The sequence below is a fragment of the Phyllobates terribilis genome, unplaced genomic scaffold (genome assembly GCF_046119375.1).
Source record: "Phyllobates terribilis strain yellow unplaced genomic scaffold, ASM4611937v1 Scaffold_199__1_contigs__length_3552030, whole genome shotgun sequence".
Classification (NCBI taxonomy): domain Eukaryota; kingdom Metazoa; phylum Chordata; class Amphibia; order Anura; family Dendrobatidae; genus Phyllobates; species Phyllobates terribilis.
The window spans coordinates 2,967,413-3,039,501 of NW_027362959.1; positions in this window are offsets into that span (position 1 = coordinate 2,967,413).

A 72,089-nucleotide genomic window follows, 5' to 3' on the forward strand; every position below is an offset into this window, starting at 1 on the left:
TACAAGCTGGTGCCTGAGCAATGCATTCCGTCAGATGGCTTTTCGCTGCTGATGTGCCAGGTCCTGTCTGAACTATATTCTAGCCTGTTGTCTGTCTGCCTATCCTGGAGGCTGTATTTCCAGGCCAGTGTGAACACGCTGCTAGCCTGTTCTTTCCGCCTTCTAGGGGCCGCATACCTAGACCCGCTCCTGTATCTAGCCTGTTCCTGTCTGAACACGCTCCTAGCCTGTTCTTTCCGCCTTCTAGGGGCTGCATACCTAGACCCGCTCCTGTATCTTGCCTGTTCCTGTCTGAACACGCTCCTAGCCTGTTCGTTCCGCCTTTTAGGGGCCGCATACCTAGACCCGCTCCTGTATCTTGCTGCTGTGTCTGTTCTTGTCTGAATACTCTCCTAGCCTGTTACCTGTTTTTCTCTATGTCCGTACCTTCCCTTTTCCTGCAGAGTCTGAACCCGTACCTAACTCCTACTCGTTGTCCCTGTACTCCCGTTTGTGAGTTTAGAGTCCACTCGCTATTTCATTGCAAGTATCTTGTGTGTATCTGGTTCTGCCTTTCCCTTCCAGTCTGTTCCGTGTGAACAGAGCCCTGTCCCCTCTGCTCTGCCTTTGCTCACCGCTCCGGCGGTTCTTGCCTGCTCTGCCTTGCTCACCGCTCCGGCGGTTCTTGCCTGCTCTGCCTTGCTCACCGCTCCAGGCCGTCTCGCTCTGCTCTGCCTTTGCTTGCCGCTCCAGGCCGTCTCGCTCTGCTCTGCCTTTGCTCACCGCTCCAGGCAGTCTCGCTCTGCTCTGCCTTTGCTCGCCGCTCCAGGCGGTCTCGCTCTGCTCTGCCTTTGCTCGCCGCTCCAGGCGGTCTCGCTCTGCTCTGCTTGTCTACCGCATCTGCGGTTCTGTTCCTGAGTCCCAGTCTGTACTGGAACTTATCCAGTCTGTGCTCCAACCTGCTAGTGCCTCCCTGTCGGCACTCCAGCCGTGCTTGCCAGTACCCCCTGCCTGCATACCAGTCGTGCTTACCAGTGCCCGCCTGTCTGCATACCAGCCGTGCCTGCCTATACCCACCAGTCAGTGTGCCAGCCTAACCTGCCTGTTCCTGTATTCTCCGGTGTGGGTCAACAGCCGTGTCCGGGGTCTGACCTGGAGTAGCACCTGGTCCCTCTGCTCAGTTCCTCCCTGGTGCACTGGCGTCGTTAGCCGTCGTGCGACCTTGGTCGGATCGGGTAGATACTTAGTTACGCCCCTCCAGGCACTCTCCGGTTCTTGGTCCAGTGGGATCACTAAACACGCACACGCCAGTCAGTCCGGGCATGTGCATAACACTGACCATGGTGGATCACTACTCCCGGTTCCTGGTGGTCGCCCCCGCAAGGATCTGACGGCAGAAACCGTGGCAAAGACGTTTCAGGCGTACTTCAACAGGCCACATGGATACCCGGAGCAGGTGCTGACAGATCAAGGCTCAGCCTTTGAGGCCGAATTGTTCAAGGAGTTCTGCCATCTGTACGGGTGTAAAAAGATCCGGACTACACAGTACCACCCCCAAACCAACGGTCTCTGTGAAAAGATGAACAACATCATCATCGACCTGCTGAAGACCCTACCACTAGAGGAGAGAAATTAGTGGCCAGACCTACTACCTGACCTGGTAGATCTGTACAACCACATACCTGTGAGTTCCACCAATTGTACTCCAGCATATCTCATGCGAGCAAGACCCGGGAAGTTGCCCATGGACCTGGAGCTTGGTGTAGTAGAACCCGAAGCAGATATGTCCACTGAGGACTGGGACACGACCAGACAAGAGCAGTACAGAAGAGTACAGGCCTGTGTCGAAGACAGTCTCACTCGGGTGAGGGACAAACAGGAAGCCCACTACAATAGAAGTGCGCCCGCAGAACCCGTCACACCAGGAGAAGTGGTGTTAAAAAGAAAAAGGAGAAACCACAAACTTGATGACCAGTGGGAGAGAGAACCCTACACTGTGTTAAACTCAAGGTTTGATAACCGGAAGACCTGTTTAATAACTAAGGACGGAGGAAGAACGACTGCAACAGTATCCAGAGACCATCTGAAGTTGTGTCCAGGTCTGCTAAAGCCCCAGGAGGAAGTGCCTCTCACCGTACCAGAGGAGCCTAAAGAAGCAGTAATACATACTGAATTAGGAGATTTCCCGGCAGATTAGCCCCAACTAGGAGGAGCAGTAATCATACCTGTAATCACCTTCTACCCACAGCAAGAAGAACCTGTAGGTGCCCCAGAAGAGCCTGCTCAAGAAGAATCCCCGGAAGAAGGATCCCAGGTTGGAGCAGAGCAAGAAGGCCAACTAATGGTACACTTGCCAGTCCCGCAGAGAGGTCAAGGCAGTCTTGTAGCCCCTCCACACCTAGTGCTGACAGAATGGAAAGTAGTGCAACTACCAGTACCACAAGCATCCCAGTACCACGTAGGTCGACACGTAGCACCAAAGGTCAGACCCCTGTCAGATAGAGAGAATAGAAAGGAAACTCTGACAGTGTAGATAGTTGTCCCTGGGGTATGTTATTTGTATGTAATTTTCGTGTATTTCATTATTCATATGTGTTTTTGCCTTGCTAATGAACAATTCAAGTGATATGGACACTTAACTTGCATCTAGTTACCAGTAAGGGTATATACATAAAGAAGTTTGTGGAAGAGGACTGTGTGCAGCCCAAAAACTGTTTCCTGTAAATAATTGCGCTCCCTGGAGTGCCCCCTTTAGGTGACCTCAGAATAAAAACCTGTCTGGGTGGCAGAAGTGGAGGTCCAACTCAGAATCGCCATGCCTTGCAGCCACCCAAGGGCCTACGTGGAGGGTTTGCTTTGGACAGGTCCCTCAAGCTACCTTGTACTTTACCTGTGAGATGGACACCCTGTCAGGGGACCTCACCGGAACAGACTTAAATTCTGAGGACGCTCTATATTTGTATATATTTATTATGTTTTTACACCTGTAATGTTCAAGAGATGTGCCTCCCAAAAAGGGAAGAAATGTTATTATTGTTTAACCTGTTTTGCAAAATTGCTTCAGTCCGGGAGTACTGAGTTTTACTAGGGGGGAATGTGGTGCCCTGCTGCGCATGGTGCCACAGAACCCAGAAGGGGGCATGGCTGGATTTCTTCACAAGAGGCCCTCACTACTTTCATACACCTCCACTTTCCACCTCATACCACCAGAGGGAGCCCGGATAGGGATATATAAAGGGAAGGTGGAGCCAGGCAGCTCAGTCTTCAGAACAGATTAGTCTTCAGTCTGCAGTGAGTGAGTGTGCAGAGCAGTCAGACAGAAGGTGTCTGAGAGCGTGCCGACGCTCAGAGAGCGGTGAAGACGCAATACACCAGCTGCCTTGTAGTGAAGGCCCCGAGCGTGGCCGACGGCGAGGAGATAAAGAGAGAGAAACCAAGTGGGCAGAGGAGCTCAGTAAGCTCACCCCGCTATATTTACCGGACACCGGGTCCGTGCCTACAGGGATCCATTACACCCAGTAGGAACAACCGGAATCCCAGGAGGACTACAAGTCCCTGGCAAACCTGAAGATAGACACGTACAGGACCAGGAACCCCGACGTCCAGGGAAAGTGGTTACCAACCGCAGGTCCTACCTCAGAGCAACAGGTTAAGAAAAAGCAGGACACATAAGCTAGGCCCAGTTGCAGGCTGGCCAGGAGCATACATAGAGACAGGAGGCCTTATACCCGCTCACTGGGGAGAAGTCCAAAAGTGTGCCCTTCACCTGGAGTACCCCGGACCGTACTTAACAGCTGTACCAGTAAAAGGTAACAAAGCAAACCCCCTGTCTCTGTCCGTTACTTCTGCTGCGCTATCGTCCTCTCCCTGCACCACAACGCCCAGCGCAAACTGCATCGTTCTATACTGCCCTGAGGCCCGCTCCATCTTAGCTGCCCTGACACCGGCCTCGGAGTACTGTTGCGGCGCTGGTGACCTTCACCAGACACCACAGGTGGCGTTACGAATTCCCCGAACTTTTATTAGAATTTTATACCCCCTTTTTGTGTACTGACCGCCCTGGGCCAGCCAACGTGATATAACCCCGGCGATCAGCCACCGGCCCCCTGGGGGCGAGTCACCAGCGTGCCTATCCATGCAATAAGACCCCGATGCCAGCGCGGGTATCCCGACTGGCCATTACAGGTTGCAGATGGAAGTGCCATTGGGGGGGGATATGCCAACCAAAGACAGCGGAAATCATGCAAAACGTCAAAAAATAACTTATCAGCATGCTGCCTACTGGAACAGTCCACCTAAAGTGGCCGACCGCTGTATTCCCTTTGTTACTAAAAATCTGGCACAAAATCCTTATCTACTTGCCAGTCTAATCACTAGCCAGTCTAATCACTGGCCAGTCTAATCACTAGCCAGTCTAATCACTAGCCAGTCTAATCAATAGCCAGTCTAATCACTAGCCAGTCTAATCACTGGCCAGTCTAATCACTGGCCAGTCTAATCACTAGCCAGTCTAATCAATAGCCAGTCTAATCACTAGCCAGTCTAATCACTAGCCAGTCTAATCACTAGCCAGTCTAATCACTGGCCAGTCTATAATCACTAGCCAGTCTAATCACTAGCCAGTCTAATCACTAGCCAGTCTAATCACTAGCCAGACTAATCACTAGCCAGTCTAATCACTAGCCAGTCTAATCACTAGCCAGACTAATCACCAGCCAGTCTAATCACTGGCCAGTCTAATCACTGGCCAGTCTAATCACTGGCCAGTCTAATCACTAGCCAGTCTAATCACTAGCCTTGCGCCAAACTACTAACAGAAATCTCCTATCAGAATCGCAAGAAAGGAATCAGCAGGCGATCTCTTAGACCAGTCTGAACTAGGACTAAGTAAAGGAGCTAATACAATATAAAGAGGTGAAACTGTTACCAAAGCCTTGTTATTCCGCTCACAGTAACGTCTGAGCCAGCGTCGCTGACACCTCTGCGGGCCGATTTATGCTTTTAGAAAAGTCACATGAGTATCACTACACATGAGACTTCTGCAGCCGGACAGGAGTCCTGCCCCGGCTTCTGCCCTCCGCCACGCGTCATCTACAAATATGACAGGCGGGTGGGAGACGCCACATCTCTACTTAGATAAATGTCCTGCTTTATCTCCTGTGCATTGGCACAAGGACGGGTATGTGCCTGCGGGCCGTCAGCATCTTCCCTGAGGAGAGCGGGCACCTTCCCGGCCGCCGCACACCGGAGATGCAGGTCCGGTGCAGGAATAACTGTGTTCCTTTGGCAGGATTGCCAGAACTTGTTCCCTCTACTTGTCGGCACCACCTGGACTAACTACACAGCAATAAATCTCCCCTCCTGGCAGTGATGTGGAGCAGGTTGCTCTGTAGCTGCACGCTCCGGCCCCCAGAGCCTGAGTAGTACAGACATACACTACATGGCTGCACTGACCACCAGAGGGAATAACGGACATAATAAAGGTGGACAGGATAGGGGGAAAATAACCACATGGATGCAATTAAAGGGTTATTGCCAAAATAGAAAATCATCTCTTATCCAAAGGTTAGGGGATAACTTACTGATCACTGAGGGTCTGACTGCTGGAACCCCTAGCAAAGCCAAGAACAGGCAGCATGCTCAGCCTCCCCTCCATTCACTGTCTATAGGACTGCCCAAAAATAGCCAAGAGCAGCGCTCCACTAGTTCTGGCAGTCCCACAGACGATGAATGGAGTGGTGGTTGAGTATACGCACTGCCGCTCCGTTCATTCTTAATGGGAGTGCTGAAGACCAGCCGAGCACAGAGCTACAGTCGTCCCATAGAGAATGTATGGTGCAGCAATGATCGACCATCACATCAGTCACTAAGGACTCTTCAAATCCCCAGTTTTCAGGATTGGTGAGGCTCCCAGCAGTCAGACCCCATCCATCGGGAAGTTATCCTATGGATAGGAGATATCTTTTAAACTTTGTACACCCCCTTTGAAGGATTATTCAGTCTAATTCTAAAGTCGGGGGATAGTGACAGCCGCCCTCCACTAATCACACCATGTTGGCATATTGTAGTGATATCCCACCGCATTGTGATGGAAAGAAGAATATAACTGTATACAGAATAACATGGAGATGTTTGATAGAATCCAGCAGCCCGGAGGTTATGGGAGCGCCGCCAGCTTCTGTACCTCTGTACTAGATGGTATACAGCAGTGACCGTCCCTACACGGGACCCTGATCATCAGGAATATTGCCTCTTACACCCGAGCCCAGGGAATTCTAATTACTAGTGTACACTGTTATATCAGTTTATTATCACCTCCGGCCATGAAAGAATTGTCACATTATTTATTTTATAGAATTTTGTCTAGCATGGAAGTTATGAAACCTTACAAATCCATGCTCAGTACTCTCTATATACATGTATAAATTAGATACATTGTAAATGAAAACATCATATATTTAGGAGTTTGTGAGCTACATATCCTTATATACTCCCTGCAACCACTTTGATGTTGCACTTTACTGCAATGCTGTGGCAGCCAAAAAAACGTCATTCTGGCATTTTGATTTTTTCCCCATTACAATGTTTACTGATCAGATTAATTAGGAGACTTGGAGCGGCGATCGTCTGATCGCTTGTGCTGTACATACACTGCAATCTATAGCAGAAATCACCATCTTCTATGAACGCCGGCCCATAGGAGGGTCATAATGACATGTATGGGAGGTCATCAGCAGACCCCCAGCTGTCATGACAACCCATCGGCGCCCCACAATCACGTGGCAGGATGTATGACGCGCTTCCAGCCAACGTGCGTTATATCCCGCTGTCAGCGATTGACAGCTGGATTTAACGGGTTAATAGCAGCAGGCGGAGCAACAGTACATCAGCAGCTATTAAAGGCAGATGATGGTTGATTAAATCAGTCATCATGTGCAGGGAAATATGTGGACTCGGTGTGCGAGATCACATCAAAGGCAGAGACACGACCTTTGATGTAAATATACGTCAAAGATGGTGAAGCGGTAGAGCAAAGCACAGGTTGCAGCCTCTTCTCTAATATTCAAAGACTGGCTAAAAATACTCCTGAAAAATACTATGAGGAGGATTTTTACTCTTCTGTAAAAAATGTAGAGCGACCTCTGCAATGCGGTATACATTTCTTTACAATGGGTCCCAATAGTGGACGGATGCCTCATCATCCATCCTGACAGTGGCCACTAGGGGGCACGCACCTTCTATGTGTATGCGCCCAACAATGGCCACAAACGTAATGTGCACCTAGCCCAACAGAGTCATCAGAGAATCCAAGAGTCCCACCCTCAGCCGGCATGCCCCATCGTCACTTCAGCAGAAATACTGCAGCAAGAAATATCTGTATTAGTAAAATGAACAGTTGCTCCATGATTCCTCAATGTTTTTGCGTATCTCATCATGTCGGAAGTGTGAGACATAATTCCCAGGTAAGTGTGCACTGTACGGATATAGGATGTAGGATGTGTGCAGCAAGCCATACCTGCAGAGCTTGTAGGAAGCCCAGCTCTTCATCCCTTATGCATCCCATAAACAGGACGGTGAATGTTTCAGGGCCAACGACACGGAATTTTTGTGCAATTTCCTATAAACCCAAGAAGACCATATTAGCTTGTTATTATCCAGCTCGCGACATCACTGCTTGAGTATTGCAAGAGAAATCTAACCAAAATCAAAATCTCAGGGAAAGCGTCACTTTGCCGTTCCCAGAACAGCCGGGTGGCCAGTGAAAAACACAGTGAAGGGGGCGCAGTGCTGCACCAGTGCCCAGGATCAGTGGGGTCACTGTGCCCCCCTAACAGGTCACATACTAACTAGCTGAAAATTTACACCCCAGCACCATCTTCCTATCTCTTAAGCTGACAGTGAATGTGCTGGTAGTAGATAGTACAAAGCTGTCCACCTTTCTCAGATTTAGTAAGTGACCCCCTGGTCCCCACAGAAGAACTGAACTCTGGTGGTGTCTTCTGATGGCTGCTAAGTCCCCGGCCAGACATGGTGCACTGGTGATTCCCCGTGGAATGATTACAATGATGCTGTTCCCTCCCGGTTAATCTATGATAGGGGCATCTTATAAGGACTCCATTGTGGGTGACCAGGACTGTGACCTTGACTTACCTTAAATAGCTCACAGCTCCCCTGCAGTCCTGAGCTCAGCGTGCAGACCTTCAGCGAGCTCCGGTAAGTGATGGGATTAAGCGCAATGTTCTTGTCCATCAATTCTTTCCGCAGCTTCAGTGCGTGCTGCAGACCCGAGTCTTTCCATGGTGACTCCGCGCAGGCGTTGAACAGGGCAGTATATGTGGCATCTGTGGGAACCAGACCTCGCTTTTTCATCTAAATGATGTAACAAGAAATGAGTCTGTACTGTAAAAACTGTATGTAATAATAGCAATAATAATGTAAGTACATAATATACAGGGCATTATCAGATAATGTAAAGGTACTTTACTGCATTACGTTATTGGTCCTCCCAATTAACAGAACAAATGGTCAATGGTGCTCACTGGGGCACTGACGCCCCTTCACAGCAAGATCCATATAAGTGTGTGCGCCTGGTACTGCCGGCCTCGGCCAGATCCCCACAGCTTGTACACTGATGGACAGCGTACACAATGAATGTTATATTGAGGGCATAACAGTCATGTCAGGTGGCTACTGCTATGTGTATATTCTATTCTGGCCCCTGTGTGTCCTGCAATTGTCACCAGTTCTCCCCTCTGCAGGCTCTAGCGCTAAGCTTCAGTTATCTCTCAGCTAGTGGGTAGAGAATGCTGCACTGTCTGCTCACGTACACATCGCACACAGGCGGGAGGGATTCCCGCTTTCCATTCAGCACATGTTCAGAAGCAGTGGCAGTGATATGGTTGTGTAGAAGTGCTCAGCACTGAAGTGAGATAAACTCCTTACTAGAATAAGCTGCAGCACGATCTGCCCGTGTCTCCCTCTGATTGTCCTATCACTGTGCTCCTGCTCCAGCCTAACCTGATTTCATTAATCAATAGTGCAAGTAAAGATAAGACACTTTGTAATATACATTATCAGATAAACCTTCTTCTTTTGTCACTTAAAAGACATTTTTTGGTCTCCTGCACTAATCATTCACTCTCAATATCTGCTAAATCTGTGGGAGAAGGGAAGGGAACCTGTCACGTGAACAAACGCTATCAACCTGTAGATATGGGGTTACTCTGCAGGTTAATAGCATTCTGAAACTGCCCGGTGCCGGCATTTAGACTCCCTCTGCCAGGAGGAAATGAACTTTATTGTACCTGGTAGTGACTCGCCCAGGGGGATATGGGGGAAACTCGGTACCCAGGCCTTGACCTTCTGTGGGCTGTCACGGCAGTCGGCTCCGGGGCCCATACCCTGAGGTCACTCTTTAAAAGGGGTTTGTTACATGAAGGGATGAATAACAGTTTTGTCTCGTGACGCCACCTGTGGTTCCTCGTAATGGGTACCAGCGCGCTGCAGACCTCCAGGGGTGATGGGATGGCAGCTGAGATGTTTCTGCTCCCCGCAGGCGGAGTGGGCCCCAGGGCAGGCTTGATGGAAGGGACGCAGGTGAGAGGTGGCCCAGCTGGGTCAGGGGAGAATAACAGGCACGCACACAGGGGATTCGCTTCAGTACCTTTACTGCTGTAAACGGCAGGTATGGTCCAGGGTACTTGATAGGAAGGGTGCACTTCTGAAATCTCCCCAGTGAGCAGGTAGTAGGACTCCTGATCGGTTTCTTCCTCTCTCTCTCTCTGAAGCTCCTGACCAGCCTGGAACTAGACCTAGCATCTGTACTGTTTCACTCTCTCACCTGTCTGCTTGGTAGTAAGAACTTTTCTCTGGCTACCACTATCCCTGGACGCTGGGGCCTTCGTGGTTCCTATTTCTGTAGATGATTGTAGCTTCAGGTTGAAGAGGGGTCTGGAATCCTCCTGATATACAAGTTATTCCTACTGGGCATAGAGGACCCTATAGGCACGGACCCGGCGTCCGGCTTGTGTTCTGGGGTGAGCTTATGATGCTCCTCTGCCCCCTTAACTCCTCTCTTCTCTCCTTGCCTCCGGCCACGCTCTAGGCCCTCAGGCTTCAGCACGTGCTTAGGCCTTAGCTTACCCTCAGCACAGCAGCTCAACAGGTGCTGCCTCTTCACTGATCTCAAGTGCGAGCACACTCTCCCTACCTAACTCCACCCTCCAGTATATATATATCCCTAACAGGGCTCCTTCTGGTGGTATGAGGTGGAAGGGTGGAGGTGTCTGTGTGTAGTAAGGGCCTCTTGTGGAGAAGTCCGTCCATGCACCCTTTTGGGTCCTGTGGTACCTGTGGGTAGCAGGGTGCCACAGTAGTGTTTGGGTATCAGTCATGGGGGCGGCACTGGTTCAGTCACCGCTCTGTGTATAGAGAGTGACGGCTGTAACCGTGCCCCCAGCCCTGATTGACAGCCGGCCCTAATGCTGAGCTGCCATCAGTCACTACAGGGGTCGCAGTTACAGGCGCCACTTTCTATACACAGAGCAGTGCCACCCCGGTGACTGGAAGTCGAACGCTACCGGGAGGAACGCGACAGGTTCATTTCAACAAAAATGTCTGCGATGCCCCTATAAACCTATGGAAGGAGGAGCCGGAGGGATAAAAAGCAAAGCACAGAAAAGGTAAATGCTGAGGCTTATAATGTAGAGAAAAAATGCAGGATACCCATCATATAATGTACACTCCCCATACATTCATGTACACTCAGGAGTGTATAATGAGTGGCAATTATTCCTTAGATAGTTCTCCTTATTCTAAAAAGTCATCTGAAAGTGCTGTTAAATCATAAGGGAATCTGCCACCCGGTTTTAGATGCCCCATCTGAGAGCAGCATGATATAAGGGGTGAGACCCTGATTACAGTGATATCTCACGCTTTTTGTTGCTTACTGCTATTTTGATAAAATCAGTGTTTTATCTGCTGCAGCTCTAGTAGTTCTCTGAATGCTGAGCTTTGTATAACCCCACCCACACCACTGATCGGCAGCTTTCCTCCAGTCAGTGGTGGGGATGGGGTTATACAGAGCACATGAATGCCCCGGACTACCTAGCAGAAGGCTTACTAGTCCTCTAGTGATAATCTCCTGCTGATAAAACTGTGATTTTATAAAAACTACAGCAAGCAGCCCAGTAAATGACACATCGCTGGAATCAGGGTCTCTGCCCATACATTATGCTACTGTCAGATTAGATAGCAAAAACCTGGTGACAGATTCACTTTAAGGGGGTTATCCTATTTCAGACAACCCCTATTCCAACACAGCATTTCTTTTTTTTAAGAAACAAACCGTGCTTCAAGCCACATATCCAAGCCCTTTCCACTTCCTGCCAACGTCAACTCAAAAACATCTCCCGGATCCGCACATTCCTCAACCACGAATCTGCAAAAACACTAGTGCACGCCCTCATCATCTCCCGCCTCGACTACTGCAATCTCCTGCTCTGTGGCCTCCCTTCCAACACTCTTGCACCCCTCCAATCTATCCTAAACTCGGCTACCTGACTAATCCACCTGCCCCCCCGCTGTTCCCCGGCCTCTCCTCTCTGTCAATCCCTGCACTGGCTCCCATGTACCCAGAGACTCCAGTTCAAAACCCTAACCATGGCATACAAAGCCATTCACAACCTGTCTCCCCCATATATCTGTGTTTCAATGTTTTTTATTGAAATTTTTTATAAACCTTCATACATCTCTGACCTAGTCTCCCAGTACTTACCTGCACGCAGCCTCCGATCCTCACAAGATCTCCTTCTCTACTCCCCTCTTATCTCCTCTGCCCACAATTGCATACAAGATTTCTCCTGTGCTTCCCCCCTACTCTGGAACTCTCTACCCCAACATGTCAGACTCTCGCCTACCGTGGAAACCATCAAAAGGAACCTGAAGACCCACATCTTCCGACAAGCCTACAACCTGCAGTAACCACCGCTCCACCACACCGCTGCATGACTAGCTCTACCCTCACCTGCTGTACCCTCACCTATCCCTGGTAGACTGTGAGCCCTCGCGGGGAGGCCCTCTCTCCTTCTGTAACAGTTTGCCGTTGCATTTTTGTTCAAGATTATTGTACTTGTTGTTTGTTATGTATATCCCCTTTTTCACATGTTAAGCTCCATGGAATAAATGGCGCTATAATAATAAATAGTAATAATAATAATGCTTTGGTGTAAGTCATTGTCTGCAGCGCTGACGTGACGGTGAAAGCACTGCAGTCAGTCAGTGAGCTCTGAAGGTCGGCCCGAGTTAACGGCACGAGCCGCTGAGCGTAGCTACAGGCTGCAGAGCTGTAGATGTGTTGTCAGCGCTGCAGACAATAACAAACAGCGGGAGCAGCAGGAGAAACTTTGCGCTGGACCTGGGGAGGATGAATAGAGAACAGACGGTTTTTGTAATTTCTTTAAACAAACTGCAGCCAGGAACAGCGGTTTTGTGAAACAAGAAAGTCCCTTTAAAGGTTGTTTCACAGAGTAAATAAGATCATTTTGGTATTAAATCATTAAAAAGCTACAAACATGCCACAGTTAATGTGACCATTATCTGGGCTTTGTTATAAATATTTCAGAATAAGCTGCAACATGCTGTACAGATCTGACTAATGTGTCCAGGGCCTGATGAGCACAGCCACCACGGCATGGACCCCGGCTAATCCCATCCATGTGAACACAGGCAGAAGGACTTTACTGGCCACTCCTTGGAGCTTACCCAATGCTGCTTTATCATGGCTCATTATCAAGGGGTCACAGATCAACCTTATAAAGCCCGCCACACACATTAGATGGCTCTTGGATGAAAGACGGCCCGCGCTTAACAGTTGTCTGGCAGCCATCTCTCCCATACACACCTGTGTTCTCTATGAGAGTCACCACCAGACATGTCTACTGGCACCTTATCTCCAGAACATAATGATCAGCCAAATTAAATGATCAGTTATGCTGGATCATTAACTCCCCCAAAAAATTGTCCGGGACCCCATACATATTAGACTGTCAGACAGAGCCGTCAATACGTTATATATAGGATATATCCAACTCTTCCGCAGCCTCCGATGAGAACAGTGTAGTTACTTTCCTCCGGCTGCAGCCGCTCCTCTTTCAGCATCTGTTCCTGGAAGAGGTCCAGGGCTTCGGCCAGCTGCACACAAGAGGGACATGTCTTCAGAGGAGAGCAATAGAAGTGCTAGAAGCAGAGCAGGATATACAGTTAGGTCCATATATATTTGGACAGAGACAACATTTTTCTAATTTTGGTTCTAGACATTACCACAATGAATTTTAAACAAAACAATTCAGATGCAGTTGAAGTTCAGACTTTCAGCTTTCATTTGAGGGTATCCACCTTAAAATTGGATGAAGGGTTTAGGAGTTTCAGCTCCTTAACATGTGACACCCTGCTTTTAAAGGGACCAAAAGTTATTGGACAATTGACTCCAAGGCTATTTCATGGACCGGTGTGGACAATCCCTTCGTTATGTCATTCTCAATTAAGCAGATAAAAGGCCTGGAGTTGATTTGAGGTGTGGTGCTTGCATTTGGAAGCTTTTGCTGTGAAGTAAACATGCGGTCAAAGGAGCTCTCCATGCAGGTGAAACAAGCCATCCTTAACCTGCAAAAACAGAAAAAACCCATCCGAGAAATTGCTACAATATTATGAGTGGCAAAATCTTGAGTTTGGTACATCCTGAGAAAGAAAGAAAGCACTGGTGAACTCATCAATGCAAAAAGACCTGGGCGCCCACGGAAGACAACAGTGGTGGATGATAGCAGAATAATCTCCATGGTGAAGAGAAACCCCTTCACAACAGCCAACCAAGTGAACACCACTCTCCAGGAGGTAGGTGTATCAATATCCAAATCTACCATAAAGAGAAGACTGCATGAAAGTAAATACAGTGGGTTCACTGCACAGTGCAAGCCACTCATAAGCATCAGGAATAAAAAGGCTAGACTGGACTTTGCTAAAAAACATCTAAAAAAGCCAGCACAGTTCTGGAAGAACATTCTTTGGACAGATGAAACCAAGATCAACCTCTACCAGAATGATGGAAAGAGAAAAGTATGGCGAAGGCGTGGTACAGCTCATGATCCAAAGCATACCACATCATCTGTAAAACACGGCGGAGGCAGTGTGATGGCTTGGGCATGCATGGCTGCCAGTGGCACTGGCTCACTAGTGTTTATTGATGATGTGACACAGGACAGAAGCAGCCGAATGAATTCTGATGTATTCAGAGCCATACTGTGTGCTCAGATCCAGCCAAATGCAGCCAAACTGATTGGTCGTCATTTCATACTACAGATGGACAATGACCCAAAACATAAAGCCAAAGCAACCCAGGAGTTTATTAAAGCAAAGAAGTGGAATATTCTTGAATGGCCAAGTCAGTCACCTGATCTCAACCCAATTGAGCATGCATTTCACTTGTTAAAGACTAAACTTCAGACAGAAAGGCCCACAAACAAACAGCAACTGAAAACCCCCGCAGTGAAGGCCTGGCAGAGCATCAAAAAGGAGGAAACTCAGAGTCTGGTGATGTCCATGAGTTCAAGACTTCAGGCAGTCATTGCCAACAAAGGGTTTTCAACCAAGTACTAGAAATGAACATTTTATTTTCAATTATTTAATCTGTCCAATTACTTTTGGTCCCTTTAAAAACAGGGTGTCACATGTTAAGGAGCTGAAACTCCTAAACCCTTCATCCAATTTTAATGTGGATACCCTCAAATGAAAGCTGAAAGTCTGAACTTCAACTGCATCTGAATTGTTTTGTTTAAAATTCATTGTGGTAATGTCTAGAACCAAAATTAGAAAAATGTTGTCTCTCTCCAAATATATATGGACCTAACTGTACAAGCAATCAGGACCCAGCACTTCACACTTATGTCCTTACTCACCTCCTCCCTCTTTACTCTACTAAATAAACAGATGAGACCCCAAGACAACTCTGACACATACAGACAGGTGTATGATTTTTTAGGTGCATTTTCTAATGGTAAAATTTATAGAAAAAGCAAAGAAAGAAAAAAAATAAGTAAATCACGAAACTTAGAACATGCTGTGATTAGCAACAAAAGAAAAAACGTAAAAATGCACAGATGCAACAAAAGTAGCAAAAAGACAAAATAATGCAAAATAATGCAAACATAAAAAAAGAAATAAATAATCCAAACAAAAAAAAACAGTAGCAATTTCTTAAAAACACATGTGAATATTTTTCTTTATTGCTCTTGGACATGATTTCCATAATCGTAGCAGAGCCGGGCTGTGTTGTGAAGACTGCAATAGTTTTACTGTGATTACAGACATTGCTTGAAAAAAGGAGAACAACATGGCACAAGGGCGACTTATGCAAATGCTATAACAGTCATGGCTATGATCCTAAAAAATAATGCTTCTCATCAATGGCTATCTCCTCCGTCCGGACACTTACCAGGCTTCACTGTGTTTCTTAGGTGCTAGTGGTGACTCTACCATCGTACCGTTAAGGTTACGATCAGCAAATACAATCATTTAGGACAATGTAATTGCATAATATTTGACACAATAGGAAATTATATGAGGATATATTATAGAAGGACATATATTGTCTGGTATGTGTAACGGGTCTGGGAGGCGGAACCTCTGAGCTACTATACAAGGGGGCGGTCCTTGTAAGGGAGCGGGTGGCGACCAGGGAAGACGGGCAGGAAGTCTCAGCAGGTGACCGGGACAGTCTCTGAGTGAACGGGCTGGAGGTCACGGCAAGTGACCGAGGCAGTCTCTGGATGAACGGGCTGGTGGTCACGGCAAGTGACCGGGGCAGTCTCTGAATGAACGGGCAGATGGTCACGGCAAGTGACCGGGGCAGTCTCTAGGTAAAGGGTTGGTACGACCTGTGGCGGCTGATGATAGACGTGAGCTCCCAGGTGAGCAGGCGAGAGTCTCTGGATGAACGGGTGGTCACAGCATGTGACGGCGGAGCCTCCGGGAAGACCAACAGACAGGCGGCAGATGAGCGCTCCCAGGTGAGCGGGCAGAAGTCTCTGGACAGGCGGGTGGTCACAGCACAAGACGGCAGAGCCTCCGGGTAGGCTAGCAGACAGGTAGCAGATGAGCGCTCCCAGGTGAGCGGGCCAGCTGGTCCATAGACAGACTGACAGGAGTTGGAAGGCAGACCGTCGGACCTCAGGCAAGCAGGCAGGTGGCTGATGTGCGCTCCCAGGTGAGCGGGCAGGCTGGTCCTTAGACAGACTGACAGGAGTAGTAAGGCAGACCGTCGGACCTCAGACTAGCAGGCAGGTAGCAGATAATCAGGCAGGAATAAGTCAGCAGGCTGGCAGGAATCAGGCAGGTATCTGGCAGGTAACTGACAACGGGACCTGAGGGCTGAAGCAGAGTAGTGAACAGTGCAACAACATTGCTCGGGCACCTCCATTTTGGAGGAGGTGCCTTATATATGGTAAAGTCCTCCGGCCATTGGCGGGGACTCCTTAGGACGGCGCGCGCGGCCCCTTTAAGAGGGAGGGAGAGCGCGCGCGCCCTAAGCACAGTGGCCGGGAAGGAGCGCGCGCTGCCAGCAGAGCGGGAGGAGGACGCCGGGCACGGAGCAGAGAGGTGAGGGGAACAGCGTCCCTGCCTAGCAGAGGGCAGGGACGCCGGCGCTACAGTACCCCCCCCTTTAGGCCCCCCCTTCTTTAGGCCAGACAGAAATTTAGCAAGGATAAGAGGGGCATGGATGTTCTCCCGGGGCTCCCACGTTCTCTCCTCAGGACCAAACCCCTTCCAATCTACTAGAAAAAAGGTCTTTCCTCTTACCCTTTTGGTGGCAAGAATGTTCTCTACCTCAAACTCGTCCTCAGCAGAAACCGGAGCAGGAGGCGTACCTGTAGACTTGGAAAAAGAGTTAAGAACCACAGGTTTGAGGAGAGATACATGGAAGGAGTTAGGGATCCGTAAGTTGGCCGGGAGTTTCAATTTATAGGCCACCGGGTTGATCTGACTGATGACCTCCAGAGGGCCGATGAACCGAGGCCCTAACTTGTAAGAAGGTATCTTGAGTCGGACATATTTAGATGAGAGCCAGACTTTATCTCCAGGACGAAATTGTGGAGGATCCAGGCGTTTTTGGTCAGCGTGTCTTTTCATCCGTTCGGACGACTGAAGGAGTGCGGATCGGGTACTCTCCCAAATGGAGGAAAATTTGCTAACGAGAGATTCCGCAGCCGGGTTGTCCACAGAGGTGGAGACAGGAAAAGGAATCCGAGGATGCTGACCGAAGACTACAAAAAACGGGGATTTGGAGGAGGATTCGCTCTGGTGATTATTATAAGAGAACTCGGCCCATGGTAGGAGATCCACCCAGTCTGAATGATGGGCATTAACGAAGTGCCGGAGGTAACTGGTCAGGTTCTGATTGATCCGCTCCACTTGACCATTGGACTGTGGGTGGTAAGCGGAAGAGAAGTCCAGGGTGACGTCTAGCAGTTTACAAGTGGCTCTCCAGAAACGTGAGGTGAACTGTACCCCACGATCCGACACGATGTGGAGGGGCAGGCCATGAAGACGGAAGATGTGGCGGATAAAGTCTTTAGCCAGCTCGGGTGCAGACGGGAGGCCTGGCAGGGGAATAAAGTGAGCCATCTTGGAAAAGCGGTCAGCGACCACCCAAATGACCGTACAACCGGCAGAGACGGGGAGATCAGTTATGAAGTCCATAGCAATATGCTGCCAGGGGGCAGCAGGCACAGGAAGCGGAAGGAGGCGACCGGCTGGCAGGTGTCTCGGGACTTTGTTGCGGGCGCAGGACACACAGGTAGAAACAAAGTCTATTACGTCCTTGTGCAGGGTAGGCCACCAGTAGTGCCGGGCAATAAGCTGGAGGGTCTTTTTCTGACCGGCGTGGCCAGCTAGTTTAGACGAATGGCCCCAGTGTAGGATCTTCTCCCGATCAGGTACTGAAACAAACGTCTTACCGGGAGGGAGACGATTTAGACTCACGGGAGCCACCTGCATTACTCTGGCGGGATCGATGATATGTTTAGGTTCTTCCTCGAGATCGGACACCAGAAAGGATCGGGACAAGGCGTCTGCTTTGACGTTTTTGTCAGCCGGGCGAAAATGAAGAACAAAATCAAAGCGAGCAAAAAACAAGGACCACCGGGCTTGGCGCGGGTTAAGTCTCTGGGCATGCTGGAGGTAAGCCAAGTTCTTGTGGTCGGTGTAAATTATTACCGGGTGAAGAGCCCCCTCGAGCAGGTAACGCCACTCCTCCAATGCCAGTTTGATGGCCAATAACTCTCGGTCTCCTATGGAATAATTGCGCTCTGAGGAGTAGAAGAGTTTAGAGAAGAAGCCACAAGTTACCATTCTCCCGGAAGATGATTTTTGAGTAAGTACCGCTCCGGCTCCAGAGGAGGAGGCGTCAACTTCCAGGAAGAACTGCTTGTTGCCATCTGGGCGATGCAGCACCGGGGCGGAAGAGAAGGCCTGTTTTAGGGAAAGAAAGGCCTCCTCAGCTTCGGGTGGCCACTCTTTGGGATTAGTACCTTTACGGGTGAGCGCGGAAATTGGGGCAGTCCGGGAAGAGAAGTGTGGTATGAAGAGGCGGTAGTAGTTGGCGAAGCCCAGGAATCGCTGAATGGCCTTCAACCCCTCCGGTCGAGGCCATTTCTCGATGGCAGACAGTTTCTCTGGATCCATTTGTAGGCCGGTCTGAGAAATAATGTAGCCTAAAAATGGAAGCGAGGTCTGCTCAAAGAGGCACTTCTCGTATTTAGCGAAGAGGTGATTCTGCCTGAGCCTGAGCAGGACCTGACGAACGTCCCTCCGGTGAGTCTGGAGATCCGGAGAGAAGACCAAGATGTCGTCCAGGTACACCACTACGCAGGAGTAGAGAAGGTCCCGGAAGATGTCATTGACCAACTCTTGAAAGACGGCAGGAGCGTTACAGAGGCCAAAGGGCATTACCAGATATTCATAGTGGCCGTCCCGGGTGTTGAATGCCGTCTTCCATTCATCCCCCTGACGGATACGAACCAGGTTGTACGCCCCACGGAGGTCCAGTTTGGTGAAGATTCTAGCCCCCCTCAGACGATCAAATAACTCCGGAATGAGCGGAAGGGGGTACTTATTCTTCACCGTGATCTGGTTAAGACCTCTATAGTCTATACAGGGACGGAGAGAGCCGTCCTTCTTTTTGACGAAAAAGAAGCCTGCTCCCGCCGGGGAGGTAGATTTCCGGATGAATCCTCTGGCCAGATTCTCCTCAATATATTCGGACATCGACCGGGTCTCAGCAGCGGATAAAGGATAAATACGCCCACGGGGAGGAGTAGTACCAGGTAACAGGTCGATAGGGCAGTCGTATGGTCTATGAGGGGGTAGTGTCTCTGCCTCCTTTTTATTAAAGACATCAGCATAAGACCAATAAGGAATCGGAAGTCCAGGTAGATTAGCTGGGGTAGGAGAAGGACGGACGGGATGGACGGGAACCAGACAGGTCTTATGGCAGTCCTGTCCCCAGCGAAGGACTTCTCCGGTCTGCCAGTCAAGCACGGGTGCATGTCTCTGGAGCCAAGGTAGGCCTAGCAAGAGGGCGTGAGAGAGTCCAGGCAGAACATGAAAGGAGATACTCTCAGAATGCAGCATTCCCACCTGCAGAGTAATGGATTCGGTGATGAGTTGGATGGGGCGTGGTAAGAGACCCCCATCCACGGCAGCAACAGACAAGGGTACAGCCAGAGGTTTGGTGGGGATGCGGTATTTCTCTACCAGGGACTGTGAAATAAGATTCCCGGCTGCTCCAGAGTCAAGTTGGGCTAGTTCGAAATAACGGTTCTCCCCGCAGACGATTGAGACTCACAACAGCAGAGATGGAGAGGATTTATTCTTGTCTAGGTCGACCTCTCTGAGCGAACCTAGACACAGGCGTTTCCCGACCTCTCCGGGCAGGCACGGATCCGGTGCTCCTTACTGCCACAGTAGAAGCAGCTCCCCTCGGCACGGCGTAAGTCCTGACGGGTTTTGAGCATCTTGGTCTGGTCGACCTGCATAGGCTCAGGAGAGTGTACCTGGGTAGAGACGGAGGGAGTGACGGGTTTCTGAAAAGTAGGAGCTAGACGTGGTAACCTCCTCACGGGTGACCTCTTTGGCACGCTCCTGGAACCGTAGGTCAATCCGGGTGGCAAGAGTTATTAGGTCATCGAGAGTGGTAGGAATGTCCCGACCGGCAAGTTCATCTTTAATACGGCCGGACAGACCCTCCCAGAAGACGGATACCAGAGCGTCGTTATCCCAGGCCAGCTCCGAGGCAAGGGTACGGAACCGTATGGCATATTGGCCCACGGTGAGACCTCCCTGACGGAGGCGTAGCAGTGATGATGCGGATGAGGTCCTCCGTCCGGGTTCGTCGAAGACTTTCCGGAAAGCCGTGAGAAAAGCAGGCAAGTTGGACACCAGGGGGTCTCCTCTCTCCCATAGAGGATTTAGCCAGGCCAGGGCCTCCCCGGTGAGATGGGACATGATGAATGCAATTTTGGCCTGGTCGGAGTTAAACTGGTGAGACAATAGTTCAAAGTGCAGGGTGCACTGATTTATGAAGCCCCGAGCCTGGGCGGAGTCGCCTCCGAAGCGAGGAGGTGCAGAAAGCCGGGGTCCGGGGTAAGATACCATGGTATTAGTGGGCAGCGGAGCTGCCGGATTGCGAGACATGGCACAGGCGGAGGTTGCTGGTGGAGCAGTCAGAGTGTCCAGGCGAGTATTGACATTCCGCAGGTGACCCAGGATGGACTCCTGTTGGGACCTTTGACGGGACAGTTCATGACACAGGTCCGAGAGCGAGGGAGCTTGGGTGCCACCGGGTTCCATGGCCCGAGCAAACTGTAACGGGTCTGGGAGGCGGAACCTCTGAGCTACTATACAAGGGGGCGGTCCTTGTAAGGGAGCGGGTGGCGACCAGGGAAGACGGGCAGGAAGTCTCAGCAGGTGACCGGGACAGTCTCTGAGTGAACGGGCTGGAGGTCACGGCAAGTGACCGAGGCAGTCTCTGGATGAACGGGCTGGTGGTCACGGCAAGTGACCGGGGCAGTCTCTGAATGAACGGGCAGATGGTCACAGCAAGTGACCGGGGCAGTCTCTAGGTAAAGGGTTGGTACGACCTGTGGCGGCTGATGATAGACGTGAGCTCCCAGGTGAGCAGGCGAAAGTCTCTGGATGAACGAGTGGTCACAGCATGTGACGGCGGAGCCTCCGGGAAGACCAACAGACAGGCGGCAGATGAGCGCTCCCAGGTGAGCGGGCAGAAGTCTCTGGACAGGCGGGTGGTCACAGCACGTGACGGAAGAGCCTCCGGGTAGGCTAGCAGACAGGTAGCAGATGAGCGCTCCCAGGTGAGCGGGCAGGAGTCACTGGACAGGCAGGTGGTCACAGCACGTGACGGCGGAGCCTCCAGGTAGGCTAGCAGGCAGGTAGCAGATGTGTGCTCCCAGGTGAGCGGGCAAGCTGGTCCATAGACAGACTGACAGGAGTTGGAAGGCAGACCGTCGGACCTCAGGCAAGCAGGCAGGTGGCTGATGTGCGCTCCCAGGTGAGCGGGCAGGCTGGTCCTTAGACAGACTGACAGGAGTAGTAAGGCAGACCGTCGGACCTCAGACTAGCAGGCAGGTAGCAGATAATCAGGCAGGAATAAGTCAGCAGGCTGGCAGGAATCAGGCAGGTAACTGACAACGGGACCTGAGGGCTGAAGCAGAGTAGTGAACAGTGCAACAACATTGCTCGGGCACCTCCATTTTGGAGGAGGTGCCTTATATATGGTGAAGTCCTCCGGCCATTGGCCGGGGACTCCTTAGGACGGCGCGCGCGGCCCCTTTAAGAGGGAGGGAGAGCGCGCGCGCGCGCCCTAAGCACAGTGGCCGGGAAGGAGCGCGCGCTGCCAGCAGAGCGGGAGGAGGACGCCGGGCACGGAGCAGAGAGGTGAGGGGAACAGCGTCCCTGCCTAGCAGAGGGCAGGGACGCCGGCGCTACAGTATGCCTCATTGTAAACTAGCATTGTGATGTACGATCCCTCCCCTGCGGATCCCCAGTAGAATAACAATATAGACATTCTTACCTTGCCCTCCTTTATATTGGCCTTACACTGGAGGAAGTACCAGTACGGAGTGTTTCTTCTTCCCCTGTACCTATTATGAGTGGGTTGTGTGCCCCCAGTAATGTCCTCACCCTCTTCATATCTCAAGTCCTGGACCTCTGGAGACGATTTCTTAAACACAGTTCTTGAGGAGTATGTCTTGGACAATGTCCCAAAGTTGTCCTCCTCTGATACCGGTGAATTATGACCACGACCGGCATGGTGGGAGATAGTCCTGAATCGCAGTACTCTCTGCTGGGATCACAGCCGATGCGTTGCTGGAGTCCGGTAAGGAGTCAGACAAATCTGTCTGCACATGGGTTGTACTGTTGTTAACCATCCTGATGCCAGGGAGTAAGATGGCAACTTAGCGAGGATCTGCAGCATGCCCATGGTAGATGGCGAGCAATGGTCTTCAGGCAGCTGAAACAATTCACAAAAATAAAAATACATCAGCTCTAAAGAGCACGGCTGCTCCGTGGTCAGTAATGTCGCCTTACTGCACTGAAGTGGTGCAGACATACACAGTATATAGTGGGTGTACATATCCAGGCACAACCTAGAAGGAGGTAGATACATACAATCTACATACTGTATATATATAATTATATACACAGTGGGGGAAATAATTATTTGATCCCCTGCTGTCTTTCTTAGTTTGCCCACTGACAAAGACAGGAACAGTCTATAATTTTAATGGTAGGTTAATTTTAACATTGATAGAATATCCCAAAAAAAATCAAGAAAATCACATTGTATAAATTAGATACATTTTTTTGCATTTTACAGTGAGAAATAAGTATTTGATCCCTCTGGAAAACAACACTTAATATTTGGTGGTAAAACACATGTTGGCAGCACAGCAGTCAGACGTTGTTTGTAGCTGATGATGAGGGTTGTGCACATGTCGGGAGGAATTTTGGTCCACTCCTCTTTGCAGATCATCTCTAAATCATTAAGATTTTGAGGCTGTTGCTTGGCAAATCGGAGATTTAACCCCCTCCATAAGTTTTCTATGGGATTAAGGTCTGGAGACTGGCTAGGCCACTCCATGACCTTACTGTAGTTCTTTTTGATCCACTCCTTTGTTGCCTTGGCTGTATGTTTTGGGTCATTGCCTTGCTGGGAAGACCTAGCCACGACCCATCTTCAATGCTTTTACCGAGGGAAGGAGGTTGTTGGCCAAAATCTCGCGATACATGACGCCATCCATCTTCCCTTCAATACGGTGCAGTCGTCATGTCCCCTTTGCAGAAAAGCACCCCCAAGGTATGTTTCCCCCACCATGCTTCACGGTTGGAATGAAGTTCTTAGGGTTGTACTTCCTTCTTCCTCCAAACACGGCCAATTGAGTTAATGCTAAAGAGCTCAATTTTTGTCTCATCTGACCACAGCACCTTCTCCCAATAACTCACAGAATCATCCAGGTATTCATTGCCAAACTTCAGATGGGCCTGCACATGTGCCTTCTTGAGCAGGGGGACCTTGAGGGCACTGCAGGATTTTTAACCTTTAAAGCGTAATGTGTTACCAATGGTTTGCTTGGTGACTGTGGTCCCAGCTGCCTGGAGATCATTAGCAAGTTCCCCCCGTGTAGTTTTAGACTGATCTCTCACCTTCCTCATGATCAAGGATACCCCACGAGGTGAGATTTTGCATGGTGCCCCAGATCAATGTCTATTGACAGTCATTTTGTATTTCTTTCATTTTCTTACAATTGCACCAACAGTTGTCTCCTTCTCACCCAGAGTCTTACTTATGGTTTTGTAGCCCATTCCAGCTTTGTGCAGGTCTATGATCTTGTCACCGACATCCTTAGAAAGCTCTTTGGTCTTGCCCATGTGGTAGAGGTTAGAGTCTGACTGATTAATGGAGTCTGTGGACAAGAGTCTTTTATACAGGTGACTATGTAAGACAGCTGTCTTTACTGCAGGTAATGAGTTGATTAGGAGCGTCTAACTGGTCTGTAGCAGCCAGAACTCATAATGGTTTGTAGGGGATGAAATACTTATTTCTCACTGCAAAATGCAAAAAAAAATTATCTAATTTATACAATGTGATTTTCTTGATTTTTTATTTTTTTTTTTGGGGGGGGGGGATATTCTATCTCTCAATGTTAAAATTACCCTTAAAATTATAGACTGTTCATGTCTTTGTCAGTGGGCAAACTTAGAAAAACAGCAGGGGATCAAACATTTATTTCCCCCACTGTGTGTGTGTATATATATATATCTGTAGCTTTGTCGCCATAAAAAGATGGGGGCTCGGACACATTTCTTGCACTTGGGCCCCAAGCTGTTAATGTCCACCCCTACTTTTTTCAACCTATGTAACTATGTAGAATGCACATTAGGAAAATGCTTGAAATGCAATTCCCAATAATATTATTTTACAAGTAATTTCCTCTTTTTTTTTTTTTCTTTGTAAAGTGCTAGTAATAAACCCAATCTCTGGATCTAGAAAGTGCAAAACACTCATGACAAACTTGCACGTTTAATTTGTAATCTGTATTTCTTATGGTGCCTAAGGGAAGCAATAATGATAAGGCCCCTGCTTGGTAACAAGTGCAGTTATCTGCCTCTATAACAATAGCAAATTACCAATGATGAAAGGGTTAATACTTGTGCCCTGCATCAGTAATAGACCCTGTAGTCACCATGACAACTGTTATGAGGTCATAAACCAGTGTCATAAAGAAGATTCCATAAAAGAATTCCGCGCTGCCACGATCAGCGCCATTACTGATGCGCCTGAGGACCTTGAGCTTGACCACCCACGTAATGTGCCAAACTTGGTGTAATTTGGAGGTTCTAGCAGGGAAAGGGGTTGTCTGCTTTAGACACCCCTAGGGCATGGGAAGGTAACAAAGGGGGGTCCCTAGACCAGGATCCCCTTCTGTTACCCTCTATATAGAGCAGCTCTCCTTTGGGAGTTCATGGACTGATCTATGACTTTAATGGGTGATAAATTGGGAGGGATTATTTATCCTATTAGGGATTAGGCATAACGAACTGTAACCAAATGTCCAATTTTTTGAGAGGCGGACCTGGATCTGTAAGGGAGAAATTATACATCCACCTGGCCAATCAGATCAACCAAATTCGCTCCATCAATCAATGTGGTGACAGATATTGCAGCCAGATCTCTCCCACATCAGCTTTATCACATTTATAGTCTGTATTTGTTATGTCATTCTTTGTAAATCTGGTAAAATGTACAAATTGTACAATTCTGCAGTTACATCTGTTATATATTGGCACAAACTCTCTAAGCCCAATGGAAGGGCAGCCCTCCATCCATGGTTCCATAGAGGTTTCCTCCACAGGGGGTTTTCCTCTCCTGAGTGCTGGAGGGTGACTCTTCGTGAGTCGGGGGTTGTGCTATTTTCGGTGTCATGTAAATTTAAATAAAATTTTGATCATTTGACACCTAATTGCAATGCTTCGTGTATTTATTTTGTGTGCTTCTGTCTGATTAATTTTGTTTGGGGGACGGGGTCTATCACATACGGCTGGACATCTGCCGGCTGCACAGATCCCAGTAAGCACATTTTGCCCCAGGGGTCGCCCCTGCTCTGATGATGATGGTGAAGAGGAGACAAACATTACAGCACAACTCCTGGACGCATGCTCTCATCATTGGATAAAAGAATTGTATTACAGCAGTATAAGCAGATTACTCATCTATTCGTGTAATTTCCGTAGTCTTCAATGGAGAAGGCTGCAAGCAAGATGGTCTATAGGAACAGAGGCTACACAGAATCTTCTTTATCCTGATAGGTGATGGTTCAGTGTCATGTAAATTTAAATAAAGTTGAGAACGTTTGACACCTAATTGCAATGCTTCATGTATTTATTTTGTATGCTTCTGACTGATTTTGTTTGGGAGTCGGGCTCCATCACATATCACTGAGTGACACGTCTGACATCTGCCGGCCGCAGTTTTGCCCCAGGGGTCGCCCCTGCTCTGGGGAGTATGATGGAGCAGAGAAGATAAGCATTACAGCACAGCACCTGCAAGTGAGCGCTCATCCTCAGAATAAGGACTTATATTACAGTATTACAAGCAGCTTCCTCGCCTCATTCACACAGGGAGTATTTTGGGCAGTAATTTACATTAGTATTTGTAAGCTAAAAACCAGAGGGGAACAAACACAGAGAAAAATAATATCTGAACCACTCTCACCTCTTCTGTGTTTTGGATCCACTCCTGGCGTCTGTTAACAAATACTGATGCAAAATATCGCCATGTAAAAGGGCCCTAAATCCTTACTGACTGATTGGACAATTCTTTACAAAAAAAACAATATATGCCTCACCATGCATTTAATCCATCCTGCTGCTCATATCTTCTGGGCTCAGACCCACAATGCCGTGACTCTCGGCCAGTGTACATAAGGAGAAAGTGGGGAAAGTCTCCAATAAAAAATAATTCTCACTTTATTGGTGCAAAATATTAAAATATATAAAAGTCCATGATAGCGGAGACGCAATCTCGACGCGTTTCTGGTTACGCCCTTAGTCAGTGATCCTGTTGTCATGACAACCCGCGCCTCCAGGTATCCCAGCGACGGTGGCCTGCTTAGACCGAGCTAGGAGCATGGTCTCAGAGGCTTCTATCACTGTAACACTGACAGGTAGAATTCATTGCAATGCTTTATAACAGCGATTATACTAATAAAAGCTAGTCCCATAGAGGGACTAAATGAAAAAGTAAAAAAAAGAATGTGAAAAAATATAAAAAAAAAACCTAATCAAAAAATAAACAGAAAAGAAAATGAAAATAATGTTATATCAATAAATGGGTAAATTCATACAAAAACTAAAATAAACCAAAAAGGTCCACATATTTGTTATCATCACGTCCATGGCCTATAAAACGGTCACACTACTTAACGCCTTCAGTGAACACTGTAAAAAAAAAACTATTCTTTTTCATCTTACTACCAAACAAAGAGTGGAATAAAACACGATCAAAAAGTTGAATGGAAATAGAAATGGTATAGCTGAAAACTAGTGACGAGCGAGCGCTAAAATGCTCGGGTGCTCGCTGCTCAAGTCAAGCAAATTGGAATACTCAGGTGCTCGGTCCAAGTAACGAGCCCAATGTAAGTCTATGGGAAACTCCAGCATTCTTTCGGCGGCCCCCCCCCCCCGGTGGTCTGCAGAGGGCCTAAAAATTGCCCAAATCGATGGGAACAGTACTAAAATGACATGGGAACAGCATGGGGAAGACTCCTGGAAGCATTTCTGACTCCCAGGTCAATAATATCAACAATGTTGTCAGAGGTATTACGCCACTTTTACAGACTCACAATAAAACATACAAAAACTAAACCAAAATGGATTTTCCTGGGAAATATGTTAAGGAACATTCTTTCCAGGGTAATGACTTGTATATAAGGCAAAATAAATAACCAAAAACAAAAATGCTCCTTCACACCTTGGGCTATGTTCACACATAGCGTTTTTGATGCGTTTTTTTTTCATTTTTGCATTGCTTTCAACCGTGACAAATGCATTCACCGGGAAATGGCATTTTAACATTTTACAACCTTATCTGGCCATGTGGTGTGTGAAACATCATCAGACACATCCTGTTTCATTTATGAAGGAGGGATTGTGAAAGTCACAAACACTGTTTTTACTGCCTTACTATTCTTAAAGGGCCAGCAGTCGGCTATGCTTTGTTGTTCCCATTATTAAAGAGTGGGTCTCCTATACTGTTATTGCATATGCAGTGACTGCAAGGGCTGCCAAAAATTTGGACGCAACCCAATACCTCTTTGAAGAGACATAGAGGAGGGTCTCAGTAAAAAAAAATATTCCCATTATAAAGGAGTGGGTCTCCTATAGTGGTAATACCCATGCTGTGACTGCAAGGGCTGCCAAAATTTGGGAAAAACCCCACTAACAATTTAAAGACACATAGAGCTGGGCCACAGTAATGACATGTTCCCATTAGAAAGGTTAAGGATCTGCTATACAGTTATAGGGTATGCAGTGAGTCCAACAGCCGCCAAAATTTGGGAAAAACCCCACTAACAATTTAAAGACACATAGAGCTGGACCACAGTAATGACATGTTCCCATTAGAAAGGAGAGGGTCTCCTATCCAGTTATAGGGTATGCAGTGAGTCCAACGGCTGCCAAAATTTAGAAAAAACCCTATTACCAATTTAAAGACACATGGAGCTGGGCTACAGTAATGAGTATGACATGTTCCCATTAAAAAGGAGTGGGTCTCCAATACTATTTGCCTATGCAGTGAATGCAAAGGCTGCCAAAAATTACGAGGCACTCCAATGCCCCTTGCAAGAGATGTAGAGGTTGGAGGGCCTCCAGAAAACAATGTTCCCATTATTAGGAAGTGGGTCTCCCATACTCTTTGCCTATGCAGTGAATGCAACGGCTGCCAAAAATTTGGAGGAACTCCAATGCCCCTTGCAAGAGACGTAGATACGGTGATATGGTAGTGATATGGAGGAGGATGTGAAGGATGAGGAGAAGGAGGAGGACAAGAGCAAATAGACAAAATCAGGAAGCGTATACCCATGTCTGGGTGTGAAGACAGAGGTGCATGGGAATACAGTTAGACCTCCCCAAAAAAGACACTGTATTTGAGTTTATGTTACGCTGCTATCATTCAGTGATGTTGAGAAGTCTGGCCCAAACCAGCCTTTGATAATTTTTATGAGTCAGCCTGTCAGCATTTTCAGTTGACAGCGGCAGGGCAGGCCAGGACCTCCAAGGTGTATAGAGCCAGTTCATGCCACGAGTCCAGCTTGGATACTCAATAATTATAAGGCACAGAGGAATCAAGGACTACGTTGGCACAGCCGGCAAGGTACTCCCTCACCATCTTCCGAAACTTTCCCCTCTTTGGGAGAGTACCCCGTGCCTCAGGACCTGTGCGGTGGGAGGGTCTGAGAAAACTGTCCCAGAACTTTGACAGTGTTCCCCTGCCTCTGCTGGATTGAATTTGTGTCTCTCTCGCCTGTACTCCTTGGTTGTCAAACGAACTGTGACCTCTGCCGCCAGCGTTTTCAGATGGGAATTTTTTAAATGATTCCGCAACAAGAGCCTTCTCGTACTGCACCATTTTATTAGGCCTCTCCTGCAAGGGAATAAGAGACAGAAAGTTCTCCTTGTAGCGTGGGTTTAGAAGTGTCACCAACCAGTAAGGACTGTCATCCAAAGTTTGGACAAAGCAAGGATCAGGGGAAAGGCAGCGTAACATAAACTCAGCCATGCGTGCCAGATTGCTAACAGGCAAGACTTCTGTGTCCTCATCAAAAGGATGACTGACCATGCTCTTCATGACTGGAAGCCATGGGATTTTATGAGCTGTCCCTGGCCAAGGGTATAGATTGAGAAAAGTAGGGGTCCTAGGACTGAACCTTGAGGGACTCCAACAGAGAGGTGGGGGGATGAGGAGGTAGTGTGGGAGTGGGAGACGCTAAATGTGCGGTTGGAAAGGTATGAGGAGATCCAGGATAGGGCAGGGTCTTTGACTCCAAAGGAAGAGACGATCTGCAGTAGGAGGCAGTGGTCAACTGTGTCGAAGGCAGAGGACAGGTCAAGAAGAAACAGTACAGTGAATTGTCTGTTAGCTTTTATCTGTAAGAAAGTCATTAGTAATTTTTGTAAGGGCAGTTTTGGTGGAATGGTGGTGGCGGAAACCAGATTGTTGGTTATTGAAGAGAGATAGATGAGAAGTGAGAGGAAAGTTCAGCGTGAACGTGTTGCTCAAGGAGTTTGGAGGCAAATGGGAGAAGTGATATGGGGCGGTAGCTGGACAAGGCGGTTGGGTTGAGAGATGGCTTTTTGAGAATGGGAGTGATTGTGGCATGTTTGAAGGCAGGGTGGAAGGTACCAGAAGTTAGTGATAGGTTGAAAAGATGGGTTAGGGATGGGATGAGTGTGGGGGTGAGGTTGGGGGGGATGGGATGGGGTCGAGTGCACAAGTGGTGAGATGTGATTTGGAAAGGAGACGAGTGAGGTCTCCTTCCATGATGTTGAAAAGGGAGGTTATGGGGGAAGGGCAATGGTCTGGGAAACAAAGGGGTTGTGGTGGTCGGATAGTAAAGATTTGCCGTGTTTGGTCAATCTTGTTTTTGAAGTGTGTGGCGAACTCCTCAGCAGAGATGACGGAGGTCGGAGGGGACAGTGGTGGGCGGAGGAGAGAGTTAAAAGTGTTGAATAACTGTTTGAGGTTGTAGGATAAGGAAGATATGAGGGTTGTGAAGTAGGCCTGCCTAACAGAGGCGAGGGCTGATTTGAATGCGAGTGTTGTTGTTTGAATGCAGTGAAGTCATCTTGCGATTGTTTTTTCTTCCAACGCCGTTCCGCAACCCTGGACGCTTGCCGAAGCGGTTTAGTGAGGGTGTTGTGCCAGGGTTGCCTATTGACTTGTCGCACTCTGCCATGCACAAGAGGGGCGACTGAGTCAATAGCTGATGCGAGAGTGGCATTGTAGAAAGCAGTGGTGCTGACAGTGTCGTGGAGTAAAGATATGGATGTCAGTGGTAGAACAGAGTCAGAGAGTGTGTGAGTGTCTAGATATGCAAGGTTTCTGAGGGGGTGTGCTAGTTGCTGGACATGTGTGACAGGTGAGGAGGACAGGGATGAGAAAGTGAGTAGACGGTGGTCAGATAGGGGTAGGGGGGAGGTTGTGAGGTTAGATAGGGAGCAGAGTTGGGTGAAGAAAATGAGGTCTAGTGTGTTCCGTCTGTGTGGGTGGCTGAGGAGGACCACTGAGTAAGTCCAAAGGATGAAGTAAGCGACAGGAATTTGGATGCTTTTGACTGGCGAGTGTCAGTGGGGATGTTGAAATCGCCCATGATGATTGTGCAATGTCAGCAGAGAGAAAGTAAAGAAGCCAGGTGGAGAATTGGTCAATAAAGGCAGTGACTGGGCCTGGAGGTCAGTATATGACAGCTACTTGGAAGGAGAGTAGATGAGGACAGAGTGGACTTCAAAAGAAGGGAGAGTAAGGGAGGGTAGAGGTGGGAAAGGGCTAAAGGTGCAGTTGGTAGAAAGGAGAAGACCCACTCCTTCGCCATGTCTATTACCAGGGCGAGGAGTGTGGGTGAAGTGGAGGCCACTGTAACACAGCGCAGCAGGGGAGGCAGTGTCGGAGGGTGTCAACCATGTCTCTGTGATGCCCAGGAAAAAGAGATAACGAGAGGTAAAGAGGTCGTGGACAAAATGGAGCTTGTTGCAGACATAGCGGGCGTTCCAGAGTGCTCCAAAGAGAGGGAGCAGGGTGGGTGGGCATCAGCGGCACGGGTTTTAAGTAGGAGAGGTTGCGGTAGTTTGCAGTTGGTTGGAAGCGATAGGAGGGGGTATTGGTGGGAGGTGTGAGCTGTTTGGGTCCAGGATTGGGAGATATGTCGCCAGCAGTGAGGAGAAGCAGAGAGAGGGAGAGCAGGTGGGAGAAGGAGAGTGTCTGGCTTGTTTTATGTTTTGTTAGGATAGATCTGAGCTTGAGGAGCAGGTCTGCAGATGAGGTCAGGTGGGGAGGTAAGAGGGAAGGAGAGATGATTATTTGGTTAGAGGGTGCTGGGGTTTGAGGACAGCGAAGGAGAGTAAGGTTTAGTGGTGCCAAGAAACTAAGGGCGTATGTAAGTATAATGAAGGTTTAAGTGTGAATGAGAAAGAGAAAGAAAAGAGGATCATATCTCATTAGACTACCATTCACTGGTGTACACCACCATAATTATATCGAGTATAGACTGGGAAGGGAAAAGAGGAAAAGATGTGAATGGAAAATAAAATATAACGTTTATTGAAAATTACTATTAAAATAGATACATTTGTGCAAAACGTGCATTAATAAATGCATACAGGGTCACCAGCTTCCAAATGGTGACCCACAAAACCCGGTCCGTAGTGAGGTGGATAAAATAGTATTAGAAATGCCTAACCCAGCCCCTAATTATTGGGTCATGGCTGTATATTATACACCTAAATTAGCCCAATGAGGCCCTTAGAAAAAGCCGGTATACCGGCGAAACGCGCGTCAGGGACCGAGTCCCGTGTTCTGATAGTATAGGTGGATAGGGAAATTGATTATACCAATGAATAACAGTGTAACATTCTGAGCAACTCTGATTAAAGCTTCTCTGGCTAACCTGTGATCCATATCCATCTTTTCCTCTTTTCCCTTCCCAATCTATATTTGATTGAGAAAGAGAAACTAAGCACAATTAGTAGATGGTCACTCGTACCTTCTGGTCACTTCTGGCCCATTTCTGGCTTATTTCTGATAAAAACCCTTAAGAGCTAGATGTGCAAAGCTGGTAGAGGCAGACCCCAAAAGACTTGCAGCAGTAATTGCAGCAAAAGGTGGTCCTACAAAGTATTGACTCAGGGGGGCTGAATACAAATGCACATCACAATATTCAGATTTATATTTTTAAAAGTAATTCTAAAACCATGTATCAATTCCTTTACACTTCACAAATACTTGCTACTTAGTGTTGGTAAATCACATAAAATCCCAATAAAATACTTTAAGTTCATGGGTGTAACATGAAAAAATGTGGGAAGGTTGACGGAAAGGTTCAGTGGAAAGGCGCTGTAAATGTTGTGGGGTGAAACATGAAAAAAAAAAGAAAAAAAGAACACACACAATTTGCCATTAATGCTTTGGTCTTGTTACGGCATTCACAGTGCAGTAGCAATGATATGTTAACTCCTTTCATGTCAGTACTAGTGATGAGCGAGTAGGTTTCATTAACTCTTTCTGTGAGCATGCTCGTGTGCTCGCCGAGTATTTTGGTGTGCTTAGCATTTCTTTTAATGTCGCTGCGCCTGCAAGTGTCACGGCTGTTAGACAGCTGTGATACATGCAGAGATTGCCTGTTTGACAGGCAATCTCTGCATTTGTCACAGCTGTGGGATAAATAATGTGATATTTTAACATTATTTCGTCACTCTTGGGGCCTTGAACATGTAACTGATCCATTCAGTGAGTGTGCAGGTGTCGAAATAAAGTCATCCGTTTCGGACAGCCCCTTTATTCCTCCATCCTGTTATATATTTTTTGTTATATACAAATTGCTAGTCATTTTAAAGGGAATCATAAAATGAAGATAATCCAGCTCAACGAACCGTGAATAGGCTCTTTTTCACACAAAGTGCGTAACAGAGTACAAGGTCAGCATTACAGCCAGAAGGAATGCGACGTCAACGCGTTTCAGGTGACAGATCACCCTTAGTCATGACTTATCTGCAGACATCGGGCTAATCTCCAGGTTAATAGCGTTAGGAAGGTGACTGGCTGCCATCCCCAGAATGAGCACAAGGGAGAAAATTAACTTTATTCCTCCTGTGAGTCGCCAGCTTTCAGTCATGCAGGTGTGCCTTTTGTCACCAATCTGTACACAGTAAGCAATGGTTGTAAGCACGCCCCAGCCCTTTGACTGACAGCTAGCTCTACAGTGCATCAGTGCAGAGCCACCTGTCAGTGGAAGTTCCAGGGCGTGCTTACTGCCACTGCTCACATTGTATGGAGTGGTGAATAAAGGCACGCCCTGCATGACTGAAAGCCGGCGGCTCACGGGAGGAATAAAGTTCATTTACTCCCATGTGCTGCACATTCAGTATAGTGGCCAAGCACTTCCTAATGGTATTACCCTGCAGATTAACCCTACATCAGCAGGTTAATAGCGTTATCCAATGTGACAGGTTCCCTTTAACTTAAAGGATCATGTTCACAACAGGAAAAGTCTTCAAACGCTTGTTTCTAATCTATTACTAGTTATTGGCCTTCTTGGTTGATGGCGTGTGGTGTGGAGTATTTTTACCGAATACAAGTTTCCATTTTGATAAAAAACAACACATTTTTACCGATATGGAGGCGAATTCCCTCCTCTTCACCAGCCTCCATTATTGGTTTTATCAGATCGTATACTCACTTTATCAAAGTTTAGTGGGTACTGTGCTGCAAACTCCAGCTGACGGACCACCACTTCATTAGGAGCCACGTTTCTGTTCCTCATGTCCCGCAGAATATTGGTCAAGTAGATGTCATCTAACCTCTTTATGGCCGCATTAATCAATGTGCTGTATACATTGATATTTGGATGGAATCCACAAATCTGTAAAACAAGTTACCGATCAGATATGCAAAAAGATCCTTGTCACTTGTTTTCTATAAAAAGGCAAATCAGTTTAAAAATGACATTATTTTCTAGACTTTATCAAGTAGGAGTAAAAAAAAAAGACACTAAATAAACTATGTAAACTAGCAATGTCATTACCGCCATGTCTTCCAGGAGCTGTAAACCATCTTTTTCTTTACGGCATGCCCTAGCGAGATTGCAAAAGGTATGGATGTTTGGTGCAATGCCTCTCTGTGCCATCATAGGCAACAGCTGCTGTAAAGAGACCATTCAGACGATCAGTTTTTACACTGTACGTGTGGCATGAAGTGTGGAAGAATCGGCACTAAGTTTCAGAATGTGTCAGTGTTCTCCATGACAGCCAACCAGATGCCACGTTTCATTTTACCAGGACAATAAAAGAAGAGCTCTGATTGGTTGTTATGGGTATCACTGTCCGTTTCGACAAAAAGTTTGTTTCTGCATGAGGCCCGACGCATTTTCAGAAAAAGGGAAATGCTAAAATCTGTATTAAACAGTATTCACACATAAAATATTGCTGCGTCCAACTGAATGTTGCATTTTGGCGGCAGCGCACAAAACGCCTTCATATAGGCTCAGCGCACAATTCCCTGCCGAAGTGCAAATTCACACAAGCACAATGCTTTGTGTTCAGGGGAAAAAAAGGCCATTTTTGATCCGTACAGCGTCCATTTGTCATCCATAACTAAAAAAAAACCTAATAGAAGGCCAGACACACTTTCCTATGTAATCTATGCAGTGCGTCCGGTAAAACATACCTGCCACACGGATTGTGTCTGATTGTTGTGCATCTGTCTGTCTTTTTCCGATATCACAGATGAAAAGAGCCGATACAAGTCTATGGGTCTGTGCAAAAACATTCAGCACCCGGATGGCAAAGAATAGGAGAAGCTCTGTAATTCAAGGATTTATTTATCCATCCGTCAAACATTGATGGGAAAAACGGACACACAGACCGAACACTGATGACACACGGAACAAACACTGCTGACACCAGGGCCATTTTTTCCATGTACGTGGTTAAATATGGACATGTAAATGAGAAAATGTGTCATACTTTAGACTCTTTTGCTGGCTTGCCTTGCATCACTTTTTTTGCCCCCCAACTTTCAAACAATTTAGTGCATGCTGTGGTATTTAAAGCCATGCCCCTTCTGTCAAAGCCATGCCCCTTCTTTCAAAGCAATGCCCCTTCTTTCAAAGCCATGTCCCTTCTTCAAAGCCATGCCCCTTCTTTCAAAGCCATGCCCCTTCTTTCAAAGCCATGCCCCTTCTTTCAAAGCCATGCCCCTTCTTCAAAGTCATGCCCCTTCTTTCAAAGCAATGCCCCTTCTTTCAAAGCCATGCCCCTTCCTCAAAGCCATGCCCCTTCTTTCAAAGCCATGCCCCTTCTTCAAAGCCATGCCCCTTCTTTCAAAGCAATGTCCCTTCTGTCAAAGCCATGCCCCTTCTTTCAAAGCCATGCCCCTTCTTTCAAAGCCATGCCCATTCTTCAAAGCCATGCCCCTTCTTCAAAGTCATGCCCCTTCTTTCAAAGCAATGCCCCTTCTTTCAAAGCCATGCCCCTTCCTCAAAGCCATGCCGCTTCTTTCAAAGCAATGCCCCTTCTTTCAAAGCCATGCCCCTTCTTCAAAGCCATGCCCCTTCTTTCAAAGCAATGCCCCTTCTTTCAAAGCAATGCCCCTTCCTTCAGAGCCATGCCCCTTAATTCAAAGCCATGCCCCTTAATTCAAAGCCATGCTTAGAAACAATTAGGCAGATATCTAAAAGTGTAGTTTCTATATGAATCGGTTGGAACTGTGGCGCCCCTGAGGGTTCAGTCGCCACATGGGTACTGCACCTCAGACCGAGGTGTGGTATCTCCTCTCCGAGGTAAGGATGGAGCACCACACGGGACCCAGCCTCAGCACTCAACACTACACCACTCCTGTCCTGTGGGGGGCTTATATGCACCAGGGTGCTGCCCCAGCCGGGATAAAGGAGATGGGGGGGGACCAAAGATAGGGGGAACCATGTAGTGGGTGAGGGTGGAGGACACACTTTTAGGTTACACTTACTGATACATCTATATATATATATATATATAATCGTCTTATCCCGTCTGTCTGTCTGTCTGTCTGTCTTTCTGTCTGTCCTGGAAATCTCGCGTCGCTCATTGGTCTGGCAGCGGCCAATCAGCGCCGCGGGATTTCTGAAAAAAGATGGCGGCCGTTAGCGGCTCATCTGCGGGACGGAGATGCAGCCGGGAGATGACCGGCGCGAGGCGCTCATCTCCCGGCCGGTAGCAGCAGAAGGACCCCAACCGCCGGCGCCGCTGACCTCCATGCGGAAGGGAGGACCGGGGAGCGGCGCTGCAGGTCGGGATACTTCTGCTGCGAGCAGTCGCTCATGTCCCGGGTTCTCGGAGCGGAAGTAGCCGCACAGGCAGCGACGCTCCCCGGTCCTCACCAATACGATTCGATGATTGGTCTTCGGCCGCGACCAATCACTGATCTTGCCGCTAAAGTTAAACACTGCTGTGCTGATTGGTTGCCAACGCTGCCCGCAGTGTTTAAATTTCTCTGCAAGATCTGTGATTGGTCGCGGCCGCTATTTAAATGTGGCACCCAAATCGGTGATTGGTCGCGGGCAGCGTCCGCAAACAATCAGCACAGCAGTGTTTAAATTTCTCTGCAAGATCTGTGATTGGTCGCGGCTGCTATTTAAATGTGGCGCCCAAATCGGTGATTGGTCGCGGGCAGCGTCCGCGAACAATCAGCACAGCAGTGTTTAAATTTCTCTGCAAGATCTGTGTTTGGTCGCGGCCGCTATTTAAATGTGGCGCCCAAATCGGTGATTGGTCGCGGGCAGCGTCGGCGACCAATCAGCACAGCGGTGTTTAAATTTCTCTGCAAGATCTGTGTTTGGTCGCGGCCGCTATTTAAATGTGGCGCCCAAATCGGTGATTGGTCGCGGGCAGCGCTCGCGACCAATCAGAGATTTTTGACACAAATGTCCGGTCCTTAGTAACACCATGCGGCTACTGTCGGGAGATCAGCGGCTAGGGTGTGAAGGGAGGACCGGGGAGCGGCGCTGCAGGTCGGGATACTTCTGCTGCGAGCAGTCGCTCATGTTACGGCATCTCGCAACGGAAGTATCCGCACAGGTAGCGACGCTGATATCCATGCGGAAGGGAGGACTGGGGAGCGGCGCTGACATCCATGCGGCTAGGGTGTGAAGGGAGGAACGGGGAGCGCCGCTGCGGGTCGGGATACTTCCGCTCCGAGAAGCCGGGACATGAGCGACTGTTCGCAGCAGAAGTAACCGCACAGGCAGCCGCTCCCTGGTCCTCACCAATACGATACGCTGATTGGTCGCGGCAGGAGGGCGCGACCAGAAATTCGCTGTCCGCTCCTTAGTAACATGGCACGCGAGATTTAAAACCCGCTTCTATGATTGGTCGCGGACGCCGCCCGCAACCAATCACAGATTTTCGCGCCAATTTTAAACACGCTCTCCGGCCAATTACCGCAACATTTCAAATAGCTACGCCACCTTCGGGAGATAGCAGGGCTAACTCCGCCCATGTGGTCATGTGACTCACAAACTGCTCATAACGTACTGAGCAGGTTTTCTCACTCACACTGTGCGAGGGACTTCAGTCACACTGTGCGAGGGACTTCAGTCACACTGTGCGAGGGACTTCAGTCACACTGTGCGAGGGACTTCAGTCACACTGTGCGAGGGACTTCAGTCACACTGTGCGAGGGACTTCTGTCAGGTTTACTGAACACGTTCTGCCAGTGACAGCGCGCTAAAGAGATACTTCTTTACACTTCCTGTTTTATAATGGGTCGTAAGCGAAAATACGCCACGGAGGAAGACAGAAAAGCAGCAGAAGCAGCAAGACAACGACAACGTCGAGAGCAACAGACACCACAACATACTGCCGCCAGACAAGCCCAGGATGCGGAATCTCACAGACAATGTCGGAAACGGGAGACACCGCAACACACTGCCGCCAGACAAGCTAAGGATACGGAAGCTCACCAAAAATGCCGGGAACAGGAGACACCGCAACACACTGCCGCCAGACAAGCCCAGGACGCGGAATCTCACCAAAAACGCAGGGAACAGGAGACACCGCAACACACTGCCGCCAGACAAGCCCAGGATGCGGAAGCTCACCAAAAACACCGGGAACAGGAGACACCGCAACACAATGCCGCCAGACAAGCCCACGATGCCGAAGCTCACCAAAAACGCCGGGAACAGGAGACACCGCAACACACTGCCGCCAGACAAGCCCAGGATGTGGAAGCTCACCAAAAACACCGGGAACAGGAGACACCGCAACACACTGCCGCCAGACAAGCCCAGGATGCGGAAGCTCACAGAAAACGTCGGAAACAGGAGACACCACAACACACTGTCGCCAGACAAGCCCAGGATGCGGAATGTCACAGACAACGTCGGGAGCAAGAGACAACACAACACACTGGCGCCAGACATGCCCAGGATGCGAAATCTCACAGACAACGTCGGGAACGGGAAACACCGCAACACACTGCGGCTAGACAGGAACACGATGCGGAATCCCATAGACAATGTCGGCTTCATGAATCTCCAGAATCTAGGACAAACCGAGAACAACACGATCGACAAATTTATCAAAAAAGAATGCTCTACCAACTAAGGCAAACCCAGCAGAACATTCAAAAACTTGCACGTTACTTAACAGACAATGAAACTATAATTATTCAACGCTACTGTGGGAAGATGAATGTAGTTTGTTCAAAATGTGACTCTCTGAATTTCATAGAGGAAAAACCATCTGACAATCAGTTTACTCAATGCTACCAAAAAGGAAAATTGATGCTACCAAGACGTCACTACTCAGATCTCTTTGAGCAGTTGATGAAAGGAACGCATGAACACAGTATAAATTTTATGGAAAATATCAGAAGTATCAACAGTTCTCATGCGTTTGCTTCATTTGGTGCCAACATTGCACCGCCCCCTGGATTAGGACTGAATTGTTTTAAAATTCATGGCCAGATCTACCACCGCACTGGAACACTTCACCCAGAACTAGGACAACCACCAACATTTGCACAATTATACATCTTTGATCCAAATGAGGCTACAGAACAAAGGATGAACCGAAAAGAAAATGAAAAGTGTAATGCAGAACTGATGAACCTAATTGCCGCACATTTACAAACAATCAGCCCATTTGCTGCCGCATATCGCATGCTAAAAGACGTTGAAGCTGAGGAGGAACAGAGAGCTATACAAAATGGGACGGAAATGCCTTCTATTATCATGGCCATTAAACAAGAACGTCAACAAGATCCCCGATGTTACAACAAACCACGTGTAAGTGAGGTCGCAGTTGTTTTTCAAAACGATGATGGAGAGCCTCCTTTTCAAAGAGATATATTAGTCCATCTTAAGCCAGACAAAAACAACCCTTTCGTTCTTAAAACACAACGTATTAGCATTTTGCACAGCAACCTTGATGCTCTTCTGTATCCGCTATTCTTTCAAAGCGCTGATCAAGGGTGGCATGAAAACCTACACCAGCAAGGAACTTCAAGAAGAATTACACAACTACAGTACTACAGTTTTCTTCTGTCTGTGCAAAATTACTACAATCCTATTTTAAACGGTGGGAAACAGACACAACAGTACTTAGTCGACGCATACGTTAAAATTGAAGCTAATCGGCTCAATTTCATACGAATGAACCAAAAACAACTTAAAGTTGAAGACTACTGCGTTCTTCAAGAACATTTGCAAAAACAATCCATTCAAAAAGGAATTCCAATTGGAAAAACAGTAATTCTCCCGTCGTCCTTTGAAGGTAGCCCCCGCAACATGCAACAGCGTTATCAAGATGCAATGGCAATAGTAACAAAGTATGGAAGACCTGACATTTTTTTTTTAACAATGACCTGTAATCCTAAATGGCCGGAAATAGCAGAAAATCTACAACCCTGGCAGCAAGTTGAACACAGGCCGGACTTAGTTGCACACGTATTTCGACTAAAACTCAGCAGTCTTGTTAAAGACATCAAAAATAGGCTTTTTGGAACAGTCGTAGCAATGGTACACGTCATAGAGTTTCAGAAACGAGGTCTCCAACATGCGCATAAACTAATTATTTTAGACGCGGATTCCAAGTTTCGCACGGAGGACGAAATTGACAACACAGTGTGGGCTGAAATTCCTAACCAAGAAAAGTATCCTGAATTGTATAATATTGTAATCTGTAATATGGTTCATGGCCCATGCGGTGTAGCAAATCCAAAAAGTCCATGCATGGAAAACGGAAAGTGTACAAAAGGGTTTCCAAAGCAGTTGAAACAGCACACTGTTAAAGATTTGGACGGCTACCCATCCTACCGGAGACAACTGATTGATAACATTGTACACAACAAAAAGATTATAAATAACTCATGGATAGTTCCATACAACCCGTACTTATTAAAAAGCTACAACTGTCACATCAACGTTGAAATCGGCGCTTCAATAAAAAGTGTTAAATATCTTTTCAAGTACATCTACAAGGGGCATGACAAAGCTAACGTCGAAATACAACAAAAAACAGTCAATCACGATGAATCATCACGGTTTGTTGACTCAAAATATGTCAGTGATCCAGAAGCTGCTTGGAGAATATTTGCGTTTCCCTTGCATTCACAGTCCCATGCCATTATACGTTTAGCTATTCATTTACCAAATCAACAGCAGCTTTATTTCTTTGAAAATGCTCAAGTCGAAGATTTCTCAAAAAATTTAAGCACAACGTCAACATTAATGGAATGGTTTTTGCTGAACCAACGTGACGAAAACGCAAGGCAGTATTTGTATCGAGAGATTCCAGAGCATTACGTTTGGAATAAAACTTGGAAGCCAAGAAAACGAGGACTTAGCAGAATAATTGGACGCATGTATACTGTTAGTGTCAATGATCAAGAAAGATATTGCCTTCGGCTGTTACTACTGCATGTCAAAGGAGCTAGAAGTTACGAAGATTTGAAAACAGTTAATGGAGTATTGCACGATACATTTAAAGCTGCAGCTTTGGCTTTAGGACTTCTATTGGATGATACTATGTGGACACTTACTTTAGAAGACGCAGTTACCCTACATATGCCTAAGAAACTTCGTGAATTGTTCGCCTACATTTCTGTCTTTGGACCGCCTACAAATCCAGCTCAACTTTGGACAAATTTCAAAGAACATATAATTGAAGATTACTGCTTACGTCTTCACAACAAAAGTGGAAATTGTCAAAATTGCGAATCTTAAGCCATGCAAGATGTCCAAAATGTCCTACTACTGCATGGAAAAACGTTTTCAGACTTTATTTTGCCACAGCCTGCAAGTCAAGTTGCACAAATTCAAGAGTATGATGAAGCTTATGAATTATTGTTGGCAACAGAGAAGAAAAAATCCTTAAATCAACAACAACGGATTGCATATGACACTATTGTGAGCGCTTTAGAAAACCAAGCCGATCCAACGCCAAAAACGTCCTGGAGGCAGCGGTAAAACATACCTCTATGAAGTTTTAATGCATCACGTTAGAGGGTTGGGAAAAGTCGTATTGCCATCGGCTACAACAGGTATTGCAGTAAACCTTTTAAGAGGAGTTCGCACTATGCATTCACTCTTTGGGATACCAGTTCCAGTCAATGAAATCTCCGTTTCCAGAATCAAACAAGACACATTTGCAGGAAAACAGTTAAACAGTGCATATCTTTTCATACTTGATGAGTGCACCATGGCACCCAAATATGCTTTGAGCTTAATTGACAGACTTCTGCATGAAGTTATGACTACAAATATTGCAGAAAAAATGAAATTTTTGTCCTTGGCGGAGATTTTAGGCAATGCCTTCCAGTTGTACCAAATGGAACAAGAACAAATATTATCGAGTCAACCTTAAAAATGTCAGACCTTTGGAAAGAGTTTAATAAACTCCAATTAATTAACAACATGCGATCTTCTGACCCAGAGTACAGCAACTGGCTTCTTAAACTTGGTAATGGTGAACTTAGCAATAAATATAACCTTGGAGAAGACATTATTGAAATACCAGAAGACATGTTGTGCACTGACTGCATCGTAAGTGATGTTTTTGGACAACGCGTTGAAATAGATGTGAACGACCAAAGCAGTGTTGAGAGGGCCTCTTCCTATGCAATTCTCTGTCCCAAGAACGATGACGTAGCTCTGCTAAATTCATGTGTGATGGATAGAATGCCTGGAGAGTATAAATTGTACAAAAGTGATGATTCGGAGGATGTCGACAATGAAGATGAACGAGAGCATTATCCAGTTGAATTTTTAAATAGTGTTACGCCATCAGGAATGCCATCCCACGGACTACAACTTAAAGTTGGAGCAATCGTAATATTGCTGCGGAATCTAAATACAAGAAATGGTCTATGTAATGGAACTCGCCTTATTGTTCCTGGACTCCATTCCCACATAATTCAAGCAACAGTGATCACTGGATCTGCAAAAGGAGAGGAAGTGTTCATTCCACGCATTGATTTATGTCCTTCAGACACCGGTCTTCCATTTAGGCTTCGACGTCGACAGTTTCCAGTAAAACCAGCATTTGCCATGACAATAAACAAGTCACAAGGTCAAACTCTACACCGTGTTGGCATATATTTACCGGAGCCCGTTTTTGGTCATGGACAACTCTATGTTGCATTTTCAAGAGTTAAAATGAGATCCAATGTCAAGGTGCAAGTTTTGGATACCCATTTACAAGGAAAGTTGCTTACAGATAGTCCATAAGTATTCACCAAAAATCTTGAGTACAAAAATATTTTAGGTTGATATTGTTACGAAATATATTCTAGGGTCTTACTTCTTTTGTCCGATGATTTATTGTAAAATATTGTTACATATTCATGGAATAGTTTATATATTTTGATCATCTGTTTAATAATTTTGTTCAGTTGTATTAAGTTCTATAACCAATAATAGTTAATAATAAAGTATTATTTTGTGTATTCCTTGTATTATTCTTAAATCTTCATAGCGACATCTGCAGCATGTGCTACTAAAGTGAATGCAGATTTGTGCCTCTCCACGCACTTAGTCCCGGCGTGGAAAGCAGCGAATCTACAGACAGCAGCTAATCACAGCAGTATCTGAGAGCGCGTGCTGCGCCTCCGATCCTGCGAGGAGCTGCTGAAAACAGGACAGACAGCGCTGGAGCAGAGAAAAGGAAACAAGGGGAGGATTAGGGCTTAGTTTTTTAACTGTGCTGTGGAGATGGGAGAATGAGTAGGTCATACAAAACCAGGATAAGGAAGCCATACAAGCTAAGATGAGGAAGGCGTACAATCCAAAATAAGTCAGCCATACAAACCAGGATTAGAGGAATGACGGAGCCATACAAACCACATTGACAGACCGCGCTGTGGATGCTGGATGTGACACGATGGGGGATAACCCCGGCCACAGCCCGTCATTCACTGTGGTGCGCGGAACAGCAGAAACCTGGCTGCAGCCACAAATAGTCGTGATGTAAGCGGAAGCAACAGCTGGCTGCAGGCGGGAGAATTACGTGCTGGCTGTGTGTCGTCAGCGATGTTGTCACAAGCAGGATTGACAACATGACGTAATGACAAAATTCATTAGGGGCACCGAGGGGATACATTGTGAAGTTAATTAAAAGTAGTGCACAACCCATTTAAACACTGCTTCGCTGCTTAGTCGCGCCCGGTCAGCCGCATGCATATTCTAGAATACTCGATGCATTAGAATCGGGCCACCATCTAGTATTTAATACATGGCCATCTTAGGTTCACGGTCTTTGATTGTGATCTTCCTCGCTGATAGTGGCTTCCTGCTGGAACCTGCAGCTTGTTGAAGATACACGGTCCTCGTACTCTGGCCTTGAGACGAGGAGCGGGTTAGAGTTAACCGCTGTCTCTACCCGGTCAAGGTTCCTACCTAAGAAGGCCTTGAGGGGAGCGGAGGAGTAAAGCTCCACAGTAGTGTTGAGCCATCCCCGTAGTGTTCGAGTTCGGTTCGGTTCGTCGAACACCCGTATGTTCGCCGAACGGTTCGTCGAACACCTTCGAACACCGTTAAAACCAATGGCAGGCAAACAAAAACACATAGAAACACATAGAAAACACCTTCAAAGGTGTCCAAAAGCTGACAAACTGCTCAGAAGACACAACTAACACATGGAAAAGTGACAAGTACATATAGTCATGCGAAAAGAAAAGAGGTGGAGGAGTAAAAGGAGGGGGAGACACAGATATAAGCATGTCATGTCCTTCTAAAATCAAAAAAGTGAAAAGCCGACACGGCCAGTCCGTTCCTGCCCGTGCGACCTCCGTGTCGCCGGGTTTGTGCCAGAGACGCAGTGGACCCTGACGGCCAGCCCCCCTCTCCCAATACTGGTGCCTGTCCGCTGGTGGGTCGAGCGAGCCCCCCTGTGGTGGAGGCAGGTCTAAGCTTTTTAATTTAAATAGTCTCTCTAATTTGAATGAATACACTTTAAATCCTTTTACAAGGATCTATTGGAGGGCAAGTCTCATGCCAGCAGCCGCGTAATTCCAGCTCCAGTAGCGTCCACTAAAGCTACTGCAGTTAAAAAGCTTTTATAACGATCGAGCTCGGCGGTCCACCGCAAGGCGTCCTACCGCCAGTCCCAGCCCCTATGACTTGGGGTGCCTCCTGATGCTCTTCACTGAGTATCCCGGGGTCCCGAACCATTTCCTTTGAAAAAATTAAGTGTCCAAACTACAGGTGGTGTAGCTTGCTTAACAGCTGGGATAATCCGCTGACTAGCAGACACTGCTACTAGGCACAAAGTATTTCCTGGGCTAGATGCAGTTAAAAATTTGTAATTAGATACTCTCGTTGGATGCTGAGAAAGCATTCCAATATGCCCCTGAGATGGGCACGACAGTCCCTGTCCCTGGCTGGAGTGGGGGGAGGGAACACCGAGGAAGGGGAACCCTGTAGTGCAGGAGCAGGGAGGAAGCAGTTCCTGGGTGCATTGAGAAGGGAGTATAAAAGGTGGGCACCATCTTCGTTCAGTGCAGAGAAGTCTGAGCAGAAGTGACAGGGAGCAGGGGCTCTGCATGAGCTCTGCTCCGGAGGAGGGCCTAGGAACAGAGGCCCAGGCCTGGAAGAGGGAGAAGGAAGGAAGAGGAGCGGTGAAGGCTCCAGGAACGAGGAACGAAGGGATCCTAGGGGTGCGGACGGGCGAGTCGCCACCGCACGCCCGAATCCACCTGCGTGGAGGGGTCAGGCCAAAGGGGGAGACCGGTCCCCGAAACCAGTGGAGGCGGGAAACGACCCTCAGCTAGAAACCGGAGGCTGTGACATTTTATGTGGCGTAGCCCCTCGCTACACCCGCTAAGAAGGCACCACATAGGGTCAGGGAAACTGGCGCCAAGTTTACCAAGAGGAGGCCCGAGGCAACCGGACAGAAGCGTTGGTAAGAAAGGCCAGACAAAGGACACACAAAAGGGGTCATGTGAAGTGCTCCAAAGTTATCTGAGAGTTGTCTGAGCCCCTCACCTGGTGAGCACAGTACGACGTGGGCAGCCGTTACCTGCAGAAGTGGTCTGGATAATAAGAACTGTGAGTAAAGGCCCTGGACTGCATCACTGACTCCGTGTCGCTACTGCTGCTGCCCTGCACCATCACCCCCATCCTCCGCATACACTGCCCTGAGGCTATACTCCTCCCGTGTGGAGTTATACTACGCTCTGCTGCACCCACAACACCAGCCTCAGCGGTCTGCCCTGCAGCGGCGGTTCACTCTGACCGCAATCCACGGGTGGCGTAGTCGGATATTTAAACATCAAAACCACATATATAGTTCCGCCACTGGTTTGACCGCCCTGAGCCACGGAACCGGGTCGCCGCCACGGAGACTACAACCACCAGCATCCACCAAAAAGGGTCCGGCTCCGGGTGTCCCAAGGCCCAGGGGGCGCATCAGAACATTTTCATCACCTTTCATAATCACCAATGGGACAAGGCAGGGATGTCCTCTGTCCCCTCTCTTATACATCCTAGTGACGGAGCACCTGCTCTCATCAATTCGCCATAACCCCAATATTAGGTGGATTGAGGTGGGAGGCACCGAGTACAAGTGCTCTGCATTTGCTGATGATGTCCTAGTATATATCACTCAATCACATATATCCATCCCTGCTGTTATGGCTGAAATAGATCACTTTGTTACATGGTCAAATTTTAAAATCAATGCAGCGAAGTCTGAGGCCCTCAATGTCTCCCTCCCCAAATCCATATAGAATTCCATCCAGTCCAACTTTCCCTTTGCCTGGCCCTCACAGGGTATCAAATACTTAGGAATTCCTATTCATAGAGACCTCTCCCGTCTATGTTATCTTAATTTTGGGCCCTTTATTGAACAACTCCATTCAGACCACGGTTGGCAAGTTAGAACTGTAAGATTCACTACGTGAACCACTGGTGTTTTGTGGAAAAGCACATGTACACTGTGTTCCAAATTATTATGCAAAAAGTGTTTAGGAGTGATAAGGTAAGAATTTGTTTGTTTGTCGGTTAAACTCATTGATGGTGATGTGTGTCAGGGCTCTTTATATCACTGTAAGCATAAATGTAAGATAAATTGACAGTCCTGCCTTCTATCCTTTGGAGAATTTAAGAATGAAAGTATGGATCCGATGATTGTGTTGTGGGTGTGTATCGGGATTGGTGTTTTTGGTCTGTTTTTCTGGTCGGCGTATAAGTCCTGGAAGGCTAGTAGTGGAATGGTTCAGAAACCTTTGTGGCCCATTGTCTAAGTGACCATTGTCTAAGTGACTGAGGAGTCTACTCTAAGTGAGGAGAACCCAAAAAAAAATGGGGAACCAAAATGCCAAGGAAGGCATTATAGCCAAAGACTTAGTGGTACGCAGAGAAGGGAAACAGGCACTGATTGGAATTGACAAAATATTATGTAAAGCGGGAATGAATGAGAATGGAGAGATGAATGGAGAGAAATGGAAATCCTTCTTTAACTGCTATCATGGATGGCTGAAAGATAAGGGTCTGTTGAAGACAGTGGATGTATGGATGAATGCATGTGCTCATTTTAAAGGAAAAATTGAAGAATTAGGAGACGGACGTTACAGACTGACAAAAACCGGAGTGACAGATTTTTCTCCCTGTCCGCTCCCGACGTCACCCAGCTCACCCTCACCTCAGTACCAGAATTCTCAGGAACCCAATTGTTGGGTTTGCCCCAGATGTGGACAGCAGAACCCCTTGACAGTAGACATCTGTGTGGCATGTGGAGGACCGAGACCCCACCCAGCTAGTCTTTTCCCAATGAGGACGGTAGTTGTGCGAGGAGCACCGGGAGCAGCAGCAGCAGCAGCGGGGGGGGGATGCAGTTGTTCCAGGTCAGAATGCTCGCACAATGTTAATGTATAGACCATGGAGTCCTTCAGAGCAGTTGGCACTGATCTCCCAGCTGCCAGACCCATCCCAGTCCCCTATGGGTTTCGCTAGAATGATCACCACCATACAGGATAATACCATGCCACTAGAATTGATCTGCAAGGGGTAATTAAGGGGAAATTGGCAGATGAAGCTCGGTATGACAGACTGACGGACGAAACTTATAAACAATATGACAATAGAACGGGCCCTGATGTAGCGGAGGCTAATGATGCAACAGCCGGGGTTCTGTACGTAAAAGCGTTGGTAAAAGCATGTAAAGATAGGCAAGCAGAAAAGCAAGTTACACTAGAAGATAGAGTGCAGGGGAAGGAGGAAGATCCTAAGGATTATTTCTATGCATTAAAGAAAACCTGGTCAGAAATGGGGTTCAACCCCGGAAATAAGACTAGTGAGAGGGTATTAGCAAGTGCTTTCATGAATGGACTAAAGAAGGAGATTGCAGAGAAGGTAAAAGCAAGTAGACCAGACTGGAGATCAGTGAAGGCAGAAGACTTAGCTAGAATAGCTCAGGGGGCACAGCATGACATAGCGCAGGCAAAGAGAGCTGCCAGAATACATATAGCAGAGACGACCCCCAGAAAGAACAGAGGCAGAGGACGGACTGAAGGAGGAGGACAGAAACTGTGTTATGGATGTAAAAAGCCAGGACATTTTAGAAAGGACTGTAGCACCAACCCGTATCCAAATGCTCAGAGTACGGGTCCTCCAGCCAACCAAACAACGCCCCCACAGGATGAGGGTGGCTTGCACATGAACCCCCTCATCTCCTTACCCCCAACTCTCAGTTGTATAGTGCAGGTGAACCTACCAGGGGGACATGAAATCGATTTCCAAGTAGATACGGGGGCCGACAATTCAGTAATTACGCAAGGTGATTGGCCATACACTGACACTGATTTTTCACATCATGTCATTGCCACCCCCTTCAATTCCCCGTCTATCCTGCTCCCTGTCACTAAGAGAATTCCCCTGCAAATTCAAGGAGCTACTGTACATAGCCAGCTCATGGTATCGCCCCAAGGCCAATGTAATCTATTGGGAAATGATGTGTTGTCCAAATTACAAGCACATATTGAGTATCATCCCGATGGCACTGTCACCATGACCCCAGGTTTAAAACCAAGTAGCCTTTGCAAAATTATGTCACTAGATATTGCCAGCATAGAAGAGACAAATGAGTTTCCCCCGATATTGGAGCATGCTGTACCACATGATTTTTGGGCCTCAGACAAAACAGATGTTGGTAGGTTAAGAGTTCAACCAGTAATGGTAAAATTAAAACCAGGAGCAATCTTGCCTCAACTGAAGCAGTATCCCCTTAGCTCGGCTCAGGAGAATGCCATAGCCCAGCAAGTCCAAAAATTACTACAGAGGGGAGTCCTAGTCAAAACCCAGTCCCCTTGCAACACTCCCCTGTTTCCGGTAAAGAAAAAGAGCGTGCCAGGACAACCAGCCGCATATAGAATGGTCCATGACCTCCGGTTGGTTAACAAAGCCACAGAACTTCTAACACCAGTTGTGCCCAACCCGCATACTCTTCTGTCACAGATACCTTCTAACTCTCTTTGTTTTTCAGTGGTCGATTTGGCAAATCCATTCCAGAGACTGCAAATTGATTATATTCAGCTGCCAAAGTCAGGATCATGGGAATATGTGTTGGTCTGTATTGATTTGTTCTCAGGATGGCCAGAGGCTTTCCCGATTGCCGAAGCCACGGCTGCGGCAACCGCAAAGAAACTGCCTGCGGAGGTGGTCTGCAGGTATGGGGTACCAGAAGTAATTGAGAGTGACAGAGGTACACACTTCACAGGTGAAATAATGAATGAAGTCATGTCAGCTCTAGGAATTCAACAAGCATTCCACACCCCATATCACCCGCAAAGTAGTGGTAAAGTGGAAAGACTGAATGGGACATTGAAATAAAAAATTCAGAAAGCCATGGCTGAGACAGGAAGACCATGGCCGGATTGTTTACCGCTTGCTCTGTTTTCAGTAAGATACACGCCTAATAGAAAGACTGGACTCTCTCCATATGAGATATTGTTTGGCAACGTACCCAGCCTAGGGTGTTTCTATCCGCAAGCATTAGAAATGAATAACCATGTGCTAAGTTCCTACGTGAGGGCTTTACACAAAAAGATTAAGCAAATACATGATAATGTCTTCAGTTCTCTTCCAGATCCAGATCAAGACTCTAGCAGCCATACGCTGCAACCTGGAGACTGGGTGGTTATAAAAAGACACGTGAGGAAAAGCCTAGATCCACGGTTTGACGGACCCTTTCAAGTTCTGCTGACCACAAGTACAGCCGTTAAGCTAGAGGGAAAAGAGACCTGGATCCACGCATCCCATTGCAAAAAGATACTAGGAGAACCAGCGGACAAAGAATGATGACATTGTTTATACTTACCTGCATACTTACAACCATAGGTGCATGGACTAGGTTGAGCACCACAGATGGAGACAACAATAGATTCATTAAACACCATCTTGCTCTAATCGATGGACTAAAGGAGCAAAACCAGACCATTGCTAATTGTTGGATATGTACACATGCCCCTGTGACGTCCACTAGCATACCCTTTCTCGCCGTCCCAGTCTCATGGGAAGAGATAAACTTTTGGGTGAACTGTTCAGATACTTGGGCCAATAATGCCACACAGAGACTGTGGAATACCACTGTTGGGATTCCCGTAGTAGCATGGACAAAATTTCCCTGGTGGCAAGGGAACCTGACGGGTCAAATAATTCCCAGGTTGTATATAGCATTTAAAGGAGGGGAGTGGGTACCTCGTAACAAAACAAAAATTACTGATCTAGGGAAAATACCTGAACAAGGATTGAAAATAAGTTTTAATGCCACTTCAGGAAGCAGTGATGCCTTTAAACCTTCCCTGTTGGAAAGATATCTACACACTTCTAATTGGGTGAATAATGTTTATTTTAAAAACGGGGCAAGTGATACCTGTGCCAAAATACCTGGCAATCTACAGTGTAATGTAATCAAGTTATCAGAAAGGTGCACCTACGTGTGGCAATCCTGATGCTGGCTATTGCTCCCCTATAGGTCAAGGGCCTGGGTGGTGTATGATGTCAAATGTCTCTAAGTTTGTTGATTTAGTTCACCGTCTAATACTGCAACATTCAGCATTATGGAATCTCCCCTTATCCATGTATTGGGTATGTGGAGACAAGGCTTTCAAGTGGCTCCCAGTAGGAGTAACAGGAACTTGTACCTTAGCCAGATTGACACCCGCAACTTATATTGTTACTCCAGACCAGCTAGATCCTTTGTCTATCCCAAAACATACACTGCATAAGCAATCAGCAGACAATAAAGAAAGACCAAGTGGGAGACCCCATATAGTTCAAATGGGAGGGGTAAACACATTTTTCAGTGCATTGTTTATATACCCTATGTTGACACAAATGTGGGATAAATTAGTAGAAGCTACAGACTATCTTGATGATCAGATTTGGGATATTTTAGAAGTAGTTAACGGATCTCTTGCAGTACAGAATCAATTGATTATTGTCACGAACCAACATACCCTTGTACTAGATTATTTAACAGCAGCACAAGGAGGGATGTGCCAGATAATAGGGCTCGCATGCTGTCATTATATAGACAATCCTAGTGTATTGACGCTGAAACATAAGTTAGAGGACGTTGTAAAATTGAGGAAGCTTTATGATGAGGCCAACCTCAAGAATCAGGATTCCTGGTGGGCAAACACCTTTTCCTTTCTAAATCCTGCTAATTGGTTTAAAGGTATCGGTGGGTGGGTGGCTGGTATAGTGTAAGCTATTATTCAGATTTTGCTAATGTGTCTTGTGGTTTATTTGGTTTTTAAGCTTTTTCTAATGTGTATTCAGTGTTGTACTAAAAGAAAATATAGAGATTCATACTGATAAATGAAGGAACCAAAGGATGGAATGTTATAGCAGAAGATGAGGCCCCTTAAGTTCAAAGACCCCATCTATGCTGTATAAGTCTGAAAGTTACTTTAGGTAAAAAAAAAAACACCAGCTGTGAATGTTCCTTCTTGAATCAATAATGCGTCCTTGCTAGTCATCAGAATGTATCTGATTAACTGTGTCTAATCAAATGCGTCCGATTGAATGTTTCAACACAAGCACGAGAATAGAAATCAGTCTTTGTGTGCTAAAATTGTATAATCAAACCATATATGGTAAATCCGTTTTCTGCCTTCAGGGTGAATATAAAACCCATGCTTTGTAATAAAGTTTAGAGCTTGTTTGACACACATCCTGTCCTGTGTCTCAGTCTCTCCGAGCTCGTAATCCAAAGGATAGAAGACTCAGAATGCAGTGACCACAACAGTGACTGGCTGGCAATCCCTGCATGTTCATTGGCTCTGTAAAGAGCGCCAAACATGCAGGGCGGAGACCTGAGCTCCCGCCCGAGTAACCCGAAAATGCTCGGTGCTCGCCGAACATCCCGAATAGTGAGATGCTCGAGCGAGTACCGAGCAGTGTCGAGCATGCTCACTCAACACTATTTGCTCTTGTCCTCCTCCTTCTCCTGATCCTCCACCACCATATCACCAGGGTGACCGTGGTCCATGATGCAACACCCACAGAATTTTTTTAAAGAGTGTTTATGATGCCCGTAAATTTTTTTTTTTTATACAGTATGTTCATGTATACCCCCAGGACTAAATGTTGGTCAGCCCATACACTTAGTGCATGGGCATTACAAGTATAGGACGCCAGCTCCTTTCTAATGGAAATATTTTTTTATGAGGCCCTCCTCCACGACTCTTCCAAGGGGCATTGAAGTGCCTCCAAATTTTTGGCAGCCCTTGCATTCACTGCATAGGCCAACACTATGGGAGACTCTCTCCTTTCTAATGGGAATTTGTCGTTACTGTGGCCCTGCTCTATGTGTCTTTAATTTCTTAGTGGGGTTTTTCCCAAATTTGTTCAGCTGTTAGACTCTTGCATACCCTATAACTGTATAGCAGACCCTCTCCTTTCTAAGGGGAACATGTCGTACTCGTTACTGTGACCCTGCTGTATGTGTCTTTAATTTCTTAGTGGGGTTTTTCCCAAATTTGTTCAGCTGTTAGACTCACTGCATACCCTATAACTGTATAGCAGACCCTCTTTTTCTAATGGGAACATGTCGTACTCGTTACTGCATACCCTATAACTATATAGCAGATTCTCTCTAATGGGAATTAGTCATTACTGTGGCCCTGCTCTATGTGTCTTTAATTTCTTAGTGGGGTTTTTCCTAAATTTGGTCAGCCGTTGGACTCACTGCATACCCTATAACTGTATAGCAGACCCTCTCCATTCTAATGGTAACAAGTCGTACTTGTTACTGTGCCCTGCTCTCTGTGTCTTTGATTTCTTAGTGGGGTTTTTCCTAAGTTTGGTCAGCCGTTGGACTCACTGCATACCCTATAACTGTATAGCAGACTCTCTCCTTTCTAATGGGAATTTGTCGTTACTGTGGCCCTGCTCTATGTGTCTATAATTTCTTAGTGGGGTTTTTCTAAATTTGGTCAGCCGTTGGACTCATTGCATACCATATGACTGTATAGCAGACCCTCTTCTTTATAATGGGAACATGTCGTACTTGTTACTGTGTCCCTGTTCTATGTGTCTTTAAGTTCTTAGTGGGGTTTTTCCTATATTTGGTCAGCCGTTGGACTCACTGCATACCCTATAACTGTACAGCAGACCCTTTCCTTTCTAATGTGAACATGTCGTACTTGTTACTGTGTCCCTGCTCTATGTGTCTTTAATTTCTTAGTGGGGTTTTTCCTAAATTTGGTCAGCCGTTGGACTCACTGCATACCCTATAACTGTATAGCAGACTCTCTCCTTTCTAATGGGAATTTGTCGCTACTGTGGCCCTGCTCTATGTGTCTTTAATTTCTTAGTGGGGTTTTTCTAAATTTGGTCAGCCGTTGGACTCATTGCATACCCATTAACTGTATAGCAGACCCTTTCCTTTCTAATGGGAACATGTCGTACTTGTTAGTGTGGCTCTGCTCTATGTGTCTTTAATTTCTTAGTGTGGTTTTTCCTAAATTTGGTCAGCCGTTGGACTCACTGCATACCCTATAACTATATAGCAGACTCTCTCCTTTCTAATGGGAATCTGTCGTTACTGTGGCCCTGCTCTATGTGTCTTTAATTTCTTAGTTGGGTTTTTCCTAAATTTGGTCAGTCGTTGGACTCACTGCATACCCTATAACAGTATAGCAGACCCTCTCCTTTTTAATGGGAACAAGTCATACTCATTACTGTGACCCTGCTCTCTGTGTCTTTAATTTCTTAGTGGGGTTTTTCCTAAATTTGGTCAGCCGTTGGACTCACTGCATACCCTATAACTGTATAGCAGACTCTCTCCTTTCTAATGGGAATTTGTCGTTACTGTGGCCCTGCTCTATGTGTCTTTAATTTGTTAGTGGGGTTTTTCCTAAATTTGGTCAGCCGTTGGATTCACTGCATGCCTTATAACTGTATAGCAGACCCTCTCCTTTCTAATGGGAACATATCATACTTATTACTGTGGCCCTGCTCTATGTGTCATTCAGAGTCCCTCCATCATCAATGAAACAGGATGTGTCTGATGATGTGTCACACACCACATTGCCAGATATGGTTGTAGAATGTAAATATGACATTTCCCTGTAAATGCATTTGCCTTAAAAAATAACGTAAAACAAAACAAAACAGTAGGATCTTTCTTTAGTATAAAAACAAAGTCGCCAATGTAACCTCAATGTAATCACATTGTTCAGCTCCTGCACCTCCTCCTCCATCTCTGAAATTACCACATCAGTCACAAGCTGAAAGCACTGCAGCACTGCCTTGGCCAAGCGGCAACAGGCTGTGCTGAAGATAACATGCTTAATGCTTAGGTGACAAACCACCTAGCGCTGTAGAGATGTTGAAAGCTGTAACACAGCAGCTTGATGTGTTGCTCTCACCGCTGAACATACAGCCAGGCATGGTCGTGTGTGACAATGGGCGGAACCTGGTGACGCAGAAATGACAGCCGGAGTAGATACAGATTCCCTCTATGCCAGTCCTTTCACCGAGCTAAAGAATATGGCTGTGATGAAATACAACTCCCACTGAGAAGCTGTTTCAGATTGAAAAACATTGGGCCCACCAGAGGATTTGATTCTGAGGGTTCACCTTTCTCCCCCGCTCAAGAGCCCCATAGCAGCTGCAAAGTTAGCGCTATCATGAACTCTCCTGATGTAGAAGCCAGGGCACACCAGAGGATTCTTCGTGGGACCGTCCAACCCTGCCAAGAAGCAGTCCTGGCTAAAAAAAAGTGTGTGGGAAGATTCCCGGACACTCTATGGCTGCTTTTTTACTGAGGTGGAAACCCACGCAAACACGGGGAGAACATACAAAATTCTTGCAGATATTGTCCTTGCTGGGATTTGAACCCAGGATCCCAACGCTGCAAGGCTTCAGTGCTAACCACTGATCCAATGTGCTGCCGTTCACCCTCTGATATCTAACAGGCTGGGGAAACTTGCACCTACTGCCACTCTATCTTCAGCTCCTTTGTGAGAAACTAATGTATTTGGGCAGCCACTCAGTCTACCAAATAAAATTCCTGAGAAGGAAATTGTGGAAGGCTTCGCTACTGGTACTGGGACAGTGCTAATACCATGGTGTTGTACCATAGTTTACTGGAAATATTCCAGGCTGGTAGGAGGTAAGCAGATTCCCACAGAAAAGTACCAGCAGTAATGTTCAGGGACCCGCGCTTGTAGAAGGCGGAGACAACACCGGGAGAAATAGTGACGACTGGGGACAGAGTATGGACACGAGGCATGAGGTTGTGAAAAGCTTCCGCCTTCACGGGCCTAAAAGGCCACATTTCAAGTGAAAGCAGCTTTAGAGGACTTCCTGGGAGAAATCACAGCTGGAGTAGATATGGTTTCCCAAGTCCTTTCACCAAGCTTAAGAATATGGCTATGGTGAAATACAACTCAGCAAAAGAAGCTGTGGACTGGCTCCATACCGTCCCTGGCCACATTCACTTGACCACGTGTTTGTGCGCAGGCGGTCCTTCCCAGTAAGTGCACTGGGAAGGGCACGGGTAATGTTGTGGGACCCGTGCTTGTGGAAGGCGGAGACGATACCGGGAGAAATAGTGGTTGCTGGGGACCGAGTATTGACGCCCGGACGCCGCCGGCATGAGGCTGTGAAAAGCTTCTGCCTCTACGAGCCTAAAAGGCTCCATTTCAAGTCCAAGCAGCTGCCCAGAAATCTGGCAGTTTAGTATTGCAGCCTGTGGGTGGGTGGCTGGCTGCATACTTGCGCTTGCATTCCAAGTAACAGAAAAATAAGCAGATAGTGGCCTCTATCATTATCATGGCCTCACCTCGGCACTAAGAACTCTCCTGAAGGAGAAGCCAGGGCCCACCGGAGGAGTCTCCGGTTTTCAGGTGGGTCCGTCCAACCCTGCCGAGAAGCAGCCCTGGCTAAGAAAAGTGTGGGGGAAGATTCCCGGACACTCTATGGCTGTTTTTTTAATGTGGATTGGACGTGCTTGTGCATGTTATTTCTTAAACTGGATTGCAGATCAGGCCATTGCCCAACTCTGTAGTCCTGAAATTAAATGCGCAAAGAAAGATGTTTGTGTGTCAAAGCACCACCGAGAAGTGCTAGTTGATGTTAGATGGGCTGCCATTCCTTCTGCAAAAGCTGCTTCAGAGGACTTCCTGGGAGAAATGACACCCAGAGTAGATACGGTTTCCTTTTATGTCAGTCTTTTCACCGAGCTAAAGAATATGGCTGTGGTGAAATACAACTCAGCAAAAAAAGCTGTGGACTGGCTCTGTACCGTCCCTGGCCACATTCACCTGTCCACGTGTTTGTGGTTAGGCGGTCCTTCCCAGTAAGTGCACTGAGGAGGGCACGGGTAATGTTGTGGGACCCGTGATTGTGGAAGGCGGAGACGACACCGGGAGAAACAGTGGTGGTTGGGGACCGAGTAAGGACACCCGGCCGCCGCCGGCATTTGCTTATGAAAAGCTTCCGCCTCCACGAGCCTAAAAGGCCACATTTCCTGTGCAAACAGCTGTCAAAAATTTGGCAGTATAGTATTGCAGCCTGTGGGTTGGTGGGTGGCTGGCTGCATACTTGCGCTTGCATTCCAAGGAATGGTGTAGGGACAACTGAACGCTGCACTGGAACAAGGACGTGGACGGTGATTGTTGCAAGTCTGCAACGACAGGTGCATGGCGGGAGGCATCTACGCATGCGCCAAGGAACACTTATGATGGGCACACTTTTAGGCAGTGACCTGGGAGTCAGAAATGCTTCCAGAGGTCTTCCCCATGCTGTTCCCATGTCTTTTCAGCACTGTATGCATGTGTCTGATGATGTGTCACACACCACATGGCCAGATAAGGTTGTAAAATGTTAAAATGACATTTCCTGGTGAATGCATTTGTCTTGGTTGAAAGCAATGCAAAAGTGCAAAAAAGCATCAAAACTGCTACGTGTGAACATAGCCCAAGGTGTGGAGGAGTATTTTTGGTTACTTATTTTGCCTTATATACAAGTCATTACCCTGGAAAGGATGTTCCTTAACATATTTCTCAGGAAAATCCATTTTGGTTTCGTTTTTGTATGTTTATGAGTCCGTAAAAGTGGCATAATACTCTGACATTGTTGTTGACAGCAGTGATATGAGAGTCAGAGATGCTTCCAGGGGTCTTCCCCATGCTGTTCCCATGTTACTTGAGCTCTGTTCCCATCGATTTGGGCAATTTTTAGGCCCTCTGCAGACCGAAGGGAGGAGCCGCCTGAAAAATGCTCGAGATTCCCATAGACTTACATTGGGCTCGTTGCTCAGGTCGAGCACCCGAGTATTCCAATGTGCTTGACCCGAGCAACGAGTACCCGAGCATTTTAGTGCTCGCTCATCACTACTAGACACTTATAAGAAAGGGGACAATCTGAACAATCTGTCTTCAGATATTTCTTGGCCAAGTCTAGATGTTTCCATTTCTGTGTCTTGTTCAGTGGCGGCTGGGTTTCGGCCTCCTCACCTTGGTTATGTCTCTGAGCACCTTGTACTTCTGGTCCTCCAGGGAGGTTGCAGATCTGGAATATGACAGCACTGGAGGACAATTTCTTCTTTGTCCCTTCATGTTTGATTCTTCTCAAATATTTGGTAGTTAATGTGAGTCTTATTTTTCTCACCATGTTTTTTGTGTCCCTGTTGACTATTGGCAACAAAACTTTTGCTGGTTTTGTGATCGCACCTCAATATCTTAGCAATTTTAAGAGTGCTACATCCCTCTGTAAGACTTTTCAGTCAGTTAAATCTCTTTTTTTAGCCCATTTTGTCTGAGGAAAACAAGCTGCCTAATAATTCTGCACACCTTGATAATCGTATCCTTAGTCCGCACCCCCCTCATTACAGAAATACACATCACCCTGAGCCATAGTTTTTTTATTATGATGCAGGGTAAACCTGTATTTATTACCTTTGGGTGTTTCTTCTAAATATGCAATATACAAATGTTCCTATCCGAGAGTGGCTTCGTGATCCTGCCTTGCAAATGGAGGCAAAGTTGTTGCTTCAAGAGATGTAAATTTTGAATTAATAGTTCACATTTATTGAGACTCCAGAGATTAATTTTCTGTACATCAAAATGTTCATATGGTCACCTAAGCACCTTCAGCCCTGAATTGATTGAATGACCAAACACCATTGATCCTTTCCAACCATTGGATTTACTGGTGACATATGTTGGGAGCGGGCTCAGGATATGAACCTGCTCTGTACTCTGCAGGTGTCATCTGTGTTATACAGTCAGTGCCTGTGTGAACAGCAGCAACCAGAGCTAGCTTAGACTGCTGCTGATTTAACCATCTAAATGCCGCTGACACTCTCACACAGCTGTAGTAAAATATAACTTCTGTGGCGCAATCATCAGCAGATGATATAGGAGAGCATGTAGGAGGGACGCATATGTGGGTGTATTTAAAGGGGTTGTCCAGTCAAAACTGATAAGTCTGTAATCACACAGAATGACGGCAGACTTATGAATTATGCAGGCACTGTGCGCTGTGGGGATTCGCCGGTTTCAGACTCGGGAACAGAGGGTATGTATGAGTTATACATGCCCTCGACCAGTGGGTGCAGCTTCGCTCTCCATACACTTGATAGAGCCAAGGCCGCACCCCATCTAGTGACACGGATGGCCAATAAGCGTGTCCGACTAGAGGGGGCAGCCTTGCTCCTTACAAGTGTATGGAGAGCGACTCTGCGCCCACTGGCCAGGGGTATGTATATCTCATACATGCCGGTCTGAAACCAGCCAACCTGGGGGATTCATAAGTCTGCAGTCACACAGAGTAACTGCAGACTTATCTATTTTGACCAGACAACCCCTTAAAGTGAAAATTGCAGGTGTTGTGGGAAGAAGGCTGTTATAATTACTTTTTGGAGGCTCTTGTGACAATTCTGGGTAAGAGGCTGCTTGTAACCACCATGGGGTGGGTGGAGGTGGCTTTGGCTGCTTTGTTGGTGGGAATAGAAATTGCATCTAGTGACTAAGACCATTTTGTTATAGTGCTGCTGAGATTACCTAAGGGTAACTAACTTTTTGAGGAGTGGGATATACTACTGTGATATGAGGGTATCTGAAATTCCTCAGTGTGCATTATCAAGCACTACAAAAAAGAAAAAGGAAAAAATATAAGGCCCGGACACCTGAAGTGTTAAATTAATACACAGGTGCACAAATACGCTACACGGCCAATATACACACATATACTGTATATTTCTTCCATACGGCACTGTTGGTTTGGTATGAGTCGGACATATTTCTGTGTATAATACATGAACCATGAGACTGTTGTCTTTGTGGCAGCTCTAGCGTGATCTATATATACTAGTGTCTATCAATTATTTTTACAGATGGTTGTTGTGGAGGTCCTGCTATGTGGGATGTGCTCTTCTTTCTCTGACTGTTTTACATCTGCCACTATTGGTCATTTCTCTCACCTTAGCCACTTAGTGGACCGTATATATCTTTCTATTTTGTGGATAATAAATATATATTTTTATTAATAGCTCTATCTCTGGCAGTTTTTTTTAGATCAGTGCCATTTACAAATATTGTTTATATATTGGCTACAATTCTCTCTCCTTCGGTATTATATTCTGATAAGAGATAACTGTAATAGGTCTAAATGAGCCGGGAGAAGAGCTGAGTGGAGACGGGACGCAGGACAGTCCCGCCGAATACGGGACGGTTGGGAGCTATGGCTCCTGTCAGTCAGCTTTCCCACACTCTGTAATATGAAATCTACCCAACTAAGCAGGTAATGTGAGGGGACGTGTCATTACACCATGTACTATTCAGGATGTATGAGAGCTTAGTGATGCCCCCTGTAAGAGCAGTAATGGCAGCCATATTGGTTGTCATCCTGCATTCCCAGATAGAGATACCTGGGGAATGAAACAATAACTGCTCCTATCATGTACCTCGCTGTGGACGCCTCTCTACAGGGGATTCTCCTTCTTCATGAATGTTCTCTGGAGGATCTGATCATGTGGCGTCCATGATATGTGGGGTCCTGACTGCAGGGGGCAACATTGTTGCAGATCCACCATCTCCCACTGAGCCACATCCAGCGTATCCAGTCCAGGCAATGCTCTGTGAGTTTCATAGTTCCCAGCTGCACTGACACATTGTAACAAACCCTCTCCCCTATTATATGAGCAGTGCAATTACTGTCTGGTTTAGAAAACCCATTCTTTCCAATGTCCTTTGAGGAACATCTGGGTAATTAATGGAGGAACCCAGCTCAGTGTTCTCATTTATTAGCCAAAATGGAGAAAGGTAACAGCATCTCCTGCTCCGGACCCAACACTCCCAGGAATCACAGCAATTAGCTGATTTATCACCATAGGATAGTAACGATATCAGGGGCGTTCAAGCAAATTTATTCTAATGTGTATTGGGCCTTAAGACATAAGGGGCAGCATAATAATGACTACATGGACGTCCAATGAAATAAAGACAAGCACAAAGATATAAGGGGGGTAAAAAGAAGATTTTATTTATAGATTGAATTATTTTATATTTTAGTATTATGTATATGTGAAAATTATTCATCTATCAGACTTAACCTATTTATGGGCCGTGTTGATCCAGAGGAAGGCGAAAACCCCCTGTGAGGAATAAGCCAATTGTCCTCATATCAGGGGGGAAAATTCCTTCCTGACCCCAAATAAAGTATGGCGGTCAGAATATATCCCAGGATCAAAGGCTGATACCTAATGTAATGTAAATACAAATGAAAAAATATATAAATTATTTTTGTAGGTTTGGATTTGATTATTTCAATGTCTGAAATTACATATCTTTTCAACTAAAATTATTGTAATTTTATACCTTTTTTGTTCTGCTACTATAGTGTGAGTCTCCTTACTAACCTAGCATACTAAATGTATTATTATTTATTGTATTTATTTATTATTATTTATTACTTTTTGTATTTATTTATCAGACTTAACCTATTTATGGGCCGTGTTGATCCAGAGGAAGGCGAAAACCCCCTGTGAGGAATAAGCCAATTGTCCTCGTATCAGGGGGGAAAATTCCTTCCTGACCCCAAATATGGCGATCAGAATGAATCCCAAGATCAAAGGCTGATACCTAACCTGTGTAATGTACCTAACCTGTGTAATGTAAGTGTGATATATAAAAATCATTTTAGTTACTTAGACTAATTATCCTTTTTATTTTTGAGAACTAATTTTAATTGTCAACAAAGAAAATTTAAATTTTTCTAAAATTTCTCTTTTGCTACTAGTGTGTCAATCTACTTATTAATTTATGATACCAAACCTATTTAAGGCCGTGTAGATCCAGAGGAAGGCGAAAAACCCCTATGAGGAATGGGCCAATTGTCCTCATATTAAGGGGAAAAATTCCTTCCTGACCCCAAATATGGCGATCAGATTAAATCCCAGGATCAAAAGCCAATCTATGTCCTATATCTATGTGCGGAAATGTACGGTGTGCTATATGTATGCCTATAGTAGTGTGGGTGATGTGATGGGTGATGGGTGCGGTACTTACCAGGCCTGTGCTAAGGTGATAATGGCCGCTCTATACATTCTTCTGCTCAGCTGCCCAGGACTATTGCTTTTGAACACATCAGATGGAAACTTAGCACAGGCCATTCCTGGGGTAGAAGATCTTCTGGATGGAGGGATGTCAGTTGCCAGCCCAGTATTAGAGGAGGCCAAGTCAAGGGTCTGGGGCAGCAAAACAATGGCAGTGGTCCGGCATGAAGATGTTTTGGAGAGATATGATGTTGAAGGGCAGCCGAGGTGAAGTACACCAGCAGAGACGAGGTACGGGTCAGGAGGCATGAAGTTCTGGGCAGTTGGCAGGGGCTCATCCTGCAAGACAAAAAAGGAAGACATTGATTATTCTCTCTGCCAGATCTTCTGTTATATTAGGGGAATGGTCTTTATAATGAACCATTCCCCTATGTAACATCAGATACAATGTACTGATATCATAGGTGTCCTGTGTGAACAGAGGTCACTCACCAGATGGTCGTGGATTCTTTTACAGTCCAGATCTTTTCATCCACCTAAGAGAAACAGAGATATAAAGTCATTGTTAGAAAATGTGAAAAAAGACAAGATGAATGATGATGATTACCACAATGTGAGAACACCTGATGGGAGTTATCCCCAGATGAAGAGATCCTTACCGGGCCCAGCTTGGTGACATGTACGTAAATCTGTCCACGGGGTGAAGGACTGTATGCTCCGGCCACTGCAGATGATGGTTCTCCAGAACTTGCCTGAATGGTGAAAATGGTGGCTCTGCTCTCCTTTCCTCCAATTCCTCCCAGCCGATGGTGGTAAAGAATGGATGCTCCCGGATGTTCCCGCTCACACCCAGGCGTGTCTGAGGGTCTTTGCGCAGCAGCTTCTTAATGAGATGTTTCACATGAGCATCAAGCCAAGATGGAAATTTTGGCTTTTCATTGATGATAGCTTTGAAAGCCATTTGCTTGATGGGGCCGTTGTAAAATGGGAATCGTCCTGCTGCCATCCTGGAAACGACAATCCCCAGGCTCCACCAGTCCACTGCTGCGCCGTATCGTTTTCTACGAAACACCTCAGGGGCCATGTAGTGGAAAGTGCCCGTCACTCCAGAGATGTTTTTGGAGGAGGTAACGCCATCTTGGGCGAGCCCAAGGTCGATTATACGGATGTGGCCATCTGCATCCAACATGATGTTATCTGGCTTTATGTCTCTGTAATGAAAAAAAAAAAAGAGAAATCTGTCCAGTGATCAAAGAGATGGAAATTGAGTCATTGCAAGATCAGATAGAATAAGTGGCAGGACACAAGGAAAGCTGGGGGTCATATCTCTAGAATGTAAAGGGGACAGAGAGAAGGAGGAACGTCCTGCTTACCGGTGGACGATGTTGTGTCCATGGAGGAACTGGAGGCCACATACGATCTCTGCTGTGTAGAATCTGATGGAGAGAACAGAGTGTAGTATCAATGTCATCAAATCCTTCTCTAGCAATCCCCAAATACCATGGCACCCCACCTGCTGCATCCAGCACACTAAATACTGTATATGACCTGCCATTGCTACCTTAGCTACATCCTGACCCCAGATTTTTTTTCCATCTCCTTAGTTCTCTTTTACATACATTCTCCACTTTCTCACCTCACATTGCCGATGTTCAGGCAGCCGCACATCCTGATCAAATTCTCTAGGCTGCCACCGGACAGATACTCCGTGATGAAATATGCCCTCTGCAGAGACTGGTGTGCGGCATAGAGGTGGCATAAGAATGGGCAGTCTCTGGCAGCCAGGAGTATCTGCCGCTCTCTCATGATGGTGTCCTCATTGTCCTCTTTTTTGGTTATCATTTTGACAGCCATTTGGATGTTTCGGCCGGGGACTGATGCCAGGACCACCTAAGAGAGACAAATGGAGAATACTTAGAAGGCATCTGCAGGGAGTGGAAGTAATCTGGATTTTATAGCACACAAGGCACATGAGTAAACTGAATGGTCGCTCAGTCTGCTGGTAACCAGGTCTAGGTAGAGGAGCAAATCCATCTATCAGCATAATGCACTGCCTGCTCCATGGATGGGCTATGGAAAGGTCTTAAAGGGAACCTGTCATTCCCTGTGTAGAATCTAAACTGCTCCTATTGCGTTAGTAATACAATGTGTATCACTAACACGCTTTTTTCATTAAAATTGGCGCTAATATAATATGTAAAATCCACTTTATATGTTTGTATCATACCTGCTCTTTTAGTCATAGAGGTGCGATTCTTCGCATTTATTCAGGGTTTGTGCCGCCCACGTATTTAAATTCTGCTCCTGGCTTGTGCTGATGTAAGTATGGGGCACTTGGGCAGTATGTCATGCCAGCAAAGCTTGTAGCGCTGGGAGCCGCACATGTGCTGTGACGAGCGTCTCCGGCCGCACACAGTGAAGCTGGGAACTACACAGCAGTGTCACTGTGCAAGCGCAGGGAGCCGCTAGTCAGAGCGCATGTGCGGCTCCCAGCACTACAAGCTTTACTGGCAAGACATACTGCGCAAGCGCCCCATACTTACATCAGCGCCAGCCAGGAGCAGAATTCAAATGCGTGGGTGGCACAAACCCTGAATAAATGCCAGGAATCGCACCTCTATGACTAAACGAACAGGCTCCTAGCCTTTCATCAATGAGAAGCAAAGGAGAGCCAGGCTGAAGTTTGCCAAGACCATAAGGATTGGATCATAGAGGACTGGAGTAAGGTAATCTTCTCTGATGAGTCTAATTTTCAGCTTTGCCCAACACCTGGTCGTCTAATGGTTAGATGGAGACCTGGAGAGGCATATAAGCCTCGGTGATCGGTGATGATCTGAGGATGGTTCAGCAAGGCTGGAATTGTGCAAGTTAATCTTTGCGAGGGACGTATGAATCAAGCTGCATACAAGGTTATCCTTGACAAACACTTGCTTCCTTCTGTTCAGGCAATGTTCCCCAACTCTGAGGACTGTTTTTTCCAGCAGGACAATGCCCCATGCCACACAGCTAGGTCAATCAATGTGTGGATGAAGGAGCACCACATCAAGACCCTGTCATGGCCAGCCCAGTCTCCAGACCTGAACCCCATTGAAAACCTCTGGAATGTAATCAAGAGGAAGATGGATAGTCACAAGCCATCAAACAAAGAAGAACTGCTTACATTTTTGTGCCAGGAGTGGCATAAGGTCACCCAAAAGCAGCGTGAAAGACTGGTGGAAAGCAGCCAAGACGCATGAAAGCTGGGATTAAAAATCATGGTTATTCCACCAAATATTGATTTCTGAACTCTCCCTGAGATAAAACATAAGTGTTGTTGTTTCTAAATGAATAAGAACTTGTTTTCTTTGCATTATTTCAGGTCTGAAAGCACGGCTTCTTTTTTATTTTGACGATCTCTCATTTGCTACAAATAAATACAACATTTTTAGCTTTGAATTTTGGAGACATGTTGTCAGTAGTTTATAGAATAAAACAACAATGTACATTTTACTCAAAAATATACCTAGAAAGAGAAAAATCAGAGAAAATGAACATTTTGCAGTGGTCTCTTCATTTTTGCCAGAGCTGTATTATATTAGCGCCAATTTAAATGAAAAAAGCGTGTTAGTGATACACATTGCATCAATATCAACGCAATGGGGGCAGTTTACATAGTACACAGGACAAGACAGGTTCCCTTTAATGAATAATTATCATTTTAATTTGTATTTCATAAATCAATAGCACACATGAAAATAAGCAACTTTGCAATAAATCTTTTCAGAGAAATCTGTTTTTTCTCCGCCAGGACTGATTTTTAGCTTTCAAAATTCTCTATTTCATGGTAAAATCTATATTCAGTGAAGACAGATTGTTACATTACTGAGATAGGAGATGACAGTTGGTGCTGAAAATATTCTATGTAAGAGGGATGGGGGAGGAGGGGAAAGTGGAGGGAGGAGTTCTGCATTTAGCTCCTCGATCTCCCTCCCTCCCCTTTACATGGAATACTATCAGCACCAACTGTCATGCTTTGAGTTGCCATTAGTGTGGTCAATATCAATGTCTATCTATATTTAATAAAAACACAGAGATCAATGTCATTCACAATATGGCAGCCTGATTGTAGCCTATATTGACAATGACGTGAAAAAAAACAATGTCCCATACCCCCTACAGCTGTGACCCCTGAGGAAAAACATCCAGCATAAAAAATACCATGTTACAGCAGCACTAGACCTAACTATGGTGATATCTTAAATGTAATCTCACAGAAGAACGCTACAATGACAAACAACAAAGCATGACATGGCTGACAGCAGAGAAGAATACATGGGGATATAATAAATGCTTCAGATTTCAAATAAATAAAAAAAGATGTAGGACTTACTTTGCCAAAGGCGCCCCTACCCAAGACTTGGTGGATGTTGAAGCGGCTGATGTTAAGCCTGGCATAGGGGCTGGATGATCCACGGTCTCCGCTGCATCCAGGTGTTGGCTCGTCCAATCGCCTCTTCTTCAATCCGGTCACGCTGGGCTCTTCTCTCGCTCTCTTCCCTTCGTTCTCTTGTCCATGTCCAGTAGACGCCATTCTCATAATTATCTTCCCGCCTGCAGACCTCGGTCAGATCGCTTCAGTCGACAGTTGAAAGTAAATGGCAGTTGGTCGTGTGCAGGTGATGCTAGAGGTGACGGAACCCTCCTGTGCTACCTACCAGGCAGCGGCTCATGGCCTGCTCTGCCCTATACACTGATGTGGGCATCATGGGTGACAGTTTAGAGTCCAGAGGAACGGCAGAGAACTTCATGGCGACTGGTAGTGATTTTTTTTTTATATTTATTCCCATATACATCAGAAATAAAAAAAATCATATAAAAAATAATACTATTAATTTACTAGCTCTTCCCCTTACCAATATAATTATTCCATATTCCAGAATTTTTTTCTTCTTTTCATCTCATTATAAGATGCCACTTTTTATATGTCGTAGTTAGAGATTATTTTTCTATACACTATGCGGACAATTATTAGGCAATTTATATTTTTGATGATTACTTTTAATATTAAACAACTACAGTGCTGTCGGTCAATGCAAAAGGTTAATAAAAGTAAAACCTGAATATTTAAGAAAGTAAAAGTGCGGTTTTGTCTTTCTTTGGAGAACAATGTGTGCAGAATTATTGGGCAACTAAATAAAAAAATATATATTTTCCATCTCAATTACAGTGTACTTATTTTCATCTGTTAAAATAGAATAAGAACCAAACAGCTCAAAATGTACAAAATATATATCAGATGTTCAAAAATAATATCAGTGACCAATATATTAATATAGTCACCTTACGTCCTTGGAGTCTGTCAGTTTTTTAATCTGTTGATGATTAACTTCATAGGCGACACCAACCAGAGTTTTCTAGACACTAGTGATGAGCGAGCATGCTCGCTACTGCTCGAGATGCTCAGCGCTCGCCGAGTATTTCCGGGGTTGCTTGGCGGGAGCTCGGGTCCCCTTCCTGCATGTTTGGCGCCCTTTAGAGCGCCAATCAACATACAGTGATTGCCTGCCACTCTTTATAATGCCGCAGCCATGATGGTTGTGGCATTACAGTGATTGGCTGGCCGCACAGCGTCATCAGGTCTATATCAGACCTGGCGCCGCTGTGCTCGTCACAGTCACTCTGTAATCAGACAGTGTAGGGAGAGGTGCTGCTGCGTCACGGAGAGATTTGCTTGTGTATTAGGTAGTGTAGGGAGAAAAACCGTACATTACGCATATCCATCTTATCAAACAGTCATTTTGAGGACTAACTAATCCATCTGCAGAGATATCAGGCAGGCAGTGTATATAGGCAGGCAGGCAGGGTATATAGCAGACTGCAGTGCATATAGCACAAGAGGCTCCATTCCAATTCTGCGTCCTGCTGCTGTTAGATATTTCTATACTAAGGCCCAGGTCTCAGGGGCCAGGAATGCTTTTTTTGGATCTTAATCCTCATTATTTGCTTAAAAAGCAATCCAGGGAACACCATTTTTCTGTCCTTTCCATATTACAGCGCTAAAAATCCAGCTATTTAAAACTGTGGTTTCTCCGTCAAACGGATCACATATACGTTGTCAGAAAATACTGCCATTTCTGGCCTCCATTAAAAATTTCTTTCAGTGTGTCAGTGAAGCAATTCACAGCAGTTTGCTGTTCACACTACTTACCTACAGGCCAGGTATTTAAAACTGTGTTTTCTCTGTCACACGGATCACATATAAGTTCCCTCCAAACTCAGTCATTTGTAGTGAGCGTGGAAGATACTGTCCTCCATTTAAAATGGGCAAGGCACGTGCAAGGGACGGGGTACTGGATGTGATGGTGATGGTGCATGCAGAGGCCGAGGACAAGGCCGTGGGCAAGCTGAAATTGTGCCACAACAAACACCCACATCTTCTCGCCTGACCTTCCTGTCCCAATTTCTAGGGGACCGCAGCACACCACTATTGAACCCAGAGTAGTGTCAAAAGGTTGTTGGTTGGATAGCGGATAATGCTTCCAGTCACTTAGCCACTACCACCACCCTGTCTTCCACATGGTCAAGTCTCAGTAGCCGTGAGTCTGGACAGCATATTCCTCAACCTGATCCTCCTTCCTCCCACCTTGCCGAGTGCCCGGAGACAACTGAGCCCACACTTGGACACTCTGAAGAGCTGTTTACTTTTACATTTATAGATTTGGGCCTCTCGCCCGGTCCACTTGAAGCGGGGCAAGAGGAGATCGCGTGTAGCGATGCCCAAATATTTGAGCAGCCACGGTCACACAAAGGCGACGGTGGGAAAGTGTCACAAGAGGTGGACGATGATGAGACACAATTGCCAGAAACTCAGGAGGAGGACCAGGGTGCGGAAGTGGAAGACGAGGTGGTGGATGATATAGTAACTGACCCAACCTGGCAGGAGGACATGCAGAGCGAGGACAGCAGCACACAGGGGGAGCGAGGCAGAGCACCCCAAAAGGCAGGAAGAAGCAGTGTGTTGGCCGCAGACAGAAGGCAGGCAACCGTTCCCCATAACACCAATATGAAGGAAGTTGCCAGTACAACTGTTAGGTCTTCCCAAGTCTGGTTGTTTTTAAAAGACTCTGCCGATAACCCCAAAAGGCCATTTGCACCACCAGCCAGGCCAGCATCAGCAAGGGTGGCAAAACGACCAGCCTGACCACCACCAGCATGATCAGGCACATGGCAGGAAAGCACCTGACTTTGTGGGCCGAACCCCAGAGTCCAGGAACAGTGTCTGCAGGTGACACCATTGCTTCTTCCACTCTTGTGCATTCAAGCCAATCCCCTGTCCATGGTGCATGCGAAGATGCCTCCTGCCCTGCACCATTCGTTGAGCACTCTCAAGTAGCAGCCTCAGTAAGCACGTCCATGTCCTTGTCCCAGCAGCGTGCGTTCAGTCGTCCATACCCCTGTCCTTGGAACGCAAGAGTAAATATGCAGCCAACGCCCCACAGGCCACACTACTAAATTCTCACATTTCATGACTGCTTGCGCTCGAAATGTTGCCTTTTACGCTCGTGGAGACGGAAGCGTTCCCCAACCTGATGGCGGCTGTCCCTCGGTACTCGGTCCCCAGCTGCCACTATTTCTCCTGGTGTGCCGTCCCCGCATTACACAAGCATGTGTCCCAAAACATTAGCTGTGCCCTCAAATACGCAGTTACTGGGAAAGTCCACCTAACCACGGACACGTGGACAAGTGCTTGAGGGCAGGGACGGTACATCTCGCTGACGGCACACCGGGTTAACATAGTGGAAGCCGGGACCCAGTTGGACCTTGGGATTAGAGATGAGCGGTGTTCGAATTGAACTGTTTGCCAATCTCAAATTCGAGCTGTTTTGGGCGGTGTTCGAGCCGTTCGACGAACCCGAAAGATTTGAAAAAAATCCGGCTGTTCGAGGTTATGTTCGATAACTGTTCGTGCACCAAAATCGTAACTGGATTTTTTCACAGTAATGCTGATAATCAATGTTAATACACAGTTTGAGTGTACAGCGGGGTGGGGGGAGGGGCATGGGATGGATCTCTGCAGAAATAATGAAGATCTCCATTTTTTTTTCTCTTTCCCGCATTTACAGTGGGGAGGTGCAGTCTGTCAGCCTATCAGCAGCGCACACACGGAGCAAAGTGCTTTTTTTCACACAAGCAAGGGCATGTGTCATTGGCTGTGTATGTCACATGTCCTTGCCCTATAAGACACAGCCATTTTCCCCGTCGCCACCATTTTCTCACTGCTGCAGCTGAGTGTTAGCCCGCACCGCTGCTGCTGTGTGCGCGCTATACAGTATAACTGTGAGAATTGCAAGCGAATTTTATCTGAAATAGACAGATAGCTTGGAAGTAGGGACTAGTTCTAATTGCAGCCCTATTGAGGGCTAGGTTACAGCATTTCCTACGACTTTTAGCAGGCAGGTCTGTGCTCTTAAATAGACAGATAGGTTGGGAGTAGTGACTAGTTGTAATTGCAGCACTTTTGAGGGCTAGGTTACATCAGTTCCTATCACTTTTTCCTAGGCAGGTCAGTTTTAGTGCTGTGCAAGTGTTTTTCACAGCATTTGGCTAAAACTAGCTAAGCAAATCCTTTAGGGCCTGTAATACACATTTTTTACTGCACGTAGCCAAGTAAAACCTTTTGGGCATATTAGCAGTGTGTGGTACTCATTCTATCAGGCCATCTATACTAAGCTCCACCAGCTTTCAAATTACTAATAATTTTTAGCTGCATCTTGCCTGGAAAATAATTTTGGGCCTGTAGCAGTGTGTGGTACTCATTCTATTAGGCCATCTATACTAAGCTCCACCAGCTTTCAAATTACTAATAATTTTTAGCTGCATCTTGCCTGTAAAATAATTTTGGGCATATTAGCAGTGTGTGGTACTCATTCTATTAGGCCAGTGATTTTCAACCAGTGTTCCGCGGCACACTAGTGTGCCGCGACACATGGTCGGGTGTGCCGCGGGGAAAGTTCCCCAAACTATGGTGCCCCCTGTGTTTTGTTTCCCGGCAATGCGCTCGATGCGCAGTCACGCCTTCTTACAATGTAGGAGACGTGTACAATAACACATGCGCAAGCTTTGAACCTCGTGCGACTTAATGACGTCACCGAGGCCGGTGCGTCATCCTGAGAGCGGAGAGACTCTCGCATTTGCCCGCCGCCAAGGTAATGCCCGCCAATAATGCTGACTATATGAGCTTTTGCCTGAGTATATGAACTGTTGGCAGAATACTCAGCATATGAGCTGGTACTTTTAGTACTCCAGCAGTATACTGCATATAACAATGAGAAATGTAAAATGAGAAATACTATAGTCATGAGGCTGGAGTACTACAAGTACCAGCTCATATGCTGAGTATATGAGCTGGCACTTGTACTCTGGCCTCATGGCCATAGTACTTCTCATTGTACCCCTTTATATTGCAGTATATGAGCCACATAATAATCAGCACCATATACTGTGGCGCTGTACAGTGCACATCACCACAGTATATGATGCTGATAATCATGTGCTCATATACGTGGGACTGTATTTATGAGGTTACATGGGATTGAATATATGAGGGGGTTATCCTTTTTTATTTCACTTTTTTAAAATAAATAATTTATTGAAAGGACCTTTGCCAGGCATATTTCACTCTTGAGGGCTAAAAAAGTAGCTCTTGTGGTGGTAAGAAGCTGATTTAAAACCCCCAAGAGTGAACTCCGTGAGAGTTGTATGTATGGAATAATAAATGATATTAGTACCGTTCTTCAGCAGTCATGTCCTGCTTGAATTGACTCTAGTGGCGTAGCACTTGGCAGCCGGCTCTATTCTACTTATAGAGAAAGCTGAGTGCTACGTCACTAGTGTCAATTCAAGCAGGAAATGCAGACCGTAGTAATAGAAGTTATTATCACACACATACAGCTCTCGCGAAGTTCACTCTTGGGGGGTTTAAATCAGCTTCTTGTCACCACGAGAGCTGCTTTTTAAGCCCTCAGGAATGAAATATGCCTAGCAGAGGTCCTTTAAGTGTGGCAGATAATGTAATACTCTTCTATTTTAGTGTGTGGCTGCGCACACTATCTCAGCAGTGATGGAGAAGTATTTGAGAATGGAAAAGGCAAATGCCGAACAGGACCCTGGACACAATTCTAACCCAAATGAAGGCCCTAGTATGAGAGTTCGACAAAAGAAAAAAGACAAGACGGTGAGCTCAA